This window comes from Accipiter gentilis, chromosome 4, assembly GCF_929443795.1.
Source record: "Accipiter gentilis chromosome 4, bAccGen1.1, whole genome shotgun sequence".
NCBI lineage: Eukaryota > Metazoa > Chordata > Aves > Accipitriformes > Accipitridae > Astur > Astur gentilis.
The window spans coordinates 34,061,911-34,133,999 of NC_064883.1; positions in this window are offsets into that span (position 1 = coordinate 34,061,911).

Below are 72,089 nucleotides of genomic sequence, written 5' to 3' on the forward strand. Positions count from 1 at the left end.
TCTGAAATTATCTCACCCACATTTTGTTATTCAAAAATCATTCACAGCCAAGGAACCTGACAGGGGTTTGTTATATTCGATGTGTAAATTTTAACTGCACTGCATTGCATACGTCTCCACATGTCATAACAACCGGTATTAAATGTTTTATCCCAGAACATCTTAAAGGTATAGCTGCATGCATCTTCCTTTGTCATAATAATAGAGTAATAATAATAGCAATTAACAATAAACAAGATTGATAGAAAACTTTTAGTACACATAAACACATATACGTTTCTCACTAATTTATCTGCAATGTACGCAAACTGGTAAGCTTCCCAGTGTTATTTTATAGGCCTGCCTTCTTTCAAGACTACTGTTATCAGAGAATGACAAATCCATTAGTTCTGGTTGTATCATGCTCTGATGCTCAGCCATCTCAATCTGCTATAGTTGCTGTCTGAGACCTTCGGGGGGAGGGGGGGCGAACCCAAAGCACAACAAAATAACTCAAACCCAGGCATTTTGTTTCTCTCCCTTTTCTTGGAGATGTGGAAAAGGCTGTCACCCGACTGTTCATTTTGTATGTCTAAAGTGATACTCTCACGTGACTGGAGGCATCTTAGGATACCACTGTTTAAAATATTATTGCTCCCCACTGGAGACACGCATGTTATTATTTCCCCTGGATGGCTAACTCCTAGGACCGCTCATTAAATGGATCATTTTACATCACTTTGTTTGTCTTTTCATAAATCTGAAAGTCCCCAGAGGGAGTAACATCAATTTCTAAGACTTTTGGCATTATTTTTCCAGGTTGAGACTGAATAAAATAGAAACAAGTCTCAATTCTGGATTCATCGCTGCTGTTCCCCAATTTAACATCATTGAATACGGCTCTGAGTTTGATTTTGAATCTTTTGACAAGGCATTTGTTTAACACTCTTTTCTACTCAGTCATTAGAATGGCCACAGTGGTAACTTGAGGTGATATAGCAGAGCCTCTGCTTCCCTGAAAACTGTTTAAACTCACAGATAAACTGTTGTTTCCCATCAGACATTATAATTTCAGTTGTGCCATGTTTAATGAAAAAGTCCTCTGTATCCAGGGTGTTTCTGTCAAATTTTGCAGTAAAATTCAGAAAATAATTGTGGTTAAATTCAGAGTAGTTTTTCTGTTTACACTTTTGTGCTGATTTTTAATCCACTAAAGTAAAATCTAGGCTTACGTTGCTCCTGGTAGCCACTTTTCCAGTGTAGCGACTTGAGCCTGGGTTATTTTGTCTGTTGTGCTGTTTCCTTGATCCTACTATAAAAATTCACCTCTTTTTTTAAAATGATCAGTCACTTTTATTTATATATTTTCTGTAAGATCTAAAGATGATCACCATAAGGCCTTCAATGTAAATCCCATCTAATTATGAAGGCTACCCGTTAATCTGATGATACTGCTATTCTCGCAGTTCCCTAAAATCTTTATTCCCCACCTCCTATCTTCATCTTTAGTTCTAGTAATGCAGGTCATGTTTGAAGGCCAGGCATTTTAGAAAGATTCTACTGATGTATACTTCCTCACCACCATTTTACCGAGTGCTTTACCAGCTGTTCTACCAACTCTTCCCAGGTTTATGATCTATTTGCAGATCATACAATTGTATCTGAAAAAGGCTACTTACTCTCTGAGGAAAGTATGGAATGTGGAAGGCTCTTCAGGCAATTATAATATGGTGTGTTTTAGCTAACAATGGGGTTTCAGAAATATGGGTGTATATTTTTTATAAAAAGGGCCTTTGCTACTCTCAGAACAATGATAAATCATATCCATAATCTTTAGGACCAGAAGACTAATGGTGACATAGTGTTGGTGATTAATTGCTTAACTGTTTGTGATAGTGTTTTCTGCTTCTTATCCCCTGGCTACTAAAGGAAAATCACATGAATTGTCCTTGGAGCAGAGACCAAAATTCCTACTGAAATCTCAAGTCTAACCACCAAGCTCCAACACCATGGCCCACCACGATTGCCCTCCCTTTGCTGCACAACCCAGGTTCAACAGGAAGATAGAGGCTTAGGAGATCTTTCATTTTGCCTAGCCCGGTAGCTGGGGATTTCTCCTGAGATGTGGCAGATACAAGCTCAGCTATTACACGTGATTGTTCTAGGTGCTTTAACCCGCAGGCCAAAATCTATTTAAATAGGTAGCACAGCCTTCTTCTCAAGTCCTCTGACTCAAACTCAGTAATGTCTTTGCATTTTAGGCATGTATTAAGCACATCTACCAAATCAATGATTGCAGGAATATGTTTAATTCTTACCCCAAGTCATTAGGAATTCTGTGTAAAAGTAATAGCAGAAATGGAGGTACTTAAGGATGTGTGAGCACCGACGGCCTCTCAAACCCTAAAGTGGATCAGGAAGGATGATTTTTGGATGTGTCTTTCTACAAAATGAAGACATATAAGTTCCACCAGAGTTGCACTTTTGCTCATTCAGTGCAATTTTGGATCTCTCCCTGAGTATCGGCTTTCTTTAACCAGAGGAGGCTTTGAACAAAAGTTCTTTTGTTTGTTTTTGGTTTTGTTTTTTTTTTTTTAAAGTCAGTACTTTCCTTTTTTGTTAGTAGACACTAAATAAAATGTCACTTGTGAAACATTCTGATACACTTTTGTGTGTGTTTAATTTCATTTTTCCTCTTTTTACCCCAGGCTCTGACTGGGAATAGAACCACAGCAAACACAGTGAAGGTCTGTATAATGCTTTAATGTTTGGGACATAAGGAGCCTTTGCTACATTTGTATTGTCAGCACTATTCAAGTTATAAATGGAATCAGGCTTTTTAAAACCATGTGGTACCAAATGTATGTCTTTAGGAAAAACATACATGTTCCCTCCCTACCAAACCTATTAGTTATCAGGACAATATAGAGTCTATAGTAATCATTTACACTCTTATGAATTAAAATGTCATGTATATGGCACAGAAAATCATTACTGAGGGATTCCCTAATATGTTATAACATTACATAAGACAGCACATAACAGAAAAGGAGAGAAGTGCTGGCTCTTGTAAATTTAATAATAAAACTCTTTTTTTAATTTTTTTTTATTATTATTTTTATTTCTATGAATCAGAAGCCTTGAAAGTTTCCAGTTCTTTTTAGCTGTTCCAATGGTTTAATTTATTTGTACTATTTGTAAGAATCAGAAGGGAAAAAAAAAAAAAAAAAGGTCTGTTTTCTGAGATTCCCGAGGCTAAAAACTATTAAGACCCCATCCTAATTAGGAGATAGGTGCTGTTAATACATGATTTCTTCAAGATCTTGAGCTTTACACAGTAAACTAACAATTCCAAGTTTCTTAGAAGACAAACACCAAACTTCTTGTTTATTTGCATATTAATTTACTTCAAGAGGAATAACGTTTCAGAATTTAGCTGTCTGCAAAACACAGCTGGAGTTAGCACTAGAGTTTGGAAAAGCTCAACACCCCAGTTCACAAAGCGAAAGTCTTAGGGTCATCTCTTCGGGTGTGTTTGTGCATGCGTGAGTGTGCATGTGTTTTTGTTTGCTTTCAGTTTGCTTGGATACCGTAACTGTAAAATTAGTTTTGATTTTTCACAAGTGCTATTCAAATCACAGTAAAGACCTGCAAAGTACGTTCCATTAGTCACATAGCAAGTTCTTTGAAAGTAGGTTGGTTGGGTTTTTTTCCCTCTGTGTGTAATGTTATATTCTTGAGAAAAATTGCTACTTTTCTCCCCCCCCCCCCCCCCCCCCCCTTTTTTTTTTTTTCCTTCTGTGGAAACAAAACAAAGCTCTTGGCAAGGCAGCCTGCACTTCCAGTCCTCTTCCTTCTCCTTTGTGAGGCGTGATGTCACCACTTGGCACCGGGAAAGCCATTGTTTCGGTGAGACTCCCATAAATGGCCTTTCTGTGCTCCTGATTTACATGTTAAGAAATCGGATGGGAATTGCTTGCCGTGGTGACTCCCACTTTCCTTTCAGTTAAACATCATTTGGTAGTAAATATCCACAGGATACATTGTTATTCATGGTACATCCTGTCTACCACCTAAGCACTCTTTTCTCTTGTTTTCTGGAACTCTCAATTTGAACGGAATTTGCAAAATAAAGCTCTTCTTCCCTTCTCTCCCTTCTCCTCCCTCTCCTTCCAAACATTACAAATGTTGGCTCTGATATTTGAACATTTCAATCCTAGAACAAAGACAACTTGTTTCTTTATTTCAGAAGTAAACTCATAATGGTGGCACACTTCCAGAGTGGTGTACTATTCCTTACAGAATCGTATTTACTATGCCTTAGACAAGTCATGGCAAAGCTATTCTATTTTGAAACTGCTCAGGATTGATTCATTTTATAATCAAGTGTTCCTTTCTGGATTGCAAAAAAAAGAGTGGGTTTAAATTAGAATATAAAGGAGGATTTTGTGATTAAAGAGCTAGATAAAACTCACAGAATTTACAGTTCTCCCACAGTCTTCTCTTTGGCTTTGTCAAATAACTTTATCTGAGTTTTTTCACCTATAAAATAGGGAAAATACTTCTCTAAGGTTTTGGGCAGTTTGTTTTTTTGTTTGTGGGGGTTTTTTTTTGTGTGTTTGTTTTTTTCTTTTTCTTTTTTTTAACTGTTTTGAAGGTCTTAGGAACAGAGTGCTCCATGTGTGTACAAGAACTGCTACAGTGGATTTGTGATCTCAGATGAGCCCTCCATGAGCCATTGTAATAAAATAACTAATAATAATTAAATCCCCAAAAACCTCAAACTTGGTGGAAGTTCAGATCCAATCTGCATCATTTTCCTCTCTGACACGATAAGCACATTGTGAACAATGGCAAAAAGCCCTCTGACTTTCAAAAACTAAGACCCGTCTCTAATGAGTCACATCATTTGGAGTACTACTTAGACCTGTACTCAGGGTTCAGGTAGTTCTCAGCTGCAGGAAAAAGCCTGATGATGTGATTACTTTTTTTTTTTTTGAAGCTTTAAAAATTATGCCTATGACGAACATTTGGAATCTGCATTTGTTAGAATGTGATAGGCAGGATCCCTGGTTGATGTAAGTCAATGTTGCTCTGATTTCCACCGTATTAGGTTTGGCTCTCTGCCTTTTAAATAAAAAGGGAGCTCAGATATTGTTGTAAGTACTGCTGTGAGCTATTTTTACTTAGTCAACCAAGAAAAAATATCACCATCCTAAATAAAGAGAGTTTTAACAAGTCCTGAGTAGGTACTCTGGGGCTGTGAAAAATCTGTTTCTTCTCAGTGAGCATCTGGAACCCCCAGTGGAGCTCTGGCCCGTTCCCATACGCTTTTCTTCCAGCAATAACACTGGAGAGTGGCAGTTTCCCATCAACTCTGCGGAGCAGAACTGTAACCTCAGGAAGGAGTGAATAAACATCATTGCCAAGCAGCAGCTCCTGAGGAGAAGGGTGAAATTTCACGTGTTTAGTTCATGTGGAGAAAGGAATGTTGACCAAGTTCATCTGAGTGATTGGAAGAATATCCTGGGCTTCATTAAAATTACTTTCTCCTTCAGAGGGTTTGACAGCCACTTTCTGTTTCATCACAGCAACATTTTCCAACAACAAAATTGTTAAATAATGCTGAAGCAACCTTTATGGAAAGACTTATTAAGCAATGGATTTATAATTAGCTAGACAAAGGAGACACTTTTTTAGACACACTTTACATTGCGAGTCTGGATAAGACTGTAATTTCTGTTTTATCAGACAGCATGTGTACCTAAATGCAATGCCAATTTAATATTGAAAAGCCTATTTATTGTTTTAAGAGTAAGAAGTTGATATCCTTTACAATTGTTAAAATCCAGCTAACGCAAGTAAATGTTATTATTTAATTAAGAACTTCACAAAGCAAGAGATATTAATGCGTGCCACAGTATGTCTTCTAGCAGATAATGCATGTTTCCAAGCGGGACCTCTGAAACAATACAACTGAACTCATCTGGAGCATGGAGTAAAAATATTAAGACAACGAAGAGAAAAAGATAGAGAGACAGCAACCAGTGAAAGAAAGGGAGAGAGAGAACAGATATGGTAGAAAAAGTTATATATAGTATGGAAAATAAGTTACAAGGATTTGAAAACATCTGGAATACATTTCTGGAATGTCTCTGAAAAACAAAGCAAACCACAGGAGGAAAGTCAGACTAAGCGTTACTCAATTCTTTTCTTCCTTTCCTTTTTATAGGGGGGGGATGCAAAAAATGTTTGATGTTAATGGAAAAATTCCTTCCAGTATATGTGTTCTGCCTTCATAGGCCTCAACTGAGTAAGCACAAACCTAATTTTAAACATTTTGACAGCGTCTTAAAAATCAAGGGGATTATACTTGTGTTTGAGTTAGGTGAATAAAAGGGCCTGAGTGAAAACCTCTTTCCAGTGATTTTGGTGAGCTTTGGAACAGGCTGGCTCCAAGTGCCTTGACTTCAATGTCCTACACCTTGAAATTCACAGAATTAAAAATAGCATTTTCTAACTTAACAGTAGCTACAGAAAAACCTGTATTGGCCCAAAGTCCAGTGAAGCACACTTTTGTCCTGGTTCAACCTCAGTATGCCAAAAGTATTAAGGATGGAGAGGCTAGTAAAAAAAAAAAAAAAAAAAGTTTGCAAATCTCTAAAGTACCACTTAAAACAACAAACAACTTTTACTATGAATAGAAGAAGCATCCAAAAGTAAAGATTTGCAGATCTGCAGATGTGATATATGTGATGTGTATGGCACTTCATTTTACACGTATACTTTGTGCTGGTCAGAAATTAACTGCTCTTGCTCAGACATGTATGCTCTTGCTCAGACATGTATCCATCCTTAAGAAATTATAGCAATTCTGGTGTTAGCCAGAAGTTGAGGGTTTTATCTGAAACAGTGACTTGAATCTCCTCTATCCCATTCTTGTTAAAAAAGCAATGTTACTCAGATGGAGGCCATGAGTCCATCAGCAAAGCTGATGTCATGAGAAAGGGATCAGGCCTAGTGTTTCTGAGGTCTTCCAAGCTGGAGAGTTTGCAAAATACTGTGAATTCTGGACCTGAAACTAGCTGACGTATTCCAAAGACAGTCAGTTTGCTCTGAAAAGCAAACAAAAATAGTGCAAAAGTAACACTCTAGGGAATTTTGGATCTTCATGCTTCCCACGCTCCATTATTCCCAACCCACTGTCCCCTCATGGAAATGCTCAGTGCTCAGGATCCCTTAGAAATAATGATGCTCTGGTTATACCAGCACTAGCAAAGGGTCATCTTTGTGGCCATGCTTGCTAAGACCATATTCAAGTTTAAGTCAACCTGAAAACAGAGATCTGAAGCATGAAGACTGTAACTGGCCTTAGTGGTGATCCTATCCCATCATCTTTGGTCTAACCCTGGCCACTGACACCTTTTGTGAAGAGAGGAGGCATTTTTCAATACATCCGACTTTTGTCGTCTTCTTCACTAAAGACCTTACAATTACTATAAAAAAAAAAAGTTCTGCTTCTTAACAATTACGTGATTCATCAAGTTTTTGTTTTTGAAAATAGAAGCTCAAAATTCTCGTCTCTAATACTTTAAAACAGGACTCTGTATCAGGTGGAGTTAACCACTGCCAGTCAAACATGTTACATCATAAGGTTTTCAGGCCTTAAGAGAAAACCCAGAACTTATGCTTATGTGGATTCCATATACATAGAAAATTTCTATGGTAGCGATAAAGTCCCTTCTGTACCAAATCTGAGTAGTTAGAGTGTTCTCCCAGAAAAAAAGAAAGATTATGATTTAATTCCCTATTCATTCTCCAAACTGATTGCCTGAATGATGAAACAAGTCTATTCTGAAGGGCTGAGAATGACAAGCTGATTTACTGTGGTCTCAGCCAATATGCAAAAGACAAGTCAGATTTCTTTGGCCAGAAAGAGGCAAAAGGCTTTGGTATCTTGTGGTTAGAGTTCTCACAGGAAAATCTTAGTAATCCAAATGTTGTTGTCTTGTACATTAAGCTGAAACTGTATAAAATTTAAAAGGAGATGTTTGTGGTCAGCTGTAAGACAAATGAAGATCTTTCTTTTAAGTTCTTTATTAGCACCTTCTTTTTTGAATTTGCCAGAAGATAAGCTGTGAATGTAGTGGACATTTTCTATTAGATCTTATCTTGACAATATGTCATTAAATATGTTGAGAAGTAGAAACAACTCTGCAATATTTTAATCAACTCTTTTCCTGCCAGAATAATCTGTATGAATTCTATACAGTATCTGAGCCTAGACATAACAATTAAATAACTGCAGTGTAGTTTTATTCAATTTGACAATTCCAGTTATGGACCCTTTCACCTAGGATTTTTGGTGATGTATATTTAAATATGACAAGTAGGCAAAGCAGTGTACTCAGGGCAGTCCTACTTGAAAAGGAAATGTAATTTGCATTATTGATAGATAAAGAAAAGTACAAAAGGTTTAATGGGTTTTAATGAGCAGGTCTTGTGATTACAACATATTCCCAGTAGCTTGTGTCTATTACCTCAGTATTATAGCAATCCTAGGAGTCTGTTAGTAGAAATGCATGAGCTTTTCCATTCTCCTTTCACAGCCTCTGTAACTTTTTATTCCAGTGCCTTTCTATTGCTTTTGGAAGAAATAGAAGCTTCTCAGCTTTCCTTCCACTCACTGACTCCCACTGTGCATCCTGCTTCAGACTACAAAATATAATCACAATGGGCATGAAATTCTCCTTTTCATATCCATTTGCCAGGTGCAGTAATTGCATGATGAGCATGAAATACCAGGGGAATCCTCCTATAAAGTGGGTATTGAACAGACAGCAAGCATAGATGGCAAAATTATGATTTTTTGATCCTAACACTCCTGTCTTTTCTGCACATTAACCAAATTATTTATTTTTCTCTGTCTGCTACAGAATGGGTGATTATGTGTTGCAGTGAAATGCTGTGCTGAAAAATATAAACTTCGTGTCAGTTCACAATCAGTTAGGACAATCTTTAATTCTGCTGATGTTTTTGTTATTGATAAGTCATGTAGAAGAATCATTTAAGCTTATGGCTAATTGATCAACAGGTGCCTTCCATGATAGCCTTGATTACTCATGATTTCTGCCACTTGCACTTGTGAAAGCTATGCATTACTATTACTGCTACCCTCACTTCTATTTTTCCAAAAAAATAACATGTTTAAAATAGAAAATAATAAATACATTAACAGATGATTTTTTATGATGAAAATTCCGTTTATAAAATTAATGAAAATGGACATGTATATCTGTTACATTCTCAGTTACCAAAAGATGTAAGAACACATCTCTGTATGCTAACAAAATTTCTGTGGAAAACGTTTTTTTTTTTTTTTTTTTTTTTTTTTAATTAGAATAGCCAGTACTGGAAAACTAGGCGATTTTGGATTAAGAAATGAATTATTTCAGAAGTGTCACCATAGTGTTTTACGGAACTGTGTCAGATCTCATAATTGTGTCAGATCTCTATTCCCTTCTCTGAATTGTTCACTATGGCAAAATCTATTAACAATACTGTCTCAGTAAGGGGAAAATCCTGTGATACATTGTGGGACATGTCATCTGATTGAAAATTATGTGACAAGAGAATATAGTCATGGAGTTACTAGCGCACAACTGTTTTAAACTAAAACCTTAGATTAAAAATTCTTAATTTTCAGCTGAAATTTATCACCCTTTATTTTTTCCTTTTTAATTAATTACATTTTTGGGGAATATTTTTCTGGCTAGGGATAGGTGAAAAAACCAGCTACCTTGAAGTCGAATGAATATTCCTGAAAACTCTTTCTTCAGTATTTGGCCAGCTATAACCTACCACTATTATTCATTCAGAAACTCAGTGAATTGAAGAGGCAGACATGCTGTGAGTGTCATGTTAATTGGTAATAATGCTGTAAAGCTAGTGGCAGTACATATTAGACTGGCAAGAAATTACACAGTAGAAAATTGTCAATGAGACAAACTGAGGTCTACAGGAGGGACTTTTATCTATTTGCAGGATGAATTTCACTCGGTCATACAGGTTCTATAATTAAACACAAGGCCCCATTTCAACTTGAGTTTAATGGGAACAACATCTCATACTGGGGACAGAGCAGAACCAGCATCCTCCTAGATAACTGAATGTTTTTGGCAAACATTACAGTAAAAATTAGCTAAGAAAGAGGTGCTGATCTATTGAGACTTTTGGGGTTACTGTCAGTTAAACAACTTCTACCTCAAGAACTGATCTGTGAATCTGGTATCTTATTACTGGTGATAAAACAGTTCATCCTGCATTAGTTACATTGACCCTTGAAAAGGGAACTCTCATTAAAAATGTTCAATATCTATATTATTTCTCAACAGGCAATATAGATGTGTTGGTTGTCAGTCACTGATTCACTCCCACAGAATGAAAGAAACTTAGTAAAGAGGCAGAAATACTGTTGCATGTTTAATTCCTTACAATCCCAGCTCTTTAATTTGTTATTTATGAAGTGGTGGAATTTAGTAGGACAATCTGAGCTAAAATGTGCAATTCATTATTATCTGGATTCTTTATAACTTTGTTCATTTTGAGGAAATTCCAGGAAGCACAAAATAATTCCCCTAGAAATGAAGTAGCTGATACTTTACTTTTATTACAGCTGTGAAACCTTCAAGGTAGATGAGTAATAATTTTTCATTCTCAACAATAGTTTTACAGAGAATGCTTGGAGACTTGCAAAGGATGATTAACAGGCTGTGCATTCCCATGTAATGGCATCATGCTACTAATTCACTCCGAAATAAGTTCGCCATTCACTACCAACTAGGAAAGAGATGGAAAGACTTAGCATTTTGCTCAAATTGTCTGCTTTCATAACCATTCATTTTCAAGTCAAGGCCAAGAGCTTTTCTAAAAAATATGTAAGTCTACAGGCTATATTTACCATAAATGTATATTGTGTCTGCACTCGAGCTTTTTTATTAAAAATACAAAAGATTTCAAAGCTAGAAGGACATCAACTAGTAATACACGCACAACAACTCATGGGGAATTTTTGGACCCACACTTAAAGCTCTATTATTCCAATGTTTCAAAAATGTCACTGATTGTGAAAAATAAATAGCTTTGATTTCTTTCTTCTTTTTTCTTTTTTTTTTTTTTAGTTTTACTACTCAGTGTTTTGTTTTATGTATAACAGTAGTATGAATAAAGCCAATAGGATCTGTTTTTCCTAAATTTTGACCCTCTGCAAGAAACGTAGAAAACATATATAGTAAAACTCAACAGTGGGCTTGTTAACCAGATCATTTTTACAAAATTACTTGTGTGGTGTGAATCCAAAAAGCTCATAAATCATTATTGCCATCAAATTTGAGTTACATGTACTTTCAGCAGTTCTCAGAATTTTTTTTTTTTTTTTTTTAACAACAACAAAAAGGTGTCTGGAGATATTTAGTAACTGAGCGTTAAGCTCCCATACTACAATTTAGAATGGAAGAAAAAGAAGGGGGAGCGGGGGGAGCCCTGCAAAAATCAGTTGTATTTTAGGGGCTATGGAATTAGTTTAAACCTGTTTAAGCACATAATGGGCAGCAGTTTCCCTCTAGGCAGACTGAAGCTGTAACTCATGCAAAGATTTCTGTTAACACCTTAAAGAAGAGGTTACAATTTGAAAGGTTTATATGCAGCCCAACTCAGAGCTGATATAGTGGCTTTATACTCATGAAGTATGTCACAAAAGTAGTTAAAGAAAACAATTCTTAGTTAACATATCTGACTTTAAATTCAAAGATTGTTTAGGCTAGAGGAGCACGTTCTTTAATAGTATGTGTTGGGATTGTGGTAATTGTCTCCTTCCTCAGAAGAACATTTTTGTGGAATGTCAAAGAACAAGCAGCGAAATAAATCTTGAAGGTTGTTTCAAATGCAATTTAGAATGAATAATGGAAGGATTCGAGATGTTACAGTGGCTTTCAGGAAACCTGCCACGTCTTACCTCAGGCCCACAGACTAAGTGACCAAACAAGTTCAAGTTGTTACAGCTGGAAACAAATGTCAATACCTCTGGGTTTTTTGACTGCAGCCTGCAAATATTTATGTTGACTTTGTGAAAATAACAGGACTTTCCAAAGAATTTTTGCAGCAAGATGCTTGACTTGGGATATTAAATTTCCTTAGAAACTCCTAGATATTGATTAGTCATATAAACCTCAGCAGGACTGGCTGTTTCTCAAAACTTTCCATTAGAGGTTGATCACTGTGATCTATGAGTCAAATGAAAAATGGAGTCTGCAGGTTTTCTATTCATACCCAAAGCCATTATCAACATCGTCTGGAAGTAAGTTGTAGTCCACCGTCACATTCTGTATGTGTATTTTAGGACACGCAATTGTTATGAATAAGTGTAAGTGTTCTACACAGGAGGGAATGGTCTGTTTAAGAGTTTTTACTACAGCTTGTAGCTACAGAAAATGCTCTTGTAACAAATGCAAGAAATTCCTCATTTTAATGCTGAATATTTAGAATTCTTAATACCATTCTAAACAGTTTGTTGGAAAAGTGGTGCATGAGCTTTTTGCTTAAATATTAGTGGATTGCACATAATCCAATGGGGCTTTTCTGAATGGGAGAAGCATGTAACTTTCTGTAAGGGTGTACAGATCTTTGTTCACCTGTAAAGGATAAACACCAGAAGCAATGGATATCTTTATTGAGACTTACACGGTCTTTGAAAAGGAGCTGACATCCTCTGCTGCAGGCACTTTTTTAACTATTTAAAAAATACAGTGAATAAGCACACACACTCTCTCAAACACTTTCTCTTTTCCACAGTAATTCAGAGGAAAAATAAATAAATCACAGCTATTCTTAGAAAAAGATTCTGAGAAAAAAAAATTAATAAACTTCTCAGTGAAAGTAATGACTTTAACTATGACAGATTCCTCTGTAATGACAGGATTTTTTTTTTTTTCATTTGATGAAACTGTCTAGTTCTTTCATTACTATAGTAACCATTAAAGCATTCTTTGCAAGACTTTACAAGATATTTTTATATAGAGAGATATGTGTGCATGTGTGCACACCTTTTACACAAAATTGTGAAAAATTATTTGGAACTTCCAGTTGAAAACTAAATATTAAGGGAAGATTTTTCTCCTGGCTTTTATCACTTGAGCGTCTTGCAGTTTTATTAGGATCTGTTGAATGTCTCTAAATTTATTTTATCTGTTTTATATTTTCACTTATTTTCCCAAAACTCAGGTTACTTACCTGTTCCTTCTCCCATTTACACTGACTTTATCAGCCTATTTTATTTATTTCTATTCTTTATAATGAAATTTATGTGTTATATAAAATTTGAAACAGCATTCAACATAACCATTGGTATTTGCAATTCAAAACTATGGTCTTGCAGTAACCTCAGGTGGCTAAAATCACCATCACAAATGAAACAGGGCAGATGTCAGTAGGATTCAGTGCATTTACAGCATTATGGATTATGGGGGTTTAATGAGATATTTGTAGAGGACATGTACTGGAATTAAGAAACCAAGGAAAACGGTCTGATTTATTGAAGTGCTCTTTTATTTAGGTCTCTACCAAAATTATGAATTAATTTAGAAGGCAGCCTTCAAGAGAAAAGTTGATTTTGTTGTTTATCTCTGTCCTTCTGTCTTCATTGCTCTGTAAAAATCACAGGATTCGATATTTATTACTGATTCAATTCTAAGTATGATTCAATAGTGTGGACGCCATGTACTGCAAAGCTCTTAAATTTATAGAATTTCTGCATGTGCCAGTGTGTCAGCTTTACTGCGACTTACAGCACCTTTAGCTGTTTCTGCTTTGTGGTAAGTGTGTCTTTATTGCAAAATGTTGCTATAAAACACACTAAATGACCAACTACATCTTTTTAATCACCTGTTTACATACTCTAGCAGAGCATGCATAATTTGTGTCCATTTAGATATATATAATTTCTTTTCTTGCTTTTGTATTCTTTCCACAAAACATGCTTCTTATGTTAAATTTCCCAAGGCAGCTTTGGGTCATAATCCGAGCCCTATCAACTGAGTTAGCAACGTTTTCAATACAATAACAGTATTTGTTTGCTTTGGAACTTCCTTGTTAGTGTTTCAAAGGCCTTTATAAAACCTTAAATAGTATAGTCAGCTGGGGTTAAAATTTCCTTTGTTTGTTTGGGTACTTCTCTCCCCTTCCTCCCCTCTCCCCAGAGATACAGGCTAACTAATGAGCAAATGGGGAAGAGGGGACTATGGTCAAGCATCTCCCCCCGCCCTCATTAGCCACAGGGCATGTGTGTTCCCGTGGCCCATGTCATAACCCCAGGAAATGCTTTATAACCCCCTACCCTCCATTAGGACCAATTCTGTATCAATTCCTGTCTCAGTGCAGCTTATGAACAGATAATTGCAGCAAATGTATTTCCCTTCTAATAATCATTCATTAACTGAAGCTGGTATAGCAAAACAGGTAAGTTTGGTTGGCCTTGATTTCAGTTGATTATAACTTTATGAAATGAAAAATGAGATTGGCCAAGTCAGTTTTCTGCTAAAAGGTACATTTTATTGGTGGCATTAAAAAGAAAAATATTCACCTGTTGTACAGAATGGTATTAGGGGAAAAGACATTTCTGTGCCTGTGTAAATAATAGCTTTTAAAAAAGAAAAGTTGCTGTAAGGCTCCCATAATGTGAGAATTGAAAATAGGCTGGTAGACTACTTTTCTCGCAGGGGCAGGATTTTCACCATCTAGATGGAAAGAGAACAGCTGGAAAGAACTGGCCCTGTGACCCTCAGAGGTCTCAGGAAGCATACGATCCAAGTGCATGATCCACAAATGTTTTCATCGCCAAATGCCATAGAGATCTGGAGCGTGCTATACAGGACAACAGTGTTGGAACTTCTCCCCACTTTCAGAGGGCAGCGAAATGGGGTGACGCTTGAGGAGAAGGTTTACAGGTTTCTCAGGAGTTTTACCAAAAAGTTAGAGACAGAAGCTGCTTGGGGTAAGAGCTGGGCAAAGCCACCTGGACCTGTGAAAACATGGAGATGGAGAGAGGAAATTAAACAGGGAAAAGGAGGGAGCAACTGGGAGTTGATGGGTATGTAAGTACTATGTGTCTAAGTTCAAACAACTAAGTTTGAACAATTCTGCCTTTATAGTGCATGGAGAGAATCAAGGACTTTGACACCCCTGAACAGACTGCTGGGATGGGTTAGAGAGACTTCTCCCCACCAACTATGAAAGAAACCTAAAGCCTAACAGACTACTTCAGATTTAGATACCTAAAACTGGGTGAAATGAATCTGATCTACACACACATTGAGAAATTAGATGATCTCAGTGCTAGATTGCACCTTACATAAGGAGTTCGTTTTCCCCATACAGGCCTATTAGGGTAAACTTTTTTGATTCTGCTACATTGCTTTTTTCCTAAGGACCTCCTTCCTCCAGTATGATAGCAAACAGTGCCTGAGAAATGAATTAGGATGATGCAGTGAATGAGTGTGCTGCAAAGTGGCTTCTTGCCTTATGAGATATAGAAGTCCAAAGTTGTATAGTAAATGTAGCAAAAGAAGTGTTGAGAGAGAAATGATGGTTTAATCATTAAGACAATCGAATGCTGTGAGAATCCAGATCTTTGCATCAGCGGCATTTTTGATGGAGCCAAGCAATTCATTTAAACCCAATTTTTCACCAGTAGCCACCACTGCGCATTACTCATTTTCTGATTGCTCAACCTGGGTCACATGGGGCCAGATTTTCCAAAACTGAGCACTCACAGCTGCAAATGAAGTCAGTTATGTTTGAAAAGTATTCTAATTAGGGTTGTTATTCTGGAGTTTGTGTGCTTCAAGTAGGGAACCTAAAATAAGTGCATCAACTTGACAACATGGATGTTTATCTGTGCCTTGGCTCTCTGTTTGTAATAGATGAATAATAGCCCCATCAAACTCTCAGGGGTAGTGTGAAGTGAAAATCACCTCTTGTGTAAAGTATGTCAACTCCTCGCACAAAAGACCACAGAAATAGCTATAATGAACTTATATTTCCTTCAGTTTAGCTAGTATGCTCTAAATAAGTTCTAGAGGCACTTCGGGCCAGAAGAGTACAAAGAAATATTGAATAACATTCATTCACTGGGTTAGGCTTGGAAAAGAAAAAAGACTTAGCTGGAGTGTCTAACTGACGCACATACACAGACAGGCCAGATGAAGATTGCACTGACTGCTTCCCTTCTGAGGTGCTTAAAAGTGTAATATTCTTTTTATTTTCTTTCAACATTAATATTTGATTTGTGTTACTGCTGTGTAAGAACCTTTCTGGGGTTTTGGAAGTGGGGGGATAGGGCTGGTTTTATTTATTATTAGTTTTTGCCTGGAATTTCAGTTCAGTTAAGGATACTGGTCATAAGATTTGGATAACTCAGGTCCCAAATCCCTTCTCCATTCAGATCAATGGAAAGATTTCCAAAACACTGAAGGGATTTTGCCTTCTCTGCAACATGGCAACAGCCAGAGATATCCAAGCCAATGAGATAATTCTGGAACTGGAAGTGGAACAGCCATGTCAGCACCCAGCCCAGGTTTCCTACCGCCCATAGGAAACATGCAGTAATCCTTGGGCTCTGCTCGGCACTGGGGAGGTCTCCTCTGGAAACTGAATGCTGGTTTAGACATGTCCCTTCAGGTGAGGTGCAGAGAAAAGCCAAAGCAGAACAACGAGGTGCAGAAAACACGACTACGGAGAGGAAATACTGGGAAGAACTGGGATTGTGTAGTCTAAATGAGGGAAGGTTGAGGGAGGCAGAGTTTAGGGTTTGAGTATAGAATGCATAAAATTCTACTACAGAAGAAGGGAAGAATTTATTCTCACTGTGTAAGGCAAAATCAGTCAGAAATACATGAAACTGAATTTCAGTGGGAACCATTTTAGATACCAGGAATAGCTTCTAATGTAAGCAAAGCACTAACAGTGATTCACTGAGCCAAAGTGCCCGTGGCACTTTGGGAACTTCTATTACAGTAAGTCCTTAAGAAAAAGTAATAAAAGTATCTCAGGATGACCAGAGGGATGGATGAGGTGAGCTATCTGGGACCTGCCAATTTTATCATTCCACGGTTCTGTGTTTCAGCTATAAATCTTCTCAGTAAGGCAAATTAACTTATGTTAAGAGCTGCACTATCATGATTATAATGTTTCAAGAATCCCGAGTACTCACTCTGTAATGGAACTGCAGAGATATGAGCTATTGCGTCCTGTAGTTACCTTTAGCCATTTAGGAGCTGTCACCTAGAATTAAACCTTTTGCTAGTTAGTCCAAGAAAAACTTCTGAAAATATCCCTTTCTAGTTGCTGTCAACACAAAACTGCTATTAATGTGTAGTTTGTAAGAAGAAATAATATATATTTAGCTGTAAATATTTATATGCACATATTTATATGTATATTTATGCAAACATAATAGATCCTTTGAATAGGAGTCAGGTGCTGAGTGCTAGAATGGCATTTGTTTATACTGCTCCAGTCAAATATTGTTTATAGACAATACAATAATTAATGAGGAAAAAACCCCCCTCTTAAAAAATGATTTCACATTAAAAGGCATGCATAATGTTATATACAAAAAACTCCCTCTACACAAGCAGTGGGTATTCAGTTTACATATTCAGTTTAGATTTAATAATGAAGAAACAAAGAAAAAAAACCCCAAACTCTTAGGAAAATGCTATGCTCTTTAATATGAGCGTAGTGTGTGCTAAGGCAGTCCTGACTTCTTTAAGTTCCTGCTTTGCACAAACTGAAGGAAAACCATTGATTGAGTTAAGTCATTAGTTTAGCATAAAATGATCATGTCGGAGTACTCCCCTGAAATCACTAGCATTTACTTGGTTGTACAAGACAGCAATATTCAAGTATATTGAAGTTAGAAAGCAAACGGCTGAAGGGGAATAAACTACACACATTAAATGGTTGGAAAAAAATTTCATAAACATAAAGCTATGCTTCCAAAATAAGTTTTATTATTTGAATTGTATCCTCAATCTATACTTACATGCATAAAGCAGTTTGCCAAGCCCCTCAGAAAGACTGTTATTATGTGAAAGGTATTTTTTAATTACCTTTAAAAACTACTGGGGAGTTTCTGGTATTCATTGTTTTGTGTTTTTAGGGAACCTCAGTCGGGTGAGAGGTTAAATTTTAACTCTGTTGGTTTTTAAGTTGCTCATTTTAGCTTCTTCAGCCTTTCCTAAGTCAGTACCTCTGAACAGGCCTGATCAATTGGGCACTATCCTCTCAAGAGAGATTTGCACTCTGAATACCAGACAACCTGATATACTCATTCTTTGCCTAGCTTTTAGTTCAAAATTGAACCTTGAGCATTTAAAATTCACATATGTTCGATCATATATCACTTAAAGCTATGTACCGTTCTTTTGGAAACACTTCAGATTTCCGACACCTTTTCACCCTATCAACATTTCATTGAGTAAGCACTGAAAATCTTCTTTCTCTAGACACTATATTTCTGTCACTGCCCATTTTATTTATTAAGTGCCTCTACCTAATTTAACTGAAACTGAGATAATCCAAAATACAGCACTACTGTATTCCACGTTACATAAGCTTTTCACGAGCAACTGCAGTGGACAGACAGTTAAATAAGTAAATAAACCTCAGTCAGGAGGTGAAAGAAAACATTTATTCCTTGTCCTTGGTGAACTGGTTCTGAAAACATGAAAGGAAAAGTTTTGATAGGCTTTTGGAAGTAATCAACTCCAAAGCTGATGCTTGAAGCAATTGACTGATTCTCTATAAAATGAGATGCCAGAATTCTTTTCCTGGGTAAATAATCCACTAGCAAGTAAAGATAAGCCTAATGTTTTTATTTATTTATTTAAACAAGATATGTCAGCAGAGGACAGAACAAAAAAACTCTGAAAAGTGTGCAAGAAATTTAAATTATGAGATTAAAATATGGTGTCTAACTTCAAACCCCTCCGCCCCCAAATAGTCTGCTTTATTTGTACCTAATCATAAACTAATGAGGGATGTTCTGAGACACTGAAGTCCAACTCTGACATTTACTATTACGCAATGTTTACATATGAAGTAGCACTACATCTTGGCTGTTGTGATGCATTTATGAATGTCAGCACCAGAGCTAAAATCAGTCTTCTCTAAAAAATGAATAATTTATAGCTGACGCTATCAGCGCCAAGGGAGAACACAGAGTAGAACAACCAAAGTGAGATTCGTTTACGTTAACGCCAGCATCTGGGATTTCTTAGACCCCTCTTACTGTCCGCAGAGCATTTGGAAGCCACTGCGTCTTGCCCAGTAAGACCTACCTGGCTGTGGGTGACCACCAGCTCCTGGCTGGTCTGGGGAAGCTGCGCTGCTCGCCCTGGCTGGAGAGCAGCCTGGCTGTGCGGCCATGCACTGGCGGGGAAGGTAGCAGACAGGGCTGGCAGGGGGTTGCTTATTTCTTAAAAAGAATAATAATGGGTGTTTGGCACACACTTAATAATTAGAGCTTCCCAGTGCTCCTAAAATGATAAGAAACTTGAAAGATGTTAGTGTCGGCTTTGAAAAAAAACAATTAGCTCAGTGCTTTCCTTCAGCCATTTCTTTTTGAAGTACTTTGCAGAAAATGCTAAGCAATTTCCTTTCCCTTTTAACATCAATAACCCTCCTTGGTGGAGGACTTTGTTTAAATAATTTTCTGTTGTCTGCAAACAAATCAAAGGAAAATAAAGTTAATTAACCAAATGAAAATGTGGCTGAGAAAAAAGGGGGGATTATTCAGTGTTGGTTCTTTGGCTCTAATAAGTCAATTGCATTTAGATACTTGAGCAAGGCCTCCCTAACCTAAAAAGCTGCCATTGTGACTTACTGCCAAGACCGCTGGTTATACGGGTAAGCCTCAGGCCAAGCTTGAATGACACAGCAGGCTCAAAATAAACTGTAACCTTCTCCTGTGTAACATGCTCGTTTCAGTTTGGGTTACGTGAAAAGCAGTGCTTGCGGGATTGTTTCAGCTTTTACTGTAAAGCATGAGGTGTGGGGGAGGACGATCAAATCTCACTCTCCCTAAAAATTGTGCCTGTGACTCAAACTCCAGGTTATCTGGGTCTGGCTGGATGAGCACCTCTCGGGAAGCATGAAAGTATCACTGACTGCAAAAAATAGCTTTACTAAACAATGTGGTATTTCCAGTCCTTTCTGGGAAGGAGCAGACTCGTACAAACCAATTTAATTTTCTTTGCACAAGGAGATCACATGTGCTTTGCCCTGCCATAACTATTTAAAGGAAATTATATACACACTGTATTCTATTTATTTACACATTGTACAGAAGCAATGCTTCAGAGGTGACACATCAGTGCTGAAAAGACTTGTGTTCAAGATGCTCAGGTGGTGGGATGTTTGGATACTTCTGGCTTTCAGAGGAAGAGAAGATCCCACTTAGAACAGAGAGGCCGAAACAGCTTCACACAGTATTGCATACCTGTAGCCTGACTCTCTCCAAGGACGGCAAAGTTTTCCTTTCCATAACTGTTGATAAGGGAACGATGAATTTCTGAGAGGTTTTTCTCAAATACTAGCAGAGAAGTATCTAAAAGAAGGATCAGAAATGAAGGTCATCCTGGTGTTGCTGGAGACAACACAACCATGCCGCAGGTTTTGTTGCTCTCCCTCCTCCCCAGACATCCCTGTGATGGCTGTAACTCTCTCCACTGAACCGGTCCAGAGCTCAGAGCTTGCCATACTCTGCAGGAGGGGACTAAAAATGAACAAATTGCACAGGGGTGAAGTCCCTAAAACCCATCCTAAAGATGTTTGGCTAACAGACTTCTCCAAATGGTGTTTTCTACACTAAAATTACATCCAGAAGTTACTAGGTGATGCTATTAACTACTGGCTTCAGCAGAACTGAGCTAGTGAGGGACGTGAGGTCAGTGCATGAGTATTGATGACTGGAGCTCTCCCAGTGCCATCCTGGTGCAGAGGTGCCAAGCACTGGGGAGATGCATGCAACTCTGCTGTGTGCCAGGTCTCCAAGCCATCCTCAGGGGCTTCTCCCACTGCCAGCTGAGGTCCGGGTGACCTGCTGGCAGTATGAGGAACGTCTCCACAACCCGGTTGCTTCTTATGCAGTGCTGCTATTCCTCTGGCAAGAAGTTGCCATGAGTAGTAAGAAGGAAAAGGCACACTTGCTGGGAGACCGTTATAGGGCACTCATAACTTCAGCAGTGTAAGGTTTCCCTTAGTATCCACGTGCCTCCAGCACACAACTCAGCTGCTTGGCAATAAATTACTCGTTACAGGTAGTGTCTGGCAGAGGGGGTTGTCTGAGGTGTGTGGAAACACAGCTAGGTAAAATTCACACCAATGATGCTTGTGAACTGCACTGTAAGGTCATTACTGTATAGAAAGTATCCTAATACCCAGAGGGTTGCCATAATCTTGTTTGTTGGTTAAAAAAAGAAAAAACCAGAAATGCAGCATAATTTGGTTTTGATATTGTAGTATGTTTGGGTGGTTTGCTGGAATAGTTACTAATGATATGTAATCCTCAGTTGTAACTGCAACATAACCATGGTAATATGATAATAAGCAATGGTGTGATTTTGAAGCAAATTACTTCTGCAGCCAGTAAGACTTTTATTCTAATGTATTAAACTATGTGTTTAAGAAATACTTTGTCAATAATTATGTAAGTAAGCAAAAGTAAGTTTTGTATTTTTATTTAAAGTGACACAGTGCTGTATGCATTTGTCAGGCCAAAGTAAAAAATGTCTTTGATTTCAGCAGAAAAGAATGCTAACTCTGCATGTTAATTTCTGTTCAAGCAAGCCTGTGGCTTTTTTTGATGTTAGTGTGGATAATCAAAAATGAACCTAGAAAGGGTAACGAGTGTTAATTGGACCCTCTAATTATAATGTGGTCTGACAGTATGGGAGTGTGGTATTTATGTGTACAGAGACTTCTGTTCTTTTTTTTTTTTTTTTTTTTTTTTTTTTTCTCATTTCTTTTGCTTTCCTGTTTTTACTCATCTGTGTATAGCTGGGAAATAAGCAGGTCTTTAATCACTGAGGGCTGTATGATCCTTACCCAGGCACACTATCTGTAGATGGTAAATGAAGAAATGTACCGCAGGTCCAGCTTCAGACACCATCTCAGTCAATGCATCCTTGCCAGTACAGTGCTGCATCATATGGCAAGTGTAAAACTGGCACCGTGCAGCTCTTCTCCAAAAGATCAACACGAGTGGGTGTGGGCTGTGCAGCAAAGCCAAATTGCAACTGGAGCTACCTCGGAAGTGAAACCAGGAACAGAAAGTCTAAGATACAGCTTTACAAAACTCTTCCTTCTCTCTTTTCTTCTGCAAAGGGAAAGTGCCATGGGGGAAATAAAGGAACCAGCATTAGAGTAAAAAAGGCAAATAATGTAGAAAAGCATGTTGTGCTGCCTTAGCTCCCTTTTCACTTTTTATAAGTTGGCAAATGTCCTCAACAGGGTTAACTTCAGCAGAAAAAATGCCTTAAAAGAAAAACTAGTGGTTTTGATTTATGAAGGATTGATCTACAACTGTTGGTTGAAGGGGCATCTACCAGTTGTCTCTATAATATTTATGTTCGTAATGTAATGTGACTGATTCTGCACAAGGGAAAGCTTGTGTGCCCACTGAATGCAGATGTAATCCAGTTCAACCCAACTCTCTCCACAGTCTCAGAGATTGGCGTGATTTATAAAATTCAACTTATTTTAAACTGGAATCTCTCAAGATCAGGTTTGTAATATTTGAATGTACTAAGACGTTTTGTAAAAAATTGATTGATTCTCAAACTTCAGACCCTAATTGTCATTGGGTTGAGGACAGAGAGGTGGGGACAGTTGTTTTTCAGAATTCTTTTTTTCAGGCCAAATGAAAATAACATAAATTTCAGAGTTGGAAATTTCCTGAAATCTCAAATCGGGTAAAGAAAGTTTAGCACTCACATCCTAATCTCTTAAACCTCACAAAGCTTTTCACTTCTGAAAGCCTGTTGGATTCTTGCACAGTGAAAAAACACTGTATAACGGTTTAGGACAGGAAATAGATGCCATGTTACATCCATCCTACATAAAGGGGAAGAGGATGATTTAGTTGTTTCAAATCTAATCTGTGACAAAGCTTTACCAAGTCACTGATGTTAAGAGCATTGCTTCTACAAGAATGTTGTCCTATGATTTTGGAAAGATGTGCTCAGCATCTATGATTAAAAATAAACTGAAAATAATGCCATCCTCATCACAGCATTCCCTAAACATGTAGTCAAGGCTGATTCAGATGAGAAAATCCACCTAATGAATCATCAGACTTCTTTCTTGTACTGCCTAGGCAGGCCATGCTGTTTTTAATTCCAATTTTTGCTACAAAATAATTCTTCTACTTATGAGACAGACTGGGATAATAACTCAGTGTTGGGATTCATTTTATTAAATCTGAGCTGGTCACCATGGATTTCTTTCAAGCCAACAGAGGTCTAGGAAATATAGTCAGTAAGAATTAAAGCTAAATCAATCTCAGCATAAGGTAGATAGCTACACTAGGTCAGATTAATTGCTCCCTAAAAGAGAAATGCATATTCCTCTCTATTGCTTACGGGTCACCAGAGGAGCAGCTGAGCTGTGGGTACCTGCATCCTACACCTCTGCAGTTATCTGGGATGAATACCCTTCACAGTGTCAGAAAAGCAGTATATTTGTTACATCTCCCTTTTCTCTCAGGTTTTAGAAACATTCTGTTAGAATTGAATACCTCTGAAATCAAAAGTTGTCCCTGGAATTTTACATCCAGGGGCTGGGCCTTTTTGTAAAATTCTTCCAGAGCTGAGTTTCTCTGTTAATTTCAGCAGACATTTCAGCAAAATCACTTATTTTTTCCATGCTTTATTAAATTTTGTAAGATATCTCTGTAAGACTGTAGTCAAATATGTTACTTTATATATTCTCCTTTTCGCAATCTCCAGCTGATAAAACCAGATTACCATTTTTTGAGCATACCTTGTTCTTTTCCTAATTTTAGTTGGGCACGTATGCTTATTTATGTATACATATGTATATAGAAATAATTATAGAGAAATAGGGAATAATAAAACAGACATCAACTGTGGGCTATCTAGTGACATAAACTGAATATTATATTTATATATGTAGTTATACAAATGCTATTAGTTCTGCTATTATTTAAAAGAACAATGCCACAGGATACAAGAAAGGTAATTATATTGGGTAGGGTGACAGAGAATAAGATGTAAGGGAAAACACCAAATTTTAGGTGAGTCTATTGAAAAACGTGACTAAAAATAAAAGGCGGCAACCTTTGGAGTTACAGTCTCTTCATCAGTCTATGGGAAAGCAGAACAAAGGGATCAGAAGATGTATACTTAAAGGATGATGATTCAGAACTCATAAGGGAATATGTTATTGTAGTATGAGTAAAAGGTCTATGGGAAATATTTTCCTTGGGAGACCAGGAAATGCCTGAAAAAACTAAGCCACAGGGTGCATTAAAGAGAAATGTTTCCCTGGGTCACCATTCCTTTCACAGAAGGAAAGAGGAATCTATTAAGTCAGGAATGGACAGTAAGATCAAGGGAAATTAATGAGCTGGAAGAGAGCCTTTTAGAGCTGTAGTAATGCTCAGACCTGTGGGCTGCCCTGAAATAGGATTCTGTTTTCCTGAAAACCAGTGATAACTTCATGCAGCTGCTCATTAGATAGTGCAGATAGCAAAGGAGAAATTGGAACCCTGGATGTGTTAGATTAGCATTTTCCCTCTATTTCCTCCATTTATTTTCCAGATGGCATACTGTTTCCCTATTATGTTTTATTTATACAAGGCTAAGCCCATTCCCCTTCCAACTCCATTAACCTTAGTGGAACAACAGCAGAAATGACTATGGCCCATTGACTACAGAACCTTATTTGATATTGACTGTTTTCTTTAGGACAATTTGAGTGACACAAATTATTGCAGCAGATGTGTATTGTAATTTGTAATGAAACATTTTATCCACTTGTATCCAGATAGCTTTTCTGCCGGAGTCTCCATTTGTAATGCCGCTTATTGGGATCTTTGAATCTTTATTGTATCAAATAGCAGGTATTTGTAGGGGCAGCTAAAAGCTGTGGAGGATTAATGCTCAATCCTTCCACACTTAAATATCTTGCTGTTTTCATCTTGTCCTAGGTCACCACTGGGAATGAATTTGGTCACCTTATCCTGGTACGTATTTACAAAACTCACGGAAGTGCCATGGAATTTGATGCAGTTGTCAGTCTCACTTCAAAAGGGCACCAGAATTGAAATGATAGATATCTCGTGGACCAGGATTGAGGTACTTTGAAGGGTTACATCAGATGCTTAACACTGGGCTCCACTACATTTATTTTTCTTTTATTCTTCTTTTCTCAAGCTCTGAATTTGTTCGTCATAAATATTAAGTATATATTACATGTGTAGAGAACTTGGCAAAGGGAAAGGGATGTGAAAGGGATAATGTTCAACACTTGGCTGTTTTGAACAGGACTCACAACTCTAATAATTGTTTTAAAAAGTTACAAATATTGTAATAGCTTTTACTTGAAGAGCAGAAAAACAGCTATTCCCTGGTTTGATGCTTTGTGAATTGAAGGAAAAGGCCTTCTTCTCAGGTAGCAAGTCAGGGCAATTCATCCATTTGCACGCTTATGACGTGGGAGTACACAGAGCAGAAATCGGACTATCTTGGGTAAGTATGGCTTTGAGCATGGCCAGAGCTGGCTTGTCTTCACAGGCAAGTAAACCGTACTTCAGGAAAAGAAAACGGTACCCAGTTTGAAAGCAGAGAGAAGGCACGAGAGAGAGGCAGTGCAGCGGGGCAGCTGCTGTGCCCTCCCCTGGCACAGACCCTGTGCTCCCCCCCAGGAGGTGCTGGTGGTCTGGGGCAGGGTTGGGGAAGACAAGCCCTTACCTACAGCTGAGAGAAGCCCAGAACATCTGGAAAAAAGCACATTCTCAGGGAAACCTGCTGCTCAGAAGAGCTCATTATCTTAAACCCAGCACTGCCCATCCTGCTGCGGAGTTAGCTGGGGAGCCTGCTCCAGCACACTGCTGCTTGGGGCGGGCAGGCGCTCCATGGCTGTGGAGAGAAGTCCTGGATCCCCGTGTGCTGCAGAGGTGTGGAATAATTACCATACACTATAAGGGATGAACCGTTTTTGATAGATGGCCAAGATGGAAATCGGAACAAAATGTTATTTTGGCTTGATCTGAACTATAACAGTTTAATTCTTCTGACTACTCTCTCACTGAAACAAGAAAAACCTAGGAGGGGAAAAAAAATCTGAATTGATTTTTCTTTGATGAAAAACAAAATATGTTTGATTTTAGTGAAGGGACTTTTCCCTATTCCTCCCCTTTTTCTTTCTTTTTGATTAACTTTATCTAAACTTTCTCTTAAAGCATATAAACCAGAGAGAAAATACCTTGCAACAAATTAAATGGTCTGATTTCCTCCAGTGTTTTTTTTCTTTTTTTTTTCTGTTCCAATCTGCTAATTAAACTGCACCTAAAATCACATATACTTTCTATAACACAAAGATGCAATTTTAGTGGCTTAGCAGCTTGAAGCATTATATTTTATCCTACACTTGAGAATCAAATATATCTCTCCCGAAGCAACCCCTAACGTGCTTGAAACACATGCCTTTTGCAGGGATAATACCTTTTGATAGCATTGCTCAGATACCACCAGTCTTCCTCTCCTTTCCCATAACAGTTATCAGCCTCGGAGGACACATAAATATGCATTAAGAAATTTATGGCACTTTCACGATGTATTAAGGCAGCTATCCTCTTTTACTAAAAATCATTCTTAAACAAAGGGTCCAAAAGAGTTTTCACACTTAAGCTTTCTAAGTAGGGTTTAAGTGATTAGGGGTTCCTTGTTAGTCTGCTTCCTGGAAATGGTCCATCGGCAGTTAATCAGTGTTACATTGCACAGCCCATTTACAATATGCATAGAAATAGAAAATGTTTATACCATTAACAGCTGTATTTAGCCCTATATTGTAGTTATTACCAAACTGAAAAAAAAAAGAAATAAATAAAAAAAATAGAGCAGCATGTCACTCATGAAGCAATTAGGAAGAAAGGGTTTCATGGCTCCGAGACACCTAACACGAGCAAGGAAGACTACTTAATTGTAATAAGTTAATGTAATAAAGAGTGTATGATGTTGGGTGACAAGCAACAAAAATCTGCTTTTGGAAGATGGAAGAGTGGCTTTTCTTCCAGGTGTCAACATTAAAGAAGCATGGAAATTTGAGAATCAGAAGGCATCCTACTTACGTAAACCATGGACATAACATTTCTAAGTTGGTTTTAGCGTGCCTGGTTTTCTCTTGAGCAAGCAAAAACTAATAAAAGTAAGAATAGGAGCTAACATAACACCTCTGGGTCATACCACTTTAAAGTCACTCGCTCTTCTCTCTCTCCTAGTATGAATTAAAGTCACTCGCTCTTCTCTCTCTCCTAGTATGAATTTCCAAGTGCCTGAGACAAGTTTCAGAGGCTGGAAAACAATGGTGGACAAAACCAAACAATAAATACATACAGACTTTTCACAGTGATGGAAAATTCAGTGAATATCACTCCTCTGTGGAGGAATGATATGTTCTAGCATGTTCTATGCTTACGGAAGTATTCCCTGTCTTTCTAAAACATGGACATTAGCTAGTGGGAGAGTATGCCTGGAGCAGACGGTGATGCAGAGTATGAAAAGGGACCTTTGCTCAGGTGCTGTCCTCTTGCTCTGCCTTCCCCCCGGGTACCCGGCCGCCATGGGATGTCAACCCTGTCACCCACACCTCGCCCTCTCAGGGGCCCTGCTGCCTGGAGTGATGGGAGCATTCCCAAGTGAAATGCTGCTGGCTCTGCTATATAAATAGCATACTTGCCTCGCAGATGAAGTGATTATAAGGTCTCCTCTCACTCTGAAAAATCTATGAATCCAGTAATCTATGCAGCACTGAGGCAATATTTCTTTGGGAGAAAGCTCTAGCATGTTAGCCTGGTCCCCTTGTTCCTGCGGGGCAGGGCAGGACATTCTTTCTTTGCCATCTTTCACAGGATTTGAAGCTTTTGTGCCTGGTAGAAAGCCAAAGCTGAAATCCCGGGTTAATCCTGTTATCTGGTACACAGCCTAATGCACGCTTTGCAGAATTCACCTCCCTGCTTTCCCCATATGGGAACAATTTCAAAGGTTTTAAATTGAAAGGATAATATCAACTCCTGTGTCCCTCCTTCCTCTTCCAAATCACACTTGCTTTTTGAGTCCCCTATCTGTGCTGGGTAACAAGATTGACTTTCTAAACTCTGCTAAAATAAACTTTTTGAATAAGATATATAGGTGTGCATACAGACTGTCGTAATAACAGATAAGAAAAGAAATAATAAAATAAAAATGAACTAGCACTAATTTTAATCCATAAATCCTGAAGTAATTTTGCTTCAGCATTTCAATAAAAAATCCAAGACAGACTAAACACTTCACTGGTTTCCAGTGATGCTTTTTATACAAAGCAGAATTCACTGTTCCTCTTGCTACATGTAACTCCCATGGAATTTCAGTGGATTATAAGTGTTTTGAAGAAAACGTGCAGGAGGAGCAGCAGGTTTGTAACCAAAGAATTAACTAGCCAGAGCATCTGTTGAAGCTCTGTTGTTACTGGAACTCAGCTGTATAATTTGTTGGAGAGCAGATATCTAACTATTTTTAAGTACCCAAGTGCCACAGATAGGAACCTAGGTCTTTATATAGTCAATGGAGAAATACAGACTCCTAAATTAGATGTTCTGGCTTAAAACTGAAGGACTTACCTCTCTAGATTCAGACAATATTAATATTTCCCTGGTCCCCTTCTGAATGGCATAAGTTTGTCTTGGATCAAATACAAAGTGGGTCGCCTTCGTGACCGCTGAAAACATGTACAGGAGTAGAACCTGCTTTCTTCCTTCTTTCTTCAAAGTGAGCAATACACCACTGACCAGCACAGTCAACCCAAAGCCACTCTCTGTTAAAGATTCAGAATTATCCCCACTTTTTCTCTCATTGAGTATTGTGGGCAAGTAATCATAATTGCAAAGCGCCTAGATTCTTAGAGGGCGAAGTAAACCGTGGAGACATACAAAGCTAAAATACATTTCTTGCTGTTGTGTCTTCTACTGAACTACCTGAAAATCTAACTGAAGGCTGCTATGCCAAGAAACACATGCCAGCGTGGTGGAGGATAGCTGGAAGAAGAAATGCATATTGTGAATTGTAATAACAATGGACAGGTGTATGAGAGATTTCTGAACTTGGGAACGTGTCCCTGAAACCTGGCACCTGATGCTGTTTGCTCCTGGGCTGGCATCCAGCAGAGAGGGAGAGGGAGCGAGACTGCTGCCATTAGTTACGCAGTATGCACACTTTCAGATTCACTAGAAACCCAAGTATACTACTGCAACATTTATACATCACACTAGAGCAGTGTCAGACAAGAGAATATGATCACACTATGTTTGGTGGAATAAAAGGGATCTTTAGAAAATAGAAGGGAAAGTCAGACTCATACTGAGGACAGTAAAAAAAGAACTAGAGATCACTAAATCTGCTAAAAAATCAGGGTTTACTACCTGTGACATTCTTAATAGTAGGCAGATAATTAGTTACTTAAATATATATTATTTGACGTTCTGGGTAGAAGTTGGGCATCTTTTCTATGCTAGTCACAAAGGCATCCTCAATGTTTAGCACAGAGGGACAGGTACCCCCAGAGCTCATATCTGCTTCTCTTAGTCTTACTGAAAAAAGAGGAAGCCCATATGATGAGTTCAGACACAGAAGTTGAAGCCCTATAAATGGAACCCCCAAACTGAAATGATATCTTCAGCATAGAAATGTACCATTAAATAAAAATCATAAATTAAAAAAAAAAAAAAAAAAAGGTTTAGAAAGTAATTTGTGTGTGTGTGTACTACTTTTTAGAGACCAAGTATCCCCAGGCTGGATTGCATTCTCCTTTTATTAAGCAGTGTTTGTTGAAATTATTAACTTCAAATCTGGCTCAGTAGACTATAGGAATGAATTTATTTCACCTTGTGTTTTCAGACATGCACAGTTTAGAAGTCTACATGAGGGTCAGTTCGTTCCACGTTCCCTTCACGTTTAACAGACTCACTGTTAGGATACAGACCATCTGATCAATGGTAGAAGTGTGTGTTACAATGAGATTTCTCAAACTCATGAGGTCAGCTGAATCCCACCCAAGGTACCTGTCGTCTGAGAGATTTCAGTCATAGTGTTTTTAAGCAAATGTGCCTACATTTGAAAATAGATTTTCTGGTTAAATAATCTGAACAAAAAGTTTCCTGAGGCATTTACAAGTGACTCCAGAATTCATCCTAACCTTTGAGCACTCAAAACTGAACTCTGCCTGTAATTACTGTGATCTAACAAAATCCGTATCAAATTGCACAGGGTCATTTTCCTTCTGATAGCATCAAGAATTTTCTGATGAATAATATGATCCACAAAGCATTTTTTGCACCAATTTAAAAATCCTTTTCATCTCCGTCCCAGTGGTAATAATAAATCAATCAATAAAAAAACAACCTGAAGAATATATTGTCATATATGCTATTCATTGAAATCTAAACAAAAATTGTGTGGCTTGTTCAATTTCTTGTTCAATGCTTGTGCTTCTCTGGGCAAATCTAAGAAATGCTAATATTTGAAGAGTAATATGGAAATGAGTAGAAATGACGCCTTGGGTACAGGCAAAGGTTGGCTGCAGAATTCAAAATGCAGAGAGACATTTAATGTCCTAATCAGGAAGATGCTTAAACACATTTTCTATTTTGAATGCCCAAAGGAATTAAAGATGTACCTAATGTTAAGCACATGCTTAAACACCCTTCCTGACTGTCAGTGTTTTCTTGAGCTGAACATGGGCCTGAGTCTGGCAGCAAGATAGTGTCAAACGTCAAAATTAAAAAAAAAACCTTACACATATTTTATTCTGTTCTCCTTCAAGCACATAATTTTTTCTGGGCTTCTGTCACACTTTTAAAAAAGAGATGCTGGTAGAAAAGAAGCCATCCTAAACCACAACATGAAAATCCATGCTGATGATATAAATGCTGAAGGATCTGTCCAAATAAATCAGCAAGATAGGGGATCACACAGCTCTAATCTGTATGAAGTAATTTTATAGACCATCTTAGAGGGCAGTAAAAACAAGCCAGAGAATGGGATTGTTCTGGTGGGAAACAGTAAAAAAAAAATAAAATGTCCAAGACGCAGCAAAGCCTTTGTCATTAGTAAACACTAGGATGGGATCCAACTGGCTCACTTCTTTGTTAATCTCTGCTTCATTCTCTGTGACATTAATTATCTGCATTTGACTGGCAGTCATCTATTCCCAGTTTGGACCGTTTCCCCGTTAGCGTACCAAGCACATGGTTTGTACAGTAGTTATTAGGCAAAACTGCCAGTATGTTGGACTGGACTGAAACAGAGTCCTGACCGTGTGAGTCAAATATCACAGGAATTTGTGTATGTTTACTCAGACATCTGAAGCTCTAGGAAACATTTGGTAGGAAAAAAAGTACCAAAAAACCCCAAGCCCTTCATTTTATAAGTCCTTGTTTTTTTCATCTGTGAGCAGTCCATTACCAAGGCATTAGGTAAAAAAAGCTTTTTTTCCTCTCTTGCTACCAGAGTACAATGTGTCACAAGACTTATTCATTACAAAAGTGCCAGCCCCACAACTATAAAACACAATCACTGATCTCCAACTGACTGCTGGCTCATAAGTATATGAATATCTATACATATATACACATGTATTCCCATATACACATATATATATACAATGATTGCAATTTTCATCATTTTCCCTCCAAGAAAAACAAAAACAAAAACAACCCAAAAACCACAAATTAATCATGAATAGAAAACTATTAGAGGGAGTGAAAATTAAATCTTGGCATTAAAATTAAGCGATGGTGTTCATATTTGAGAGAGAAAAATGAAGTAATAGTAGCTTTGAAATCCATAGTGAGGCCGTGCACACATGAACAGAGATGAAGCTCAAGGCACAAACCTGGAGCAAATCACACCGTGACAGCAGCATACAAAGGAGCAGGTTGTGCATTTGAAAGCGTGAAAAAGAAACATGCTGTGTCTGGAAAGGTAAGTATTTGAAAGTAGAACAAACATAGCCCTGATTCATTCTAAGTAAGTTTGTAGGTAAAAGGGCTAAATTGTTTCTAGGAATTGTCTCATGTGTTCACAGTTTGACATCCATAGTTTAACACTGCGGTATACAGCTCTTTGTATGCTGATGTTTTGCTCATCCAAATTCCTGGTTCCTCTTCTGTGCTCATTGCAGTTTTGCCTTTCACAGGACAAAATAGAAAGAGAGTGTTTTAATCTTACTGGTAATAAATGGGCAGTTGTTTACTCCGGAGATTATGTGTAGATCCAGCAATTGAAATTGGACCGATTTTTCCTTCACTATCCACGATCTAGAAGTACAGTTGCTTTGGAAAGATATTATACCACTGTCAGATTGAATAGAATATTAAATATCACACTAAATGGCATTAAATCAGCACTAAATAGACATTTCCCACTATGAATATAACCAAATGAGTTTTATCGTATCTGGCTAAAGCATATAAACTACGTCAACTGTCTAATGAGGATAAAATGAAAAATGATTTAGACACTTGGCTGCTTCCTAGTGCTTTCTCGTGGTTTGACCAGTATACTCCAGCAGTGTTTCTTCTCGGCAATTTCTGTGCTGTTCCATCCAGTGCCTAAAAGAAATGTGTTTGGTGCGTAGGGCACATGTTGAGTGGAGAGGAGTGGAACGCTGCAGCAGCCATCATGCAGGGAGCCAATGCCTTCCAAAAACATTGCTGTTTCTGGAAGTGGCTTTGTCTGTAGCAAGGCAAATTATTTAAAGCCTAACTGTAGATATAAATAAAGCTGGCAATTTCCCTGCATTGGATCAGACCTGTGGCCCTCTACTTTAGCCCTCCATTTTGTTAAGAGGTGAGTAGAAGTCTATTTAGAAGGGTGTAGGGAATTGAGTACTTAGTAGCTAGCCCACTCACAGATAAATTACTTTCTAACAAAGTGTTTGAAGGTTGAACTAGAATAGATTAATTCAGCTATGTGACTGCATGGTAGGAGGGAAGAATCGTGGGTACACTTAAGAAATTCAACTTTATATGAGACCCGTACATGAATCAGTCATGCTGACATACCAGTTAACAGAAAATTTGTGGTTTGGCACCCATCTCTGCGTCCAAGTAGCCAAAATCAACTTCGTTTGTCAGACCTGGACAGAGCATAGCCAAACATAAATAGTGGAAATAAATAAATAAAGAGTTAGGAAGTAATTCCCAGCCAGATTTTAAAGGTGCAAAATAATCAACTTCATGGTTTACGTAGAATTGCATATTTCAGGTCTGGTTGTTCTCAGCTAATGTTAACTTCATTTCTCTCCACTGTGAAATAAAGTGGATCCAGCTGAGACTTCTGCTGCTGCAAAATCACAGGTGTTACTCACCCGCCAAAAACAAGGCAGATGTTTTTGGCACCATAACTCTCCCAGTGCCTTTACCTAGTGAGGTTGTCTTCAAGCTAACTTAGGATCTTCTAGAAGTGATGAATATTAAGGACTGTGGAAGTCATGTGCCTTTTCCTGATGACTCTCCCTGTCATGTTTTGACATGGTGATACTTTGCTTATGGACCACCAGAAGAACTGTGCTTGCTGATAGCTTCAAACTACTCCACAAGCAAAGGAAGAACAGGTATATTTTCCAGGGTTCAATGAAACTTTTTAAATGCAAAACTGTTCCAAGGCAAAAATCGGTATCTCCAGGCTACATCCATATGACTTTTCAAGGAAAATGCCATATACATCAAATGATACCTGCGGTGGCAGCATTCATTGCAGAAGTGCTGAGAAGTAGCTAAACCAAAAATTATCAGCGTAAAAATGTATTGATGAGTGTTTGAAAGAAATGGAGACATTTTCCTCTGCTATAGCAATGAAATGTAATATAATCTGTAAACACGTTCTGTTTTTTCGTACCTGTTTCAAAGGGTCCTTCATACAGATACCAAGCTCTCGTGCTGACTCACCCCCCCTATCAAACAGATGGATCCTTTCACTTCCAGGAGTGTGAGAGATAAGATTGTCTCTGAGAGCCAGATGGATGTAAAGGCAGAGACAACAGCAAAGGAGAAAGTTGGTGTTGCACTTTACAGTTTCTTTTTTGTTTCCAAGACAGCATAAATGGCAAGTCCAAGAAAAGGGGCAACTCTAGCAGAGATTCAGCAAGGGCAGCAGGCGAGAAAAACTGTTCTCGGTTTCATGGCTGCTCTCATGTTCACATGCCTCAGACAGGCAGCACTTCACTTACCTACAGTTTGTTCAGCTGGTGAAATTCTTCACTTGTCCTCAAGTGAGGATTTGCCTGGAGCCTTTTCTGGATGCACTTACACTATTGCTGAGTAAGCTCACAGCAGTAAGATTATCATTAGCAGAATTTCTCCCATACGAACAGTTCATCCTCTTATTTTCCCATATGGTAACCTGACATCTGCATAATTTTTCTGCTCCCACCACAAAATTTTGTTTGCCAGCATATGCATGTTGGACTATGTGAAAAGATTCCTGCATGCTACACTAATACCTTTGAAATAAAAGAGTTCTGTTAGGGATTTCATATCGCTGTTAAGAAGACTGATGAATTACAGACATAACTCTGTTTGGAAATACTTCTTCACAGGGACAGAAAATTATTAAGAGAAATAATACAACGAGTAGAAGCTGATTTCAGAATTCCGAAAGATAAACACCAAAACTTTTCATTACTTAGTAATATGACCTTATTTAAACGTTGTTTCTCGCTGCATGGTTTTGTTTGGATTTTTTTCGTATATCAATCTGAAGAAAACTTCTTTTTTACATGATGACTGTTCAGCATGTGCTTTTTATGTTATCTGGCCTCTACAAATTTTGCAATGAATGGAGCCAAGTTCAATAACTTTCTCAGAAAATAAAACTTGATGGAATATATTATTAGAGATTTTCACTGTAAGGGAAGCCTGGTATGCTCCAGAGTGTAGCATTTGGCACATGTAAATAATAAATCATAAGAGGGATTATCAGCCACTAATTTTACGAAAGTCCATGGCACTGAGGCTAAGAGCAGTACAGCTATCACCAGACTTCAAGGATAACAGCAGACTGAAATGAAGCACTCATTCTTTTTTTTAGTAGAAACAACTTTTGTGATAAAGATGTCTTTTAAGTTGAAAGATTATTAAGGAAAAATGAGGGAAATGTTTTCATGTTCAGAGCTGAAAAATGTTGCTTAAGAAGAAACGTTTTTGAAGAAGTTCAGGTATTGGCCAGGCACAAGTATTCTGGACAGACATTTACAAAGGGGTTACAGCAAAACAGAACTAAAATTTGTCTCAGACTGATAGACAAATTTTAGTACTATAAAGACATTGATAAGAGAGTATGCTTTCCCAGAACACTTCTGACAGCAGGAGGACTTTATTCTTGTTTTTTTGCCTTGGGGTGTTTGTTTCATTTTTGTTGCTTTCAACAGAATTGTTCATGCGAGTCTGGGCTATTCACATGCCTTGGAGTTATTGGTCTCACCTAGACTTCACAATCAGCGACACAGATTCTGATACAGTCGACTGCTTGGATAACTGTGAATCTAAAAATTCATAAGCACATCAAAATATATTACACAAAGCAGAGGATCTTCTAAAAATGGAAAGTGAGGAGCAGATAATATCATCATTAGTGTCTTCCTGGGAGAGAGGTACTCTCATGTTTCAGAAAACCCTACTAGGTACCATTCTGCCCATTTGAGTACCTAAATATGCCTGAACCATAGCTTAAAATCAAGCAGATATGTAAATGCTGACAGGAATAGCTATGGCTTTTAGTTCACTCCAGTTTGAAAGGAGTGAAAAATGCTAATTATCTTCTGAGGTATGGAGAAGTGAATAAAGGTTCATGGGTTCAACCATTTAAATGCATAATATGCAGCTGATTAAAAAAAGGTATTTAATAATTCAATGAATTTGTTCTGTATTTCTGTATATAATGCTTTTTGAGGCTGTGTTACATCTTTAATTTTATTGAATTTTCCTATATTTTGCTAAGAGTGGGTAGCTGGATGAGATTAGCGTTAGCTTGTTTGGGAGAAGTTTGTAGAACAGTGTCCAGCATTGGAGAGGATGTTCTAGGTTTTTTTAACTCACAAAGGAAGGGAAATTAGCACATTAGGGCCAATTTCACCTGTTCTGGATGAATACGTTTCTTTGCTGATTTCAAGGTTCCTTTTTTTAATGTCAGTTACCATAGAAAACCCCTTATAATAATGACTATAAGATGACACTGTATTTAGGAAGTCTCCCTTCTTGACTACTAAAAAATGACAATTGCTTACACGTAAAACCCAACCAAACAAATAGCAACAACAACAAAAGAAACAAACAAACAAAAAAAAACAAGGCTGAAACGTCTTTCAACATACCTTGTTAGAAAAGTGTGGGGTTTCATTTTTTTATTCTGGATCTGAAATTATGGTCCCAGTCTGCTTAAATACTTGCAGTTTATTGCATGTGAAGCAGGTTCAAAATCATATTGAAAATCAGGGAAAGCCTAAGTTTTAACTTCACAGGAATATTTTCTTTTCTTCTTCTTCTTCTTCTTCTTTTTTTTTTTTTTTTAATTGTTTTTCTCATGCTTGAGTGAAATTAAAATAAACTCTGACAATTCACATCATTTCCAAAAGCGAAGATCTTCCTTCCAGTTAGTCTATATTTTTAGTTTTGCTCACCACAGTGTCTGATTTTCTAGTTAAGGTTACATCTGTCAGTCTGGAAGTTGTCCTAAAACTCAAAATGAGTTTGATAATCTGTGTTGCAAACAATATAGCTTGACATCCCAGAAGCTTTGTTACATTGCCAGATATGAAGAGGTCTCTCAGTTTTCCCTTTTCTGCTGTGTGTGTGAAATTGATGCAGATATAGCTCTTGAGGAACAGGATGTCCACCAGTTGTATTCCTATCTTCCCAGTCACTGAAAGAAGGTCTTTCTGAACTGAGATTCCTCCTTTTGTGGCTCACAGTAAGAGAAAAGGGAAGAAATATCATCCTATGTTTCTGTGACTTTAAACTCCTAGAGAGGGATCAATTCCTCCAGCCACACCATTCTAAATACAAAAGAAAATTATAAATGATTTTGATATGTGCTACAAAATATGATATAAAGAGGTCATGTAGCTCAACCTAGTTAAAACGATCTCAAAGTAGATCTAAAATAACAGCATAGAAATATTTTATGGGACTTGACCAGCTGTTATTGACCAATTCCTATTTAGTTTTATCTCTATCTCCTTACATAAGCAATGTTCTGTCAATCAGTACCTGTTGAAACCATTGAAAATATACCCGTTGCCATCAATATCTTATTAACAACTCCTTTAAAATGTAATTAAATATTTTCTGAATTAATAATAATACTCTATTAATCATTACACAGGTCAATCATGTTCCTGCACACTAAAGTATGAATGTCAAAACTCTGCAAGCGTGGCAGGCAGAAGAACTAGCCATGATCAACAAACAGCATCTCACCCAGGATTCTCTAAATATTCCTAATTAATTCTATTCACAAAATGCTGAACAACAGAAAGAGAGAGAGAGAAAAAAAAATGGTTATTTACATCTCAGTCACAAACCCCTCCATTATTTCTTTTTCATTGTCAATAATGTTGCTTTTACATTGCTTTTAGCCATTATTGGCATTTGAGCATTTGTCTGAGTCTGGTCTGCTTTTCCTCTGTTTTAAAAAGCTTAATACTGCCAAACTTCCTTCCTTCATGAAGCAAATAGATAACAACGATCACTCATGATAGAAACGGCTAACATGACCATTCACTTTTGAGGTATTATAGAAGATTTTTGCTTATAAAAAGGGAATTCTTAATGGTGAACAAAACCATAAAAAACAGACATAAAACCTGCCATAAATCCAAAAATGTTCCACCTAAATCTACATACTTAATCAGCTCAGAAGCTTATTCCCTTCCCTCCCAATACTCCCCCTCTCCCCCTCCCCTTCCCCCCTCCCCCCCGATTTAAAGCATATAACCATGAAATCTTACTGAAATAAAAATTCTTCCTTATTTTTGATGCTTGGAAGCAACCAAAATCTTGTGAGAATTTTAATTTTTATTAACTTCTGTAATTTCTTTTTTGAGGAATTAATAAAATAGAGGGGCAGTATTGCATTTCAGATGAATGCTATAACATTTTTGCTGCATGTCTGAAAAGCATCTTGAGAAAAACTATTTGAAATTTACCCTCGGGGTGGGGGGATGTCACACAAATGTTGCTTTGAACCATAAAGGATATAGTATACTGTATAAAATGGATGATTCATATTTTCTTCTTTTTTCTTCCACCTCGAAAATCACTGCATCTCACTTCTTATCTGCTCACATTTAAGTCTAGTATCTTGCCAGGCAGCTGTCACTTCTTACAGCTACTTTGAGAGAGCTGTGTCAGTATGGGAATGGGCACAAGCACGCTGTGATTTATAGCAGCGGCAGCGTGCTGGTGGAATCCATTTGACTTAACTCGCATCATCTAAAAGGTAAGGCCCTCCTCCAGCCTTTTCCTCCAGGAGCCCATATTGTCTTTGGAGAGAAGCAAGCATCTCTAGAAAGTGTTTTATCTAGTACTAAAGTGGGTATTATACAACTGGGGGGAAGGGGGGGGGAATACTCTTTTTTCTTCAGCTACACTGAGAACACAGGCAGATGTCCAAAACAGTCACGTTACTTTTACGTGGCTGAAGTCCGATGGAATGGATACAGATTTTTTTTCTTATTCAAATGGCTAGCAGTATGTATTAACCATTCTGAGTCAGAAGTGAGACTTTACCAGGAATTTTTAGGTGAATATGTCAATTCAGAGCCTCCTTGAATCATATTAAAAATAAGACCCCGCCATGTGTGGCCAGGCAGGAGAGAGTCATGTTGCTTTTGACTTCCCTGCATGGAAACATGGAGACAGTGAGCTGTAAGCAGAGCAGAGCTCCTTCTCTTTGAGGGACAGCGGGGATTTTGTTGTCCTTTCCATAAATTGAAGCAGCAATGTAGCCCATGAGGCCCTTCCATCTTCTTGACTGATGAGTTAAAAAAGTGTTTCAGCTGTATTGATCTCCTTTATCTGCCAAATATGAGGATGTAGATCAGGGGAACGTGGTGGGGGTACAACAAAGAGTGAGGAATGACCAGGCCCTCCTCTGTATGCTAGGTAGCAAAAGGATGGAGCCAGAAGTGCTTATATGTTTACTGTATACTTGTCCTTTTTGCAAAGTATGGAACAAAAAGGGGACCCAAAGTTTCTTAACCAGTGTGCTGGGACCTGAGGCAGTTACTGAGCAGGCTCCTGTGTCTGGCTTATTCGGAAGGTTCAGGACAGCCTTTACTGAGCGGGTGCCATTGCACATGAAGGACCTGAGCCAAGTCATGGAGCTGATTATGAGTCTGTTGACTTCGGAAGGTTTTGGAGCTGTTTCTTAGAGTTTATGTCATTCCTGTTTATCCCTGCCGTGTTCAGAAGGGCAAAGAGGGAGTTGTGAGTTCTGCACAATGCACTCCTTGTACAGCGCAGACAGGTAGGTCCCAGTTAATTATTTCTGTCTTGCTCTGACACATCAAACCAGTCTGTTACAAGTTCTTACTTCCCCTTCCCCCACCGTTTCAAAAAATCTACCACCGCTCTTTATTTAAAAGGCTCAAGGATGGTATTTCAGGAGTGATTACTATCCAGTGGTCATCTGTGACAGCCTGTAGCCTGCTATTATTTGCAATTTAAGTCCATCACAGATATTTTATGACTGCATCTGTCAGCTGAACAATGTTTAATTGCTTGACTCGCAAACTCTGTCTCGTCAACAAATACACGTTCTCAGGCCCTGTTATGCTTCTAGTGGCGTTTGCAGCTTGCTTTCTTTTTTATTTGTTCTGCTGCTGGAAATCAGGGTTTACTGTGAGATGTCCAATGTTCATGAGCAATAAAGTCATAAAAGTATTTAAAAATGTGATAAACAGAAGAAATTCTTGGCTGGAACACAGGTTATTTGAGAGAAGGCAATGGACTTCATTTCCACTTTAAGAGACATCTTGTTCTTTTGTATAAAAAAAAATAAATAAATCTGTTAGCCTATGCAGGGCTTCCCCCTGCCCCCATCATCTAAGGGTGATGGCAGACCTAAATTTAAAAATATATGCCATTACACCTTTCTTTGAGTATCAGCCTACAGTTAAAAAAGGTCTAGAACGTGCCAAAGTTTAAGGGGTTGTTCCTATGTTAATATTTCCTAAGCTATGACAGTACTTGGCAGTTATAGTCATTGGCTTGTTTTCAGACTTAAAAGTAGAATTTGCATTATTGCAGTTGAGTTTTAAGCATAGTTTAAACAGTAAACAGAAACACCATCTTTTACAACCTGTTTGTAGCAAATGAGGACAGAGACTTTCAAGACGTTTTCTAGTTCAGTGGCTACCAACCGATGGACCACATGTCATGAGATATGGTCCACAAAAAAATTTAAAAATACCCTCCTCATAGACTCAAGTAATCAAATGAAAGAAAATAGGAAGAGTAAAAATAATAAATGAAGACTCAAATCCCAGCTTTTTCTGTTGTAAACAAAGATGAATATGGAAGAAACATACAAGATGCTCTATGGCTTTATGTGAACAAATTTACATAGCTCTTAAATGTTTTTCAGAACTTTTATGTGATAATTAGATTGACTGAATAAAGGCATCAAGCTATAGCCTTGTATTGCTTACTTATTTTAAAGATCCCAGGTGATGACATTTCCATAAATTCTCTGAGCAGTCTATGCCAGTGATTCAACATTTCCTGACAGACATAAGTTATACCTCTCACTGCAACCTGACTCCATCACTTTTTGTTCTGTGTCTCACAGATATGGAGAACAGGTTATTCCCCTCCCCTTTTGCAACAGCCAAAACTGAGCACAAGGTTCAAACTACTCATGTGGCTAAGAATGTCCATTTACCAGAAAGTAATTACAAATCCTGATCTTGCATCTCATAAGCCAAGTACTAGCATTTGTCTTTTAGTGGGACTACAGAATTGATAGAAGATGAAAGGTTTGAAACCTGATTAACCAGAAACTATACATTCAGAAATAAACAATCTGCTGCTTTTATAGAAGGATTCACATTTGTCTGCAGAGAAGTGGAATGGTCTCAAATACACATATTTAAAACTTTTTTAGCAACACCACTGTGTAGCCTCTGGCAATATTCTTATGACTGTGTATATATTAAAATATATTTTTATTTCCAATTACTTTCTCTTCCCTCTAATTGTGTGCTGCCGATTTTTATGCCAGGTAATTGTTTCTCTAGACTCTTAAAAAATTGTCACTTTTGTCTAAAAATATGTTTAATTGTAACTGTTCGGAAACCTTGCTTGTTACTGAAAAATTAATCAGTAGAATCAGGGAACTAATTTTAATGATGATTGCTATTTTAATGGGGGAATATTTTTAGCTAAATCTAAAATGCAAAAGGCTTTATGGTTTGGTGGAACTTTAAGTGAGTACAAAACTGTAATACATCTACCAAGCACAGATAACGCATTATCTTAATTCAAATTATGAAGGTATTTATAGAACAGACCAGCAAGTGGCAGTACATGTTGTGCATAAATCATGAATGATAAGACTAAAATCTTTAAAATGAAACTAAATAGGCAGTCAAACAAGCTTTCATGTACAGTCTTATTCATTTTAACTGTCCTCCCAAGAATTGTAAATACTTCATTCCACATGACCTTATTTATTTTCCTGGAAATAATAAGTATCTCTCAATTTTAGGAGAGATAGGAAACAACTCTCCTGTAACTGCTGGGATACATTTGTGTCTCAGTTAATCAAAATGTATGTACTGTAAGCCTAATGTTGGCTCAGACTAGAAAATGGAATTTTCCAGAGACCGTAGTGTTATGAATTGCCATGACTCATAACATATTCCAATAAATAATCACTGCCTATGGGTAGTGTATTGTAATGGATGCAGAATGCCTACTCCAATGGTCTTTGACCCTGGTATCTTTTATGTGAACTCCATTTTATGCAGTTTATTTTCATAGTTGAAATGTTAGATGAAACCATAATATTTACTATTACAGACTTGTTCAAAGTCAGTGTAATATATTGCTAGGCAACATCCAGCAAGGAAAAGAAAAAGAAAAAAAAAAAAAAAAAAAAAGTGTTGCCTTTATTCAGTGAGCTACCTAAAAGAACAAATATTAAATGTGTGTGTTTTGATAATATACTAGTTTGAAAGCCCTAGTTATATTGGTAAAGTGTTATAAATGGAAGTATGCTTTTCTTCTCCAGAAATACCGAGACGAACGTACTGTGTGGCTGTAATGACTGATAGCCTCCGAGGTGAAAATAATCTCCATATCCTAAAGACAGATGTAGAGAGAAATAACAGAGGGAACCACTGGTATTTTGCAAGAGTAGGTCATCTCTGACCCAGAGATGCTACTAGCAGGGGTGAAGGAGGAATACTTGTCCTGGACCCCTTTTAACCCCTCCCCTGCCAGTTTCCGATATTAGCCAGAGTGTGAAATACTGCTGCTTGTGAATCTGAGTGTTGGCATGTTTATAGATTAAGCGTTGAACGAGATGGGCAATCTTTACTATGTAGCTTTCACAGAGAGGCACAGAAATTGCTTTCCTTTTGCATGCCTGTTCCTGGGGTTGCTAAGCATGATGGCTCCACTTGTTTCCTGTGTAAAATAAGGCTGTTCAAGCAGCAGGCTGTGTCATTTGTTAGTGAAATGTAGTTAGAGTTGCCTGAAAAAATGTGAACTACATTGTTTGAATTTCAGGAAAAGTTTCTGCATGTTTAGGTTACCTTTGCAAATGGGCCAGAAGCAGTGGCTGGTGTCGTTCTCTGATGCAGCAGTCCAGAATGGAAAGAATACATTCAGGGGCAGGACACCTAAGATTCAGTCCCTTTTCTGACTGATGGGGTTTATTTCTCTCCTTTCCCCCAGAACTGTGTCGTCTTTGCTGTGCGTTAACCTATTTTGGGGTGTGTTCTCAGGCTCTCCTTCTAAGGATGTTCACCTTCTCTTGGAAAGACTTTTGAGAGAGCAGAAGGAAGAACCACGGCTTTTCATATCACAAATGGAAATCATTAGGCTGAGAAGGCCATTCTTATTTGCTTTTTAAATAAATATATATCCCATGCAAAATGAAATATACCCAGCAGGAGTAATCAAGAGACATTCACCTGCATATACATAAGTATATGGAGTACATGCATTTTCTCTGTGCGTTTAGAGATTTAAATCTCTGTCTCACAAGCTGTAAGAAGAGTCCAAGAACTAGATGACAGGAGTGGGATTTGGGAGACATTTTTCTTGCTGTCTTCACTGGAGATATGCCACTTGATGGCAAAAAATACTTAAACAGTACCTGAAGACATGGCTATGAAGTACAAAGCATAAAATACAGGCAACAGGACAATGATGTTCTATACTCAGTCTGGCCCAGCCTGGCTGAGAAGCTAAAGCCATGTTTTGTAACTGTAAAGCCCCACTGCATGCATACAAGACAGGTAAGACTGCCTGTCTAATCTGGTGCTTAGGAGGTTCTTCTCCACAAAGACTATAATGGAAACCTTTTCCACAGGGTTGTTTCTTAGCAGGCCGATTCCCGGTTTCTACTCTTCCATGACATTACTCTGCCCTACACGCAGAACATTGCAGTTTTTGAATATCCTGCAGTTTCTGTTGGCCTGGTTCCCAAGTTTATCAAGGTCTTCTGGACTGAGTCTCTGTTGTGATTTGATGAGATTTGTTGGTTCCAGGGCTGTGTCTGATAAACACCAGAAACTACTTCTGAATTCCGGGTTTGTATCTTCTACTGAGAGTTTCTGAAATGCTGGTACCTTTGTATTCTCAACTTTGCTATGCAAGTTGAAGCTGTATATCCTGAAAAACTGAGAGAAGGCTGTCTTGAACCATATTTTATATCTCCCTCAGAAGAGGACATACAATTTCCTTCCTACATAATCTAAGAAAAAAGCTCGGGTTTCCCATTTGCCTCATATTTCCAGTTTGCTACATGAGCTCTCTAATCAAAGGGCTGTTATACAGAAGGTTGCCAGTATCATGCAGTCAGGTGCATTCAGAATATTTCTAATAACATAGACTCTTCAAAGACTTTATTTAAGATCCCATAGAAATAAAGCACAAGGAAGAGATCTAGATGACGAGGCCAAGCATTAAGTAGAATTGTATTTATTCACAGGAATATTTACCTTATGTTTGGTTCCTACTCCATTTCAGATGCTAAGGAAGCTAGGAATGGTTTAGCCTTTACTTGCCTACGTCTTCTGACTATGGGTCTCTGAATGCCCCCTCAACTGCATTTCTGTTGCTTAAGTCCTATGCTACATCTTTGCCTAGGAGCCTTCTCAAATTGAAGTTTAGTGTTATATGAGCCAGCTCCTGAAGAAATTGCCCTTCTTTTTCTGGGGCAATGTAGACATCCACCTATTCCTACTGAGAGCTTTGGCTAAAAGATACCATCTAGTCTGCAATGACTATATTTAATGGGCTAGAAAATGTCAACATAAATAAGAATCAGACAAAACTAATGCAACTCTGCCTAGGGGCTTATCTTAGCCCTAGCTACAAAACACTGGATAATCAGTTACCATGGCTGTAACGTCATAGTGAGGATTCCAGACTTTCAGAACAGAAGATTTACAGCACCACATAAATTCTTCTGCACTTGCTATTGCTTTTGTTTTCTATTACAAAGGTAAGGGAATCCCCTGAGTGTGTGGTAACTGGCAATGTTTATTTTGGGATACATTGCAGACGGCATATCCAGGTGGTGTTTTCTGATTCAAAGCTGAGGTCAATAAAAAGTGATGGAAAATATTAACAAAGTCTTGGCCAGATTCTCTCTCTGCCTTTAGGAATCTGAATAAGACTTTCCTACTGGTACAATATCTTCTTTGTTCTTCCTTGCCCAGTCTCTCCTCAACCTCTTACTAGATGGCAAAGGAAGATTAGAAGGAGGACATACCCTCCAGTTATTTTCCTTTAAAGCAATGATGTAATAGGGAGGAAAAAACAAATAATGTGGGGGGAAGTGAAGCAGAAGTGCAACAACTAAACGATACAAGTTTAATTTCTCTATTAAGATTCTTTCCACAAGAAAAAGGGAGGTGGGCTAAAATGTTTCAAACCAACCACATCACAGAAGGGAAAACATACGAAAAATTCAGGAGAAACAGTAAACAATACACATAACACATCCAGAATATAAACTTTCTGGCAGTAATGACAAAAGTATGTGATTACATTTAACCTCCCCTTTTTTCAGCTTAAAACAAAATGTGCCTTTCTGTTCAAGGTTAAGTTCTCCCAGTACTGTAAGCTGGTGGACAAGCAATAGGAATGTTAAGCTGAGGGTGCTTGCATGAATGAGAGACCCAGCAACAATCCATTACTATAACAGGAAAAATAGGAAGCCAAAAATACAATCGCAAATACTAACAGACCTCCACAAACAGCTACTGGACGCTGTGCTGTTCTCACTCTTGCAGTATGCAACAATTGTTATCTGAGCTCTCAATAGGTCATAATCTGAAACTTTCTTATCGAGTATATTCAGTGAAAAAACTATGAATGCAAAGTAAAATCACAATCAAGTGAACTGCACGATTCATGAATCAAAAAAGAGACAAAAAATGTCACGTTTTAGGTCAATATGTAACAACTGTAGAAGAGTCTGCTGTTTTCAACTGAAAGAAAAATAGAGGCCTAGGAAAAGCAAATTGCTGAAGGGCAGGAAAAAAGTTATTCTGAGCCTCTAAATATAGAAATCTCTCCTGTGCTTTTTCATAAAAGATATGACCAGCTGCAAGGGCCATCCAGATCAGCACATTTTTTCATGATGTCTTGTTGACCTTTTCCCTTATATTGAACACAAGTCCCAAAGCAGAAGGGATCTGTATCCTTGCACATCTCTAATAAAACTGGGGGAAAAAAAGCCAGAGATAAATAACAATTAAACTCACGTAATAGTTCAAAACGATTAATTATTGATACAGCTAAGCGCCTAACAAAAAAGATTTTACTTTAATGGCTACTGCAGGACAGACTCTCACTCTTTGTTTGTGAGAATAAGGATGTATTGAAGCAACATATTATTAGTTGCAGTTCACTTGTATATATACTTTGGTTTGTCTTTGCTTGTGTTGTGGAAGTATGTATGTTCTTAACTGAGAATGGACATGACAGCAATAATGAGTAGGAAGAAGTGGAAGAATAAATTTCTGAGGAGGTGTTCACAAGTAAGGGCTTCAGCAAAAGGACTTTTGTCATGATCCAAATCTTTCAAACATTTTGTTCCATAGTGTCACCTTTTATTCGTGTTGGTTGGTTGTACTCTAGCATGTTGATTCATATTCAAGTTTATGAATAATACCATTGGGAAAAGTGGATCAGAATCAGAGTTCAAAGCCTTCATTTGGAACAAGATCCCATTCAAGGACTAACTTAAAGCAGGTACTTAAACTCACATGTGTTGAAAACCTGATTTTTTTTTTACAATCTTGGATTTAAACAAGCATCAAATATTTATTGCTTTATTAAGTTCAGAGCCATAAAAACATTTCTTTCTCAGTGTTCTGCACAAATAAACTGGATACCTGTAAGTCAACTGGATAAAGTTTTTAAAGTAATTTTTAAAGTAATTTTTAATTCTGGTTATGATTAATTTTGGAAAACAGTCCTGCTGACAGGATCTTAAAGAAAAGAAACAGCAATTAAAAAAAGACAATGTATGTAATGTTCAGGGTTCCTTCATCTTCTTTGTACCTTATAACAATGAGGTTGAGCTACCAACTACTAGTAAAAAAGTCTAGTGACCTATCTCTATGAATACTGAATAACACTGAAAAAAATGCCCCTTTGTTTAATGCCCTGTGTAATGTGTTTCAAGGACTTCTAAAAGATTGCTATACTTATCTCAGGCATATTATAGGCCTTGTAGCAAAGAGTCCCATATCCATTAAAGGTATGCACATACACCATTGAAAACCTCCTACCTTCAGGTCAATAGGAGACATATTCCATTGATGTATATTTCTACAGCATTTTCAAGAAGATGCTCCAAAGTAACCAAGTACTTTCCCAGCCTGCATTTGCATAGGTTATTGATTCCAGATTTATGGATTTTAGAGTCCTACTTCTGACAAGCACATTCCATCTGTGACCACAGCTGTTGTCTTTAATCTCAGGGGAGGGAAGAAGAATTGCAGCTACATAAGTAGCACCTAAACCCCAGGAAATCACAGACTTTCCTGTCCATAGACCTGTGTAATGGGGTAAGCTCCACTCTCTAAGACTTCAGCAAGCTCCCAGAATACCGGGTTTGGTGCCGAGTTACTGGGTACTTGTTTCTGTTTGCTTTCTCCTAGCATATGCAAAGCTAATTTCTAAAATTTATTTTTTTATATATATATTTGTTTATATATGTATGTATATTTAAGCATTTTGGGAAATATACTTTTTAATCTAGAAGGTAAAATTAATGCTATAACAATATATTAGGGCACATCAATTTTTAATGTCCCTATTTCCTTCTCTCTCATGGCTGTACATTCCAAAGAAAATGGCATCTGTATACCCTAATCAAAAAAATGGAGTATATGCATATAACACAAGTATGTTTCATAATAAAAACACGATTCACCATAAAAATGATCAAGAAATTAAGGAGGCAGCAGAGATGAGCTATAAAGCATCACATTTGCAGGAGAAGGACTAAGAGTCACTGAAACAAGGCAAAAGAAGTTAAAGCATAAGAAAAGCAAAAAGAGGAGAAAAATATAATTACACATGTTTAATATAAATAATAGGAAATATTTCAAGTATACAAAGAACAAGAATTCAATGAATGAGAACCAGTGCTTCTAAGAGATGGCAAAGATAATTTATTAAAGAGAACATTCAGTTGAGACCAAGATTAATAATTTTCCTCATTATTCACAAGGAGGATGGAGAGATGATACAAGAAACTAACATATTATTGCCAAAGGGAGGGAGAAGATATACTAGTGTTAGGAAACATGCATGTTCTAGAAATTATTTTTCTCCAGGTCAGTGGTGGCTTTTCAGAAAACTATAAGAAGGGTAAAAGACACAAATACATGGACGGAAAGACAGACAACTGCATTAGTCCCCAGTTGAACTTGGAAAACTTTATGCCATGTTTAAAATGTCAACTTATGAAGTATATCAGATTGTAATGCTTTTTAACTATAAACAGATCTTTTCCCCTGTATTCAAAATAGAAGGGAAATTCCATTTAGGCATGTATTTTGCCTCCACAAATTTGCTTGTCCTTTTAAGCATTAATTTCTGTGACTATTATTAACATATCTTGTCAGAGGGTAGTAGAAATAAAACAGAAAAAAACCCTTCTTTTTTGTCAAATGTTAAAGGCATTTTCTTAAATTAAACTCTATTATGTGATTATTTAGATGCTCATATTTTGTAGGGAAGAAAGATAGAGGGACTGAAGCTGATATAAATTTTTTTTATTATTATTTATTTATTTTTTTTAAAAAATTTGGCCCTAGAATTGGTACCCTATGGTACCTCAACGTTGCAGATTATCTTGATATTTTAAGACTTCTAGACATATACTGTCTATTTGTTGGATTTCTTGTGTGTAATATAAGCATCTTGAATTTCTGCAGGCACTCCAGTAACTTTCTTTGTTTACTTGGAATGTTACTTAAGTGACCAGAATGTTTTTAGGAAAACCACATTCTGGTTAGGTAGGAATAGAAGAACTAGAAACCAAAGCATGATCAGGTACTTGAAAGCTTATCTCAGATCTTATTCTCAGGAGTACATACACAATTGTTCAGACTGAACATGCATATCAAGCAGGTGCTCATGGAAATGCTAATATAGGTATTTCAATACTTGGAAAATGTAGTAAAAATCATAATGGTTCACTGACAATTATTTGTGGAAATTCCAACAAACAGATGAATACAGATCACTGTGACCTGGGTTCTTGCTCTCTTTGGAAAAATATGGCACAAAAACTTTGATTTAGTGATGAAGGTATAAAAAATATACTGAAATCATTACAGAAAAATAATCAGGTAAATTATGATTATACAAAATAGAAATTGAAGCCTGTTTTAGATTGGTATGATATAGTAGCAATCCAAACTCTTATTCACCATCTACTGTGTCAGCTGCAAACTTCCATTAGCGTCAGTGGTGCAAGACAAAACTCCTGAAGCTTAAACACTTCAGCCAATATGTTGCTAGTGATCTATTGGTGCAGATAACAAATGAGCTTAGGTGAGGTGACCAATGAAAAGCCCTGTTATCACCTCTCATCTTTTTTCCTCTATAAACCAATGTCATGTGAACAAAGATTCATCCATAAACTGAAAAAATTTATGAAAAGAGGAACAGGGAAATCAATAAAAATGTAAGAAGGCAATAAAAATCAAAATTGCTTAGAAAAGGAAAGGCTGGGAAGATATAGTAAATACCTTAAGCACATCAATAAAATGAAATGTATACTTCAAAATAAGAATGAGAATAAAATAAAATATAAGATTAAGGACATATTTCAAAATAAAGATTTGAAAACTAAAAGCGTTTCTGTATTTTCTGTCAGGCCCCTAAAAATGGGATTGACTAAATTTAGTGCAGCTTGAATCCTCCCAAAATATATTTTAGTTTTTCTTGTTTGAGGAGTGGTTTTGTTATTTTGTTCGTGGGATGTTTGTGTGTTTGTTGTCTCGTTTGTTTGGTTTTATTTACTTTTGGCATTTGGATTTCTTTGCAAGCATTGGGTCTGTAAAAACTGACATTAGAAAATAAAAGCTGAGTTTCGTTTACAATTTCATACTGCCAGAATCTAGATGCTAGACCCTGTGGAAGTCACAAAAGTTTTGACTTTAGTGCAAGTACTGCTAAGTTTGTGGTAAAAGCGCAAGACCTGGCAATATCAAAGTGCCTCCATAATCTTTTAAGTTTTTTGGTTAGGAAATTTAAAATTGCAGATCCTAAAAATAAGGTTGCAGATGCTTAGTGCTGAAACTGTTGTTGTTGGGCAATTTTAGCCTTTCTTAACATTAGCTGGGCTAGGAACAGAAGTCATTTGCATAGACCTGACCTTATTATTTTTTAAGTGTTAGTGCAGAACTGGATGAGGTTCAAGATTAAAATCGAGAGCTTTTCTATTGAAATATATGCAAAAATTATTATAAAATAAGTACAGAGAAGCTACCTGTGAGGTACATGAAAAAGAGAGACCATGACTAAAAAACCTAAGGAAGACATAGTAAAGGATTTAAAGAAAATTTATTTGTATATAGAACTTTAAAACAAATATTCTTCCCAAAGAAAATATTTAGTAGGGCTTTTTTATCAAGAAGCTTATGAAAAAAATAAGAAGATGATGTCAGGGGCAAATCTTCCTCTCTGCTGTACTTGGTGTTTGATATTGGGAATAGTGACAGGAAGGCTTTTCCTCCACACAGCAGACAGGCTGTGCTTTAGTGGGGGGGACGACCATTAGTTTTGGTTAGATTATGGAACCGGGATGGGGTTTGGAAGAACTTGGAGTATTTCTGCAGCAGACTACTGGGGAGTTGAGCAGAAAGGCAAACCTCTCTACAGCAGCATGAAATGCTAAGCGGCTGCACCTGGTCTTGCATTGAAGGAGTTAAATGCTTTCTGTTTCCAATCTGATTTGTTTAAAGCAAGAGGTATAGGCATCTAGCACAAGCACAGGGTAGAGACAACCTGTCTTCAGGTTTGACAAAGGTCTTCTGAAACAGCTTGCACAACTTCTCTGTTATGCATCTATTGTCACTATTTCTTCTTATGAAATACTGAGCCCAAGGAGCACTGCATGCCATTTGACACTCAGGACACCAGTATAAAATGAAAAGAAAAGAAAAAAAAACCAACAGCAATGCCATAATAGTCTATTCTCCATGTATTAGTAAAGCCAGACATCTGACTGGGTGAAGTTTATTAGTGTGTCGTTAACATCTATCATTAACTCGTGGTGCAGTTTTCCTTGAAAGACATTATATACCATATTATCATCAGGAAGATTTATCACCAGTAGGATTTTTGTATTTCACAGAAGGAAAATCTGTTTTCTTATCCTGTATTACCTGAGATGTTAAATGAAATCAGGGGAGGTATAATCACTATTCAGAGACAATCAGAACAAAATCAATTTCAGGAAAAGAAGATGTATACATCTTGAAGACCAGCATACCAAACAAAATTCTTGAATTATTAGAAAATACGTATTATAGATATTTGCTGGAGAGACACAAATTATATAGTCTAGATGTATTGACATGAAGACAGACTAAATGACAAATTATGATGGTCTCAGTCTGGAATATCTATGAACCTCTGCATTGTGACACCTACTGTATGAGATTTCAAATATATACGTACACACACACACACATATATATATATGAATGCATTTTTTAAGGGGACAGAAATGGAAGCCTAAGACAAAGCAATAACCAACCAAAGTCACCAAAAAGCCTTTAATTTTACCCATCTAAACAGAACTTCAAAAAGGTTAAATGTGAATACAGTATGTATAATGTGTCCTTGAAATTAAACCAGAAAATCCTGTTCTTGAAACTACATCTGGCAAAATTCTCAGTAATGCAGCATAGGAAGCAGTCTTCCACAGGTGCAGACACACACACAAAAATAGGTCATTTATACATTTATGTGATGCACAAAAACCAACAAAACACATACTATTAAAAAAAAAATGTAATTAAGGCAATATTCACAAAAGCAAGGTGTCTCAGTGTCTTTCTAAAAAAAATGGTGACAAGTTATTTGCTGATAGCAGGACTGAGATAGCAGTCTGTCATCTAGGAAAGGAACATTTGGAAGTGCCCTCATCCCTCCGGAACGGTTAGTTTTTTTTCCCTGAGTATATTGTTGGTGGAGGTGGGGACAAGGGAAACTCTCATGCCTGTCCACAGCAGTTGAAAGCCAAAACTCCAAAGGATTTTGACTGTGAAAATTAGGAAATGCCATGCACCACACACAAGTGGTTTCGTGCTGGACGCTGCTCTTGGTTTTCACTTTTACTGTGAACTGCGTGGCCATAGGCAATGAGTCCATGTGCAGCAAAAGAAAGAAGGACCCATCTTCTCACTAATATACTTCATATATATATACGATGACTTCAGCAGCAAGCCAAGGTGGAATTTATCTGACTAAATGTAAACCTCTACAATATAGTCACTATAAGCTCTCTTTGCTGCTATTGAACATCAGGTCAGGATAGTAAGTTACATCTAAGGCACAATTTACCTATCTTAAAGTAAATGCCTAAAATGCATTAGATTAATCATGCCTTACAATGAAACTTACTATAAAATCAGCTTACAGTGTCATCATCTGCATGTAAATGTGTAAAGCTAGGTTAGAAGAATCCTTCTTGGCAGCAAGTATTGAGGCATATCTTGATTTCTTAGTTTTGCATGTTCAGTAGAAGATTATTTATGCAATGAATGTCCTGGGCTTTTTGTCCTCTCTTGGATTTGCTTTTAAACAAAAGCTGGACATGAGTCACTTCTATTTATCAAGAGCACATGCAAAGTTCCACCAGTTATTTTCTTTCCTGGAATGGTGAGATATATGGAAAGGGTTATTACTACTTCTTATTGGAACATATTTTTTTTAGCTGTGATTTGGCTTCCCTCTTCTGTCACCTTAACGAGAGAGGCTGTGAAAAGTGTTGCTGTTCTACATCCCAGTGAGTTAGATATGACAAGATCCCTCCGAGCACTCTCCAATCACTGCAAGTGGGGATTCTGCCAGCCCTCAGAGCTTGTACAAATGATGTACTACTATCTGCTCTGGGTATCAAAACCACCCATCAGTCATGCAGCAGCCAAAATCTGAACTGGATACTACAGAAGAGGGAAAGGAGAAATATAGCCATCCATAACACTTCTCAGTAGTAATCTTGATGGTACTGTATTTTAAAGTTGAAATGTCTTTGTCTTCACCTTCAGAGGGGTTACAAGTCTAAGTCTCAAAAGCTTTGTGTTGCAGACCCATAGATGTATCTTCTTAATTTAAGTCATTGGTAATTTTGTGCAAAATACGCACAATGTTACTGCTGGCTCTGCCCTCATTTAAAACAATATTCCACAGCAAAGAAGCTTTTTAAGTTAGAAAGGATGTTTTAAAGAATTTGGCAGTGAAGTGAGGACTTGATAGACTTGTGAAACCTATAAAATTAGGATACAGATTTCTTTAAAATTAGGATAATATTTCCTTGCTTCATAGGAGAACTCTAACAATAATCAATTGATAGTGCAAGGTGATGAGGAACTTCATTGGAACCCAATGAATGGTGGAATTATCCCTTAATTTTAGAGTATTGTTCGTAAAATCAAGATCATACTTGTTAAGTTGCCTCTCATTGCTGCTTTTATGAGAGTTTAATTTTGGCAAGCATTCCTTACCTGAGGGATAGCTTTTTAAAACATGATTGTCCCTCTCTGATTATTAAGACCACAGTTTACTTTCAGCCAAGATTATTATTGAAAAAGGTTTGTTTAATTTCCTGCCTCTAAGCTGTCCACATGGACTAAAAAAAAAAAAAAAAAAAAAAAAAAAAAAGAATCCCATTGCACTTAATTTGACACAAATCAATATGATTGGCAGGCTTTTCTACAAAAGTATCTAATATGAAACACACGTGCTGCCTGAATTGTCTCTAATGGTCTGTGGTTTAAGTTGGTCCCAGTCAGGGCAGGCATGTCATTTCCCAGGGAACATAGATTATAGTTTTGGCACTAGACCTGGTTGCCCCCATTTCCTCTTGCAGGTCTTCAAAAGTAGCACCATTTCTAAAAGGACATAGTCATATAGGGCAGCCCTGAATGATCAATCCTTTTGTAAGAAGGTCAGAGTAACCACTTCCTAATGGAGCATGTAGGAGAAAAGAAGTACTGGAGTATGGAATATGCAAAAGTATATTGAGTGATGCTTAGTAGATGCATAGGGGAATGGATACAGAGAGACATTTAAAGATGGAGTTGCAGAGCTTGAATTATTCAGTATAGAAAAATAGCTGACACTACTCTAGTTATAGAAGAAAGGTGAAGATGTAGGAGAATAATTATCTTACTGGAAAACTGGAGAGCCTAAGGAGTGAGGCAGGAGGGGGTGGGGGGAAGAAGAAACATAGTTGAAGGGGATGAAGGAAGGGAAAAATGCAGTTGCTAATTTTAGAGAGCATCAGACGTTTCTTGAAAAATTTAGCAGTTAGGCAAGAAAAAAATGGAGATTTAGCTAAATAAGTACATCCCAAAAAGTGTCCAGTGATACCACCGATTTAATATGAATAATTCTGATTAGTTGTGTAGTTTCAAACTACTGCCTCAAGATTTACCTTCTTTGGAAAAATCCATTAAAATATAATCATGCAATTTAACCATATCCTGGAGCCTAACCCACTATGCCTTGTTACTCATCTTGAGAATGGGTTAAAGCCCTTCACTCCCTGTGTGCTACTGGAAGCCTACAAAGGAAAAGTGGGGGCCAGGAGTGACAAGGGACTTTGCACAAAGCTCCAGGCCTGCAGTAGTCTGTGGACATATTTAAAGAACTAATGACATTTGATGCACTCCAGTGCTTTTCAAAGACAAATCAAATTGCTCTTTAGAAGAATCTTTATGAACCGAGGAGGATTTATTCGTAGAGGGAGTAGGATCACAATCAAACGTAGGGAAATCCTCTCATTTCTCCCTCTCCCCATGCTTTGTTATGAGAATACTGACAAGTTGAAAATGGAAGTAGTGCTGTTCTGCACTGAACCTCTCTTTGTCTTCTCCAGGCAGAGAGAATACGTTAAGATGCTTTGGGAGAATCAGTTTTGCTTTTTACTTGTGTCTGGCATGTTGCTTTTCATGCAGAAGTAATGATCTCATCTTCCCTCTTGCGGTACCAGTGTAGCACCAAGGCTATCAATTCCCAAACCTCCTTATGCACAACTATACAGTTGCATTTTCCCTTCATGGGGTCATTGCATTTCCTGTGTTATGTTACAATATACCAGACAGCTCAATTAGCAAGCTACCGGGAAGGATACTATGGAGTAAAACTTGGTTCAAAATAACCCTGTCCCTACATCCTTCAACTGTATTCCAGGTGTTTTCCTTACTGATTTAGGTATAGAATAAACTATTCCTGCAGGAAATGGCCTGTGTTGATCTATACAGTCATATAAATGTCCTGTTGGCAGAAGCAGCAGCTACAGCTGTTATGATAAAATGCTTGCTGCGGTAACATTTCTCAAAGAAATAAGATGATTTAAATGTATTCTTCTCTGTCATTCATGAATGCCACTAACTGCCTGAGAAGACATTAGATTACAACATATTCTGTGGCATTTCTTGATCAAATCACTGGCTTCAAGCAAGGTTTTGTTCCAAGGACTCAAAAATTCCATGTTACTTCATAGCCATGTAACTAAAATTATTTGTAAAACAGCAGTTATGACTAGAACAGGGCTTTTCTCCTTGACAGTTAAAAAAAATACCAAAAATTGGTTGCTTTTCTAAGCTCCCTTCCCCTTCCCCTTTCCCTTTCCCTTTCCTTTTCCCTTTCCCTTTCCCTTTCCCTTTCCCTTTCCCTTTCCCTTTCCCTTTCCCTTTCCCTTTCCTTTTCCCTTTCCCTTTCCCTTTCCCTTTCCCTTCCCCTTCCCCTTTCCCTTTCCCTTTCTTTTTCCCTTTCCCTTTCCCCTCTTCCTCCCTCCCTTTCAAAGACAAAATCTCAGCTTCACAGAAGAAAAACCCCAACCCAACGCACATCACCGAAAGGACCAGAGGCTGCCTGCGCTGCGATGCCGATGCCCTGACCGCTTCCTAGAAGGCTGGAGAGCGGCCTGGAGGCTCCAACTGTTCGGCTGTTGGAAAACCGGACAGGAGTAAACCCAGGAGGCCACATCTGTGAGTGTGTGAATGGAGCGGAGCCGCCCTCCCACACACCAGGAATGTCATCAGAAGTATGTGCTCTGTATGGGAGGAGAAAAAATGATCTGTTTGGTAGATCACTACGGAAACCCACATGCAGCGTTGCTGCCAAAGTACAGAAGACAGTACAGTTTGTGACTATGACTCAAAATGACTAAAGCAGAGGTCTTTAAATGATGTTGATAAAGCAGGAAAATATAAAAACAAGGAGAAACATACTTTTAAAAAATGATCTAAAGACATATAATGCTCTCTTTTTTGCAACACCAGGAGATATAACTATAGGTTATTTCATGCCTGCAGTGCATTTTGGTTACAGAAACTGGAAAGAAATGTGCTTCATAGAGCGTGCTACTATAAATTATGTTTTTCTTACAATTTCTAAACTGTAAGCAATCTACCTATTTACACATTCTGTTTCAAGGGATCTTTTCTACTCTGTGATACCTTGAAATTTTAAGAGTGTGGAAAGGGGCATTGCGTAGGTGTATGTGTAAACACAAATGAATTTTCTTTGGAGCTCTGCTTTGCCCTTTGCTTTTAGTTGCGTCTTCCAAACTGTTGAGATTATAAGGATAAAAACTGCATGTCTGCAGCCTCCCAGTTGTGCTACATACAGGCTACAGCCATAGCTTAATCTCAGAGAGTTACTGGATTAAGATTTGCATGCATAATTGCAGAACAATTATTCTCTGAAACAGCTGAAATATTCTGGGATTTATAGATTACATATAGATTGCCAGAAACCATGATTTCTGTAATACCATCTCAGACTCAAAACAAAACAAAACCAAAAAAAACAGAGTAAACACAGCAATTTTCCTTATATAAGAGTTTATTGGATTCTCTGTAAACTCTTTTTATTAAGGCAGTTCTGCTCTGTGGCATGCGATCTAAGAAAATGTTATTTCATTATGGAAGAGGTAGGAATATATCTGTTTTTCAGGCTATAGTTTCACTTTCTTTTTTTGTTGTTGTTGGTTTTTTTTCCCCCTCAGTGTTATCACATATTATTTACTACAACACCAACAAAAAGAGTGTTGAAATCCACAAAGGTTTGGCCATTTAAAAGTTGGCAATGGAAGGCAGCATGTAAATATAGCTTTTATAGAGTTCTTTAACACAGCAAACAGATAGCAAGTTATTGGATAAAACTTCCACCAGTAAAAAGCGTATTGGCCAGTGGTGGGTCTGTTTGTCTGTACTTGTTAACAGAAGTGCAAACATCCTGAAAAATATTGTTCTGTACCTTGTGACTGTGTGTATTGTACATTTTATTATTCAGTTCTTTTGGCTGGTAGCTTGAAACAGATGGGACTCCTAGAAAATAAATATTTAACCCAGCAGGCCAGTAGCTAATGTTTGAAATCATATTTAGTGAAAGTATAATGGCATTTATGCCATCGATAGTTATACAAACCTTATGCCTATAACATTTCTACCTAACCTTCCATTTTCATTTGTTCATAATTTTATGAAAATGTGCCCTTTGCAAGCTAAGAGTTTTCTTACTTTCTTGACCTCAAATATATTCTTTATGGAAGGTTAGAAGAGAAAGAAAAATCTTTTCTGCTGTTTTTAAGAAATGTGAAGTTGGAAAAATATGCTCTCCTTTATGCATTTTTTTCTTTCTTTTTGCATTCATCAGAAATTACTCCCTTTTGAAATAAGAACCAACCAAACAAAAAAGTGCATTCAGTGAAATGACACTTCTCCTAGCCAGAAAAAAATAACAACTTAAAGGCATAATTAAATAATAAAGTTTTAAATCGCTGAAATTCTCATGCTGAGCACCTCAGCAGGTACAAGTGAAAGGACAACTGTATTAGTAAGGCCAGCTGATGTAAAGCAGTATGACTACAGTGAACCCACAACAAATATGTCAATTTACATATTGAGCTGAGCTGAGTCCAAGGGCCTGTTGAGCTTCCTCTCATTTGAGAATATTGTAGCAGCAAAAAAAAGCTGACAATGCTTCTATATTGTTAGGATTTTGCATTTGTGAGGGTGGGATTTTGAACGGCTTGCTGAAACGCTTCTACAAATTTATTTTTTTTCTTTGAGAGGGTTTTTTTCAGGTAGCATAGGCCTCTTCCTCAAGGAATTGAGTTCCTGCCGCATACTATCACACTGCTGCATCATTTAGATTTTCATTTTTCCTGGGTGTAGGAATTAACCATGGAAAGCAGCTCTCTTACAGGTCACGCGTGAGGCTAGGAACAATGCTAGTAGTCAAGGAGTACAGCAGTGTAAAAGGAATTGTGGTAGGTTTCTTCCAGAAAAAAGTGACTACCAAGTTCTCCAGTAGTTGTAATACCTTTCCCAACTCGTGTCAAAAGAAGAGGGAGATTGGCTGTGGCAATCATTAACACCCCTAATATCCCCCACAATGTAAAGGTAATCCATGTGGTGAGATGGTCAAACTTTCTGCCTTCCAAATTCAAGCTGGGTCTAAGTGCCTGAATGTAAGACTATAGACATTCCTTGACAGAATACTAATCCCTAATGGACACTCTCTAAAGGAGTACGCCTTGTACTTTGCTCAGATATTACTACAGGACGGGACTCGCTACAAGATTAAAACCTTCACCCTGCTTTGAATACTGAACCAAAACATCTGTTTAGTAAAAGCGACTTCAAAATTTCTTATCTTACGAGTTCGACCATGCAGCATTTTGTGACACAAATGTTACAGATGTAGGAACCCTGTATAAAAGTCAAACTTTGATTACTTTATTGCAACAATAGGCCAAAAAGTGTGGGAGGTAGCAAGGAATCAGTCTTCTCCCTTGAACAAACAGGGTGTGCTGGCTGTAATTACAATTAATGCACTCTACTGATTGCAGAGTAAGTTCCTGGATAGTATTGGTAGCCAGTCCAGGGCTACCAACTGATGCCTTCATCACACCTAACAGAAGTATTTTAAATATAAAAGCACCTCCATCTTTTAAATCTATGGCACAGCAGCTGGGAAATTGCCTTTTCTGGGCATAATTCTTTCTTCTTGTGTTTTCTTTGCAATAAATAATGAGCTTAGAAAGAATGCCTTATGTTTTCCTGTCTCATTCATGTTTTGAATTATTGAATCTGTACACCATCACAGCACTTGCATATGCAGTTTACTGTGCAGTCATGTAAAATCTCATTTGTTTACCAGTTAGTGGAAACCTGAAAACTTCAGTCTACAAAAGTATAATGCAATTGACACAAAGAGAATGAGAGAACCACACAACAAAATCAAGGCTGCACAACTGATCAGACAATCTTCAAAGGCAGCAAGAAAACAAACCACTGGTTGTGGCTCTCTTTTTAAAGATTCTGCGACTGAATGGTGGACATGGATGCACAAGTATGGCAGAGGCCTAGGTGTATAAAAAGCTCTAGAAGTCTACATGAGCAGCAAATTCAGATCAGAGTCATCTATTTTCTGCCTTTTCAGGTGAGGAAACATGTGACGTGGCAATTATGTTATCAGTGTTTTTACTAGAGGAAAAAAAAGAAGAGGAAAAAGAGAAAAAGCCATTATCAAAATCTAAACCCACACTAGCTAAAACCCCTATAGAAGTCTCAAAAATTCCTGCTTCTTACTGAAATCTATAAGCTGGCATTCATGTCAGTAATAATGGAATTGTGCTGTCTTTACTTCACTTACAGCATAGTGCCTCAGTTCTCCAGGGATATACTTCACTGTCAATTCACATTAGGCCATTAGAGCAAAAAAAAACCTTTGCTAACTTTGGATGGAAAATAATTTTCTACTATTGTTTCTATGGCTAATGTACAAAAAAGAGTTTTGCTTTGAAACACAGCACTTTTTTTTTCATCAGTGATTGATATTCTGTGCTATATAACCAGCCAGATAGGCTGAACAAAGGGTTCACTTCTCTTGCCTCTTTTTGTGATAGTGTCACATCCATGAACAGTCTGTAACATGTCAGTCCTTCTGCCTCTCTTCGCATCAGCATCTCAGTTCCTGTTGTCTCAAGAGAGAACACAATACCACCAATTATTTGAACTTTAGAGACGAATAACTCTAAATTCTAGATCTTGCTTGCCAGAGTTAAGGTTTCTTCTGAAATCGGTATTGTGTATTTGTATACATCATTGTTGCTGTTGAAAATTGCTGAGTGAACTAAATGCAATTAAATATTTTATGGTAATCTCTGTATGTTTTTGGAGGTTTTATGTAGCATTCTCATAATGCATTTTAGTTTGTCATAGATCTGTTATTTATTTTAGCAGTCATTTAGACCTCATAAATATAATAACCATAACAGGATGTGAATCACGACTGTGAGGCTCATAAATTAAGATAACTTATCTTTTGACCCCTTTACAGGATATCTGCTTCTTTAAATCACTACACCAAGTTTAATTTACTGTATATTTTTCTCTATTTTCACAAAGAACTATTTTCATGGTGATGAGGAATATGTGAATGAATAAATTAACATAAAGAATTTGCTTCTAGGGAAATTAACACTTTTTTTCTTGCTGGGAATAATAGAACCTATATCCTTCCTAGACAATCACATATATTAGGAGTACATCCTAGACCTACTGTATATAGTTCTACTCCAAGTTTTAAATGGAAATGAGCAATTGATTTTTACGTTTGCAATTTTTTGGTCCCATGAATTGCTTTAGAGACAATTTATTGTGCAGTATGTGAAATGAAGCTTGCTTTACCAGTATGCTAAAAGTAAACCTGGATAAATTATTCATTGTCAAAATATTTAGTTGCAAATGTAGCCCTTTTCCTATTAATTAATCATAGACACACTATTCCTAATTTGTAAAATATATGAACTAGGTCTAATTCCCCATTTTGTTATACTAGCTGTAGGCTGATGTACTAAAACAGAGAAATGTATTTATAGTAGCATAAGGTTACCGAATTATTTAAAGGAAAAGAATGATTTTTGTTCATTAAAACTTTATAAATAATGCTTATTGAACTTATCAGTTGTTTGCAAACCGTTTAATAACAATGCTTGCAAGTTAGTGCTTTTGGTGAGTGCAGCTGTTCACTTTGTCTCCATAGATTCTGTTTCACCCTATGGATTGTTGCTTTCTAAATGAGACTTTTTAAAGCTAGAAAGAAGTCATTAGATCCAATAAAGACTCTTGGGAGTTAATTTTCACATGGATAGACTTTATTTGTGTTTGACTCTAGGATTCGGGGCTTTTTCTCAACTACAGAGGCAGTTTTGTGTGAATAATGGCCGTTACAACCTCACAGAGCAATCAGAACCTCAACTCTTGCCTTTTCTTTCCAGAAATATGTGAGCCAGTTTTTACACTGTATACAGTTAAAAGGAAAAAGAGAGAGACAAAGAGACTGAAAATAGAGAAAAAGATTGAGTAGTCTGTTATTTACTCTCTGTTGGCATGTTTCATATATAATCTCAGCAGTTGTATCTCAGATGCTTAGCTGTCAACACCTTAATGAAATATTCATTAGATCAAATTCTGTCTGTACCTTAGCACACATGTAAGCAAAGATTGAATCTACATCAGTTTTACTTGCAAACATATGGATGTTTTCCTCTCTTGCACTTTATTATTATTTTCACTAACATGAAAGCTATTTAAATTAAAGATTTTAATGTAGTAGGACGTCTTGAACATAAAATAGAACTAATTCTTTCTAATCTGTAGGCTTTTCTACAAGTACTATTTAGTAACCAGTAAGTACTTAGACTGTTCCTTGTGTTGGAGTTTGACTTAAGCCTCATCCTGTGTCTGTTGATGGTATGATGAAGTTCCCAGTAGCATATGCATGAAGCACTACACAAACAATTCTTGTTTTCCCCTTTTGAGGGACAGGGCATGTGTCTGCAGCAGCTTGTCATGAAGTCCAGCATTCATCACTTGCCCTGTAGGGAATGAAGAAGAGACTGCCAGACCTACAGCTCCTACCTCCCTCCTCTGAAAGTAAGGCATTAGTAACTTTGCAACTGGTCTTTCTTCTACACTCCAGCTTGACCTTGTGCATTATCAAGATGCATATTCATGTGTGGGGAGGAATATTGGCAACATCTCTGCCTATATTTCTCAAGAGTAAAGAACTTATTTTGGTAGAGGGACAAAAAATGGACTATTAATTGTATTGCTAAAGCAAAAATGCCTGAAGGTAATTTAGCACCTAACAGTTGTTCTATACAAGAGCAAGAATGTGAACTTTTATTGTTTGCTTTAGAGTATCAACAGTTCAAATGGCTGAGAAGATGTACTATGTTACACCTTCCGAATATAGAGGGTGTAAGTACACATTAGACACATACTTTGAATTACTGATAGCTTGGGCTTTAAAGAGCTCAAGAACAAAGAAACACACTGAGAGATTGTCTGAATCATGTTCAAAATAAAACACTCCCTGTACTTGACCCTAGAGATTTATAGTTGCATTCTTTAGTTTATCCCAATATTTGGCAACGCTCCTAATTTATGAGTAATATCCCTGCAAAAACATTGAGCGTCTTGATTTTATGCAGTAAGGTTAGTCAATAATTTATGAAGGGGATTATTTGTTGCAAAAGCAAAATTATTTTTTCCCAGGACCCAATTTTAAAACCCCAAATATATGAGATTAGAGATTAACTAAACCAATATAAAAACGTATAGCTTTTTATGCTCTTAGTATTGCCTTTATAATTAAAATATCCCATAGCAACATAAACCAATGTTTTGAAAGTACAAAGACACTTAAATAGAAGTTTGTGTTTCAAGAGCACTGAGCACTTACAATACAGCAATATTATGAGAAATGACTTCTCAGTACTGTTGTAATGAAGACTGCTAAATTCAGAGAATGTATTTGAACAACCTGTCCCTCAGCATCTAGAAGCAAAATTGAATTAAAGGACTCCCTCCAGTGAAAGAAGCAGCTTGCAGGTCTCACGGAGGGCTTTCAAACCTGCCATTTGTGTAACAACTTTAAATTCCCCAAATTTTTCTCCTCATAGATGAAATGGAACTCTGCAGGGAAGATGAAGGTCAATGGCAGGCCAAGGCACCTTTCTTCATTTAGGGCCATCAGTTATGAACTTTTGCTTCCTTTGGGAACTTAAGCAAGCTGAGCTTTCCTACAGAAAAACAAAAAAACCCAGATACCTGCCTACCCCATTTTCTCCTCTTCAGTGTGTTCTAATTATTGATAAGAGGAATAGAAATCACTAAAGAGGTATTTGAAAATTGTCCTGCACTTCAAATCCCCATTTTGTCTGCCTTGGAATAGGAATTTGAATCAGATGTCCTAGACTAGCAATTTAATCTGCAGAGTATGAACTATTTGAGACTCCTGAAATATCTCCTGTTGGATTTTTTTCAACACCATATACCTGATTAAATATTCATTGGTACAAGAATTTGAACATTTCATCTTGCTAATAACTTACTCTTACATCGTATAGTTACATACTTTCTGCCTCTTCTGGCTACCACTCTTCCCCTCTCCCCTCATTTTGCCAGTCAGTGATTATTTACTATTTCATACCAATGTAAATTCAAGTGGGATTTGAAGAAAGAAGTACATGCTATAAGCCACTTAAAAAAGCACTTTCAGATATGTGGATATAACCCCAGATACCTGCATTCCAATGTAGGTGCCATGCTTGAGAGGAGTTTTAGACAAAGGATTGGACTATAATTACTTTCTGAATGTGTTTTCTAAAGCAAGTAAAAATAGATTTTTCTTAGTGGTATGTTTCATATGTAGTTGCAATGTTGTTCTTAATAAACCACAACAAAAATATTATAATTATGAGCAAAGTTTGAAGATAGCAGAATTAAGAATATCAGAAACAGATACCATTGGCACGGACAGTAGATTGGCATTCTTTTGAGAGGTGTCTCACCTCCCATTTAGTACTGGCTTTTGACAAGTCAGGTGGTACTTTGAATGAGGGAAGCTATTATGATCTAGCAGATTATTTGAAATAGCATTTGAAGTTTGAATTAAAGTCCTTCTGAAGTCAATTAAATATTATCATTGCCTCAGAACATTATAGATTAAGGTCCCCAAAGCTGCCACTTTTCATTATTAACAGCTCAATATTTCTTTTCAGATAAAAATTGCAATGTTTCTATTTTTATTTACTGTAAGAATAGAACCATCATTGACTTTACTTTTAGGGAAATTTCCCTTTTCCTAGACCTTCTCTGCCGCCACCATTAAGCAACACTCCAGGTTGTGCAGACAGCTGATGTCAAAACTGAGAAAGCCCAGATCTTCATTGAAAGTAACAGTAACCTTATTCCATAAGCCCAAACCCCTGAAACCTATGTCTAGTGCAAAAACTTAAAAGGCTGATCTTGTCCCTGAAAAGAGCAAGCACCACCAGAATCCAAAACTCCCTGAAGTCCAGCTAAATCTCCCAGGGCTTCAATAATCCCTATTATATGGAAACTACCTCTGACAGTGCCAAGGGCTGTTATTTTGTCCTCTGCCTCCAGGAAGCTGCCAGAGTGACAGTCAGGATTCTCTGAAAGTTTGCCCAAAAGAAGACATTCCATTTTCTGTTTTCAACAAACTGGCCTTTTTTAAAAAAATGAAATGTCATTCTCTTGGAAAAAATCTGTCTATCTCTTGTAAAAAGATTGCTGTGTAACTTTATTAATTTTCCCCATCTAATTAACTTAGACTGAAAACATGCACATGCGCCACTGCCATTTATTGATCTACAGTGAGGTTCATTAGAAGTTCTAGTTAAGTGCGAGATCTAGTTAAATGTTTGTGAAGAAACAAAACAAAACAAAACCAAAGCAAGAAATACTAGTTTCCCAAATAAACAACCAAACCAGGTAAGCTTGATAGGTTGCAATACAGCTTTTCTGAATAGTTAATTGCTTAGCTCACTCTCATCTTCTTCAGCATGGACATTCTCCATGACTGGACTATACTTTCAGTACGCTCCAGAGCAAGGGAACCACTGGACCAGGAGATGTCGTAATTAACTCACATGAGCTCAGTCCCCAGTGAAGAGTGGGAGCATGAGACACATGAGCTGCAACTTTCTTGGCACACTCAGATACACTAAGGTACTGCAGCAAAAATTTGGAACAGAAAACTTGAGTTTTTGATTGGAAAAGGGGTATGTTTTATTTAAATTTTCTATATTTAATGATTGTCTGTAAAGAGATAACAGATTTATGGGAAAATATCTTAAATATATTTATTTATTTCCATCAAAACATTCTACATCAATAACAATAATAATTCCAGTCCACTTCACAGATCTGGATGTGAATAGGAGCTGTCTAACTCCGGTTTGTGGAAGTTTTATATTTGGTGTACAATGGATATTATTTAGACAATTCCACAAAGTTAATGTTCTTAGTTTACATTGACTAGTAAATATTCCTTTCCTGTCTTTCTATGAAATTGAATGTTATTGTGATGAGTTTAGTCCAGAAATGTATGTATATAGTTAAGAAATAGTATCAAAATCAGCTGAGAAATCTAAATCACATTAAATCTCTTTTCTGAACACTGTTTCTTGTAAAAAGTGGCACAAATCGATATCAGAAATCTATTTGATTCCCATTTGGTTATTGTTTGATTTGTAAATACATGTTCACAGTGCGTCTAGATTTCCCTGATTTGAATAAGAAGAAAATATAATTTGTTCCATTGTTATTTACATAACAGGAGAAAATATTTGGAAAACTACAAGAATTTCCTAATTAAATTGTAGCAATTTCTATCTCATGAACTTGATCAAAACAGGATTTGAACATCCTAAGAATTATTGCAAACATTTCCTCAACTGAGTCTGCAGTTAATTTTGCACGTTTGTCTAGATTAAACAAGTTAGGAGTTTCCTAATATAAGATATGTAAATCTAGAGAAATCTACAAAAAGAAGATGTTTTCTATTAATTTCATATGGAAATGGTTTCTTATGAAAACTTTTTAGCTTAGAAATTACTATGTAGAGGACACAACTGCTTAACAGAAACATTTAAATGCACCAGAATGTTTTCCCTTCATGATTACCAAGAAGTTGTTGCCAAAAAGTTAAATAGCAGCCAATGGTTTTGAAATGTCCTTTGCTTAAGTGAGCTGTTGTCTTTCTTATTCGTGCTAGGTTGTTATTACATGAACCAGAAGTATCATCCTAAGCCTGATGCAGATAAATTTTTAAAGTCCTGTCACTTTTTTTTTTTTCTTCCAGCCCTTTGCCTCTTTTCCTGAAATTGCACAGAGCTGTTACTTACGTCATGCAGAAAGGTGGCAAAGGTGAAAAGCTTATTCCAGGGCCCTACACTTGAATCTGACAAGGAAGCATTGCTGCTGGCCAAGAATAGAGGATGGAGACTCAGATAGTGATGGCTGGAAAAAAGCTGTATTGAAGAAGGCCAAGGAAGAAGGAAGGGCAGATGAATTGATTCATTTGACTGACACTCAGTTCATTTACTCTTATAGCTGGGGTCTTCACTCTGAGCCTTTTTTAATCAGTGGAGATCTGAGCATTGTGAAGGCAATAGTCATTAAAGTCCATCAAATTTTTCTTGAAATCCTTGTTCGGATCCTAAATGCCCTGAATTCCTCCTGGCACTCCCATGTATCACTCCTTTTTTCATGTTCAGCCTAGTTAAGATAATTAAATAAGATGTGGAAGGTGTGGTGTCTAAGTATGCCTGGACTCAAACACTGAAAAAGCTAATGTTTAAAAACATTTTTCCCTTTTACTTTTAGTACTACAATCATTTTGAATACCAAATAACAGAACATAGAAACACTGAAGAGAATGGTGGTGAGTACTCTGAGCATAAATCCATAGCACATGGATATTCCTTCTTGGACCTCTGTTTCCTACTCAAGTTCTGCAAATAAAAATCATTACTACATTGAGAATGACTGAGTGAATGACCATTTGTACAGGGTATGGAAAAGAAACATTCAACATTGTTCAGATAAATATTTACTTAGCTGTTCAACATTCCTTGCAGACAGAGAAAATATGATGCCCAATCATACCCTTTACAATTGTCAAAAGTGCATTTAAAGTGTTCTAAAAGCAAGCAGAGATCTGTTTTTTAAAGTCACTGATCATATTTGGATTGAATGACGGTACCCACAACTCCTGCTTTCAGGCACACAGTTCTGACCTGATAGAATTTCTGCCAAGGAGATGGTTTTGCGTGATGTTGGAAAGCAAAAATGCATAAGTAGCAGATGTGGATTTTTACATTTGCAGTGCCTTTCCGTCTGAGTACTGATAGTTCTGATAGATATTTTGACATGGCATGCTGACAGAAAACAGGAAAACAGACATGCTAGAGATGAGCTGGAAGACCACTGAAGTAATTTAAAAAAATAAAGACTGTCAAAAGCAATAACATGAATACACTGATCTCTATTACAGGTGTCACAAGACAGTTGAAAGAGATTGTGTGACAGATATCCAGAATAAACTACTTATGGCACTGTATCAGGAGAAACAACCACAATGGCAATCTTCCAAATGTCTGAAAGGTTTGCAAGGCTGACCAGCTGCATTAATAGGGGTAGGAGTATGAGCTGATCTATATGTGAGTTTTCTACTTCTTGTGCTACATCCACTCAGATAATCTTGCTTTAGTGCTCTTGGAGCTGCATGAAATTTAAAACAGTTTTGAATAATTAAAAAAACACCAAACAAACAAAACAAAACACACATTATATTTGAGCATGAGAATTCAGAAGATCAAGAAAGCCCTCCCAAAATCACCACTATTACTTGAGATAAATTGTTACAAACTGATAATATTTTATAAGTTATTTATTTGATTTATTTAGTTTTCTCTTTTCTTTATTGCTCTTCCTTTCAGGAAAAGGCTACAATGGGAAAAAAGTAAGTTGTTTTTGGTTTTTTTTCAAATGAAAACAGAAGCTCACAAATAAACTAATTCTAGAAACAAGCTTGGGGAAAAAACTTGCAACACAGTAACTGAAACTCAAAACTGACAAACACATGCAAGACTGCAAAATATGCCATGTTGAAGAAGTTCTTGACAGTGCAAAGTAGACTTATGTACCTGAGCCCCATTAATTTTCAGTGAGAACTGGATAACTAACTGGTCTTGCTGGTTTTGAAAATGTTCCTATAACCAATCCTTAAAAGAATTTGCACTCTGCTGCAAATTTTGCTATAAAAAGCAATGTACTATGTACTAATTTGCATTTTCTATGCAATTATTTCAGCTATTTGAGGAGCTTTTCCTGTTCTGTTGAACCTTGTAATAAATTCATTAAATGGACTTGTTCTTAAAGAATCATAGTTTAGCACTTGGATTTTACTGCAGGGTCAAATACAAAGTCCACACATAGCTGATGATGAAAACAGATGTTTAGTATAAGTGTACACCTGACAAAGACAAAAATAGCAATCAAAGGGAAGGAGAGAAGATTCCAAAGTTCCATGGAAATTTGGACATCAACATCCTAGAAAACTCCAGCAACAGTTTTAATCTGAGAATAAAATGTTAACTAAGTGGAAAAAAATCTTATTGTCTTCAGAGAGCCAGGATTCACCTTGTTTATTTCCTAATCAGTAATTAAAGTACATACTGAATTAATTAATTTAACAGAAACTAGTCTTGATATTATATCTATCTTACCTGGTCCTTCATTCAGAAAGGAAATCAAACACTTTTGACCCAAATAATTGAAATATCATTTAGGCATACTTATGGCCAGGACAACGTCCATGGCATGGTATGATCACAGAATTAAATAATCCCAAAATACTCTTAATGTATTATCAGAATAATCAATTGTTTTGGTTTTCCATGAGACTGCCTCTGTGCAATGTAGTTCACAGATGACAGAGGCAAAGCATCAGTACTCCACGTTGATGAAACTAATGGAGAAGATGCCTGTTCTTAGCTAGCAGGTAGAATAGGTATACACACGAGTTAAAATTCTCAGAATGGTAGAAAATGGGTTTAGGTCATCAGGAAATAAAACAATACTATTTCTTTCTCTCTGTTGCATTGTTTTGACTGATTGACTACTTTTTATAAGCTGAGGATTGGGCCCACCAACAGTAACATGCATACATTAAAAACAGTAAATCAAAGAAAGCAAGGGAACAGATTTTTATAACAGATTATGATATCCTATTTGAATATTTCATAAATCCTGCTAAGAAACCTCCCATGTAATTCTAGCCTATGATCAATAAAAAAGAATATGACATAAAAAGCATTACAAGAGATGATGAAAATGCAATTTCTGTCTTAGTAGATGGATGAGAAAACTTATTATTTTGTCCTTAATTTTTAAAAAGTCACAATGGCATGCTAATAAATTGGTGTGATCTTCGAAGGATACTCAAAAAACTTGTCTACTGCAGTTCATAAATCTCCCAAGTGTTTTGGAATTACCAATGCCTTCGGGACACAGAAACACAAACCACTAGTTCAATGTCAGCTCTGCAAAAACTGTGAATGTTTAAACAAATAATGAGATAAAAAGTAATGCATAATTAAAGGGTTTCTTGAGAAGAAGTCTGGGTTATATTTATTTTAAGGGTGCCAGTGAAATATATTTTCACCTGTGTATGCTCCAAAGGTGTCATTTTCACAAGTCTTACTGCACAAATAGGGTCTAAGCACATAATACATTATTAAAAGGGTTATGCATTTCAAAGAGAATAAAACGACATTAAAATAAATCTAATATTTAATTTTAATAATATATCAGAATTGCTAGTATATTGGTCCAGAAGAAGAGATTTAAACAAATGATCAAGCAACACAGGTCAATATTTTGTGTTTTGTTTTGTTTTGTTTTGAAATTTTATTTATGAACAGTCTAACAAAAGATCATTTTGCATCAGTGTAATTGGCCCTATTTAAAGAGTGACAGAGATAAGATCTGTTCTCTGCTTCACAGTTTCTCTGGTGAAGATACCAATCTGAAATTGGTCCGTATTAGTACTGCAGCAGCAATTTTTAGCTTCTGCAGGCAATCCAAACATAGTCTAACTAGTTCAATAACATAAGGGATGTGGAAGGTTTGCCATAACAGTGTCGGGCTCAGAATATACTCCCTCTCTAATGTAATAAATACATCAGGCAACAGAAACGGGCTTCCAGACACAGTCAAGGGACTTTCTGATTTGGGTAAATCACTACAGCACTTTGCAGATTCCTTCAAAATGTGACATATGAACCACATGACTATAGTCTAGTTCTAAGTTCTAGTTCTAAGTACTTCACTGTGAATCTTAAATTAGGAAACTAGTTCCTTTAGTTACTTTATTTTTAATTAGAAAACTGCTTTTCTTGTTCAGCCCGCAGACACAGAGAGGTGACATACGTACGCCGGCAAGTAGTGCACTACACCAAGAGCAGATCTAGAGAACAAAATACTCCGTACTGAGACCTAAAACCCCCGACTACCTGCATTTTGGGGCTGCAGTTCAAGTTACCTCTGGTCTGGTTCTGCAAGGTACGAGCCCACTAGGATCTGGGAACCATCAGGAGTCCTTCTGGAAAGCATCTTCCGGTTCAGTTTGTGCCTGAAAGGAATCAGGTCCCTGAGCTGTAGGAATTTCTCCATTATACAAACACAAAGGTGGTAAGACTAGTCAACTGGGAAATTCATTACAGCAGTATATGCCTGACCTGAACTGACTTTCCTGTGTGAACACCAGCATAAGCAACCCCAACAAATGGCTCATTTTACCTGGGACTGAAGATGGTGTTTCTGTCCTAAATCAGGGACATCAAGGTCCTTAAATTTAAGTGTGGTGATTCTGGCCTAATATATTGACCTCCTTCATTCTGGACAAACTTCAGGAATGTATTTATCCTGCTCTTCCATGAGCCCCACCATGCTCATCATGAGCTGTTGTGATGGATCCTATTTTTTTGTGACAAAAGGCACACCTAAATTTGGACTCACTGAGACTTAATGAAAAACATACACATCCTTTGCTCTATCTTGCTCTCGGTATAATTCATTTCAGTGGTAAGCAGAGTTGGCAATGCCAATGTACAAATAATTGTAGATACTATTTTTTGTTTTTACCATGTGAGAATCTGTGGAGTGTAATCACATAGTCAGGAAGCTTCATTCACACAGTCAAATGTCTTGTCTTACACCTGTCTGCATCGTATCAATGCATTTATCAGCAAAAAAAAAAGAAGTGAAAGACTGGAGTAGGAACCTGAATGAAGATCAGTGGCTTTATTTCTCTTCCCTTTTTCTCTCCTCTGCATGGGTTCATCCACACAGATGACTCACCGGTTATTAATACTACATTTGCTGAAGTTGACTAGAAAGCTAATGGAAGAGTACAGGTGTCTTTGTGGAAAGAAACCTTAAGAAGATGTGGTTCCATGCATCTCATGAATAAACATAAATGACAAAGTTACTGAAGCATCTGAATTGACCATCATGTACTGGACCCGTACGGGTCTGATCATCTGGCTCTTCTGCACTGCAACGTGTCACCAAATGGCATTACCTCCCAGTGTAATTAAAAAGCTGTGAAAGGAACATACTCAGTTTTTAACATTAAATCTTGTGTTTTAATTAAATGTTGTTTCAAGAGGCCTCAGCTGACAATGGCTAAGGCTATAAATGTTCCATAGTTTAATTACATGAAAATGTAAGATTTCTCTTTCTTGGTAAGTCATCCACCTATGCAAGCTAGTCATTATCTCTTTAGATATCAGTAGTTAAAAATTAAGATTCAGTGTTACTGTCTTTAATTCTGTTTTCAAAGCATTCCCATAATGCCTCAGAAGTGATTTTGCTTTCTAAAT